At 57.1% G+C, this 69,433-nt stretch overlaps 2 protein-coding genes across 7 annotated transcripts in view; one reads left to right on the forward strand and one right to left on the reverse strand.

Annotated features, from left to right (window-relative positions):
- Nucleotides 1-1,854: 1,854 nt before the first annotated feature.
- On the forward strand, nt 1,855-35,903 carry FAM163B (family with sequence similarity 163 member B). The gene is made up of 3 exons (XM_055270463.2): nt 1,855-2,168; nt 32,746-32,861; nt 33,559-35,903. Exons 2-3 carry the CDS (start codon nt 32,769-32,771, stop codon nt 33,964-33,966), a joined length of 501 nt encoding a protein of 166 aa, XP_055126438.1. The 5' UTR covers nt 1,855-2,168; nt 32,746-32,768; the 3' UTR covers nt 33,967-35,903.
- Nucleotides 35,904-37,470: 1,567 nt separating this feature from the next.
- The window catches only part of ADAMTSL2 (ADAMTS like 2), a 39,655-nt gene continuing 7,692 nt past the window's right edge, over nt 37,471-69,433 (reverse strand). For 5 of the 6 annotated variants that reach the window (XM_055270465.2, XM_055270468.2, XM_055270467.2 and 2 more), the window contains 12 exons: nt 66,552-66,632; nt 63,939-64,114; nt 56,782-57,130; nt 55,570-55,942; nt 50,202-50,299; nt 45,920-46,046; nt 44,425-44,638; nt 44,149-44,304; nt 43,381-43,551; nt 42,454-42,630; nt 39,001-39,145; nt 37,471-38,242 (listed from right to left, as the gene is read on the reverse strand). In XM_055270465.2, coding sequence (XP_055126440.1) covers nt 38,124-38,242; nt 39,001-39,145; nt 42,454-42,630; nt 43,381-43,551; nt 44,149-44,304; nt 44,425-44,638; nt 45,920-46,046; nt 50,202-50,299; nt 55,570-55,942; nt 56,782-57,130; nt 63,939-64,114; nt 66,552-66,632 — 2,186 coding nt within the window. In that variant the 3' untranslated portion in view covers nt 37,471-38,123. Of the gene's footprint in view, nt 38,243-39,000; nt 39,146-42,453; nt 42,702-43,380; nt 43,552-44,148; nt 44,305-44,424; nt 44,639-45,919; nt 46,047-50,201; nt 50,300-55,569; nt 55,943-56,781; nt 57,131-63,938; nt 64,115-66,551; nt 66,633-69,433 lie in introns of all 6 variants that reach the window. The other variant, XR_008656455.2, reaches the window with a different exon arrangement.

The raw sequence follows: 69,433 nt of genomic DNA on the forward strand, positions 1-69,433 counted from the left end.
GGTCTGCTGCCGTTGAGCCTAAAGTTTTCACCTGCAAAGTCAGGGTAATGACAGTATCCATATCTCATCGGATCGCTGAGAAGACTAAATGAGGCAATGCTCGCACGGTGTTTAGCCTTGTGTCTGGCACGCATTAAGCACATAATGAGTGATGTTTATCATGAGACAAGTGCCTGGTGGGAGCAGGTACTACTCGCAGTTAATTAATGAATCAAACACAGCCCCTGGTCCCTTGGGAAATGAAGCAGGTGATGTTTAATTATCCTGCTTGGAAGAGAACAAGATACTCACAGGGGGCAGGGACCAGCTTTTCCCATTAGTTAAGAGGAAGGAGGACTAGCCTGGTTAGCTATAAGAAAACTCTCTATGGTCAAAGTGACCTGATCAGCCTGGAGAAACTCAGCAGGGGCCCTCGCCAGGGGCCCCAGCAGGGGAGGCAGCAGGCTGGACATTTGGAGCATGTCTGTGTGGCATGAACACTCACTCTCTTGTCCATGGGCAAGTTGCTCACCCATCTGTGCTCAGCCCATCTGTAAAAGGGAAATGGACTCCAAGCACTTTACTCTTCTGTTTGTCCTCAGTATTCTCATGTCTAGAATGAAGCAAGGTTATGGTTACTACCAGGATGGAGTTTTTTATACAGAACTTACAGGTTGATCATAATGAAAGCACACATTTAAGGCCAGGTGTGGCAGCTCACGCCTGTAATCCCAACACTTTGGGAGGCCGAGGCGGGCAGATCACTTGAGGTCAGGAGTTCAAGACCAGCCTGGCCAACATGACAAAACTCCGTCTCTACTAAAAATACAAAAAGAACAACCTGGGTGTCGTGATGCACGCCTGTAGTCCCAGCTACTCGGGAGGCTGAGGCAAGAGAATCACTTTAACCCAGGAAATGGAGGTTGCAGTGAGCTGAGATCACGCCACTGCACTCCAGCCCGGATGACAGAGTGATATGTCTCAAAAAAAAAAAAAAAAAAAAAAAAAAAGCACACATTTATATGGTGCTTTCCTACCAGGCACAGCTCTGATTGCTGTATATGTTCTAACACAAAAGCCTTCCTAACATTCTTAACACCAGATTTCTCTCCGTTCAGGGTCCCTGCGACTGCAGCCTCAGCTCGAGGACCTGCAGAAACAGGAGAATGCCTCCTGGGGCACTCCTCTCAGGAGTAGGAGCCTTAGGTCAGAAAGGTCTCCCTCATATCCAGCCCAAATCTGCCTTGTTTTAACGTCTAGCCGTTGGTCTTAGCTCAGTGCTTTGGGGTCAGGGAGAAGGGATCTGCTCCCCTTCCCCGTGGATGTGGGAGAGATCCAAAGGCAGCCGCCATGCCCCAAACAGCCACTCACCGGGAGCAGAGTAAGCCCTGCCCTTCCTCTCAGTTGCTCCAGGGTTGCTAACTCAGAGAAGGGAAATAAATAGTAACAAAGGCGAGCATTTATTAAGCACATATGGTGTGCCGGGCCTCGAAACATCATCGGATTTCATTCTCAGACCAACCCTAAAGGTGCTGGTGTTAACTCCCCATTTTAAAGATAAGAACCAGCCGCTCAACCAGGGTAAGGGACTTGCCCCACTGTGGATAAGCAGCAGCTTCGGCCTGACTCCAGATCCCAACGTTGTGGAAGCCGGAACGCCCCGAGAGCAGGCGGAGAGCAGAGGGAACACCGCAGGGCGCGGGCCAGGGTGGGGGCACCCCCAGGCCTCCAGGAGGTCGCGAGGCCCGGGCGAGAGCGGACGAGCCGTCAGCACCAGGGACAGCTCCCCGGGCCGCTCCCGGCATCCCCCGACGACTGCGCGCGCGGGCCGGTGACGCGCGCTCCCCGCCAAGCTCGGGCGCGCGCCCTCCCCGCCAGCGCGCGCCCTGCGCTCGGGACCAGGCTGGAGCCGCGCGTGCAGCTCGCAGGGAGCCAGCCGGGGCGTCCGGAGTCGTGGCCGCAGCGCAGAGCTGGCAGGGGTGCCCGCCCGGGCACGCAGTCGCCTCCCCGGGGGCCTCCCGGGCCACTCAGCGCCCGCCTCGCCCGCCCAGCCCCACCAGGCGCCACCGCCGTGGCCTGGGCATGAGCGGCCGCCGCTAGCTGCGCCCTGCCCAGGACGGACGCCCGCCCGCCCCGTCACGTGCGCCCAAGTCCTCGCGGCCGGGGCAGCGCGGTTCCCATGCTTCAAGGTAAGGGCCGAGCGGGCCGCGGGTCACGGGGTGTGGGGCAGAAGACGCAGGCTGGAAAGCTCCAGCTAGGTGCCCACTCGTCCAGAGTGCCCACTGCAGCCTGCCCTGGCTGCCTCGCACCAGGTCCCCTGACCCAGCTGGCGTCACCCATCCCCTGGCTTCCACCCTCAAAGCGCATCCCTGAGGAGGAGACTGAGGCCCAGGTGGGCACGAGGGCCTAAGGAAGAGGCAGGGGACCCACTTTAGGAAGGGGGGCTTCATTTCCCTCGGAACAGTGGCCTGGGGGAGGGGGGCAGTGGGGAGGGAAAGTTTCCCAGAGGAGCCGACTGGAAACCTGGCCGCCTTCTCTCCCTGCCAGGAGCTAAGACTTTTTCATTTGCTGAGCTTTGCCTTGTGCCAGAGCCGGTGCTGCATTTTCATCCCACCCCATTCACCCAACACCCACGAGAAAGGGGCATTGGCCCCATTTCACAGATGCAGAAACTGAGTCTCTGAGAAGTTTGGTCTCTTGCCCAAGATCACAGAGTGGGGAAGTGGTGGAGCTGGCCTCAAACACGCCGGCCTCTGTCACCACCACCTCACAGCTTTGTTAGGAATCTCTGCTTCAGTGACAGGTGGGGGGCGCCTAATTGTCACTGGGTTTCCTCAACCAGAAAGGAAAAGACTCAACACACCAAAAACCGAAGAGATGTTCGACATGGGTCCTCGGGGCTCCACTGCCTCACCCCACTCGTGTCCTGTCCTCCCGCAGCCACGGACTGCCCGGGCACAAGTGGTCCTGCCAGTATGTGTCCTGTAGCAACCCCGATGGCTCTGAGACAAGAAACTCAAGGGTCAAGTTCATGGACCCTTCTGCAGGGTAAGGGGAGTATCCTTGAGGGCTGAGCCCCAGCATTCGTCCTGGCACCTTCCCCAGGAAGTAGGAGCCCAGGAGAACCAGCGGGCCACCCTGCCAGCCTTCTCCCCTGCATTTCCCTCAGCCCCTGCCAGCTCAGGCTCTTCAGGGCTTCTGGGGAGAGCAGTAACTGCCAACCCCAAAAAAGTTCAGGGTTGCTGGGAAAGCACCTTTGCCCATCTTCCCACCTTCTCCCTCTTATAGAATTGAGAGTGAAGTGGAGGTGACCAGGGCTCTACCCACCTGAGCAGGTGAGAACCAGCACTTCCTGGGCTGGGCAAGGGCTGGTTTTAACTCTTGGTGCACTGACTGCAAGCTTCCTAAACAGCTTAGGTGCTGACGGCTTATGAAAAAATCTCACCCTAAGGCTCGGGGGCCCAGGAAATGTGGGGTTTTGTTCATTCGGTCTTGCACTTTCTGGCAGTTTGTTGAGCATCTGCACGACCCTATGAAAAAGACCCACAGGGCAGTCTTTGTATCCTGGATCCAGCTGGGTTTTGGTTTCCCTATCAGCTGAGTTTCCAATGGGGCTGGCTTGTCTGGACTCACCCGGAAAGCTTGGCAATGGCTCGTGAAGGATTTGGGGGTCTGGGAAGGAGGCACAGGCTCTCCCGGCCTCAGCGCCCCAGTTGCATGGGGAGGGAGTGGGAGCTCCAGGGTGCACTGCTGGACTCTCAGGACTTGCCGACACCACTCAGAATCCTGGCACGCAGAGGTGTTGCAGCTTCTCCACCCTCGCCTCTCCAGCAGGTAGGGGAAGGAGCCCCACAGAGCTCCTCCTGCCCTTGAGGCTGGAGTCCCCAACACACGTCTGTCACGCCAGTACCGTCAGCAAACATGAACAAGGGCACCTGGGGAAAGGTGGGCACAGATGGAGAAGTCGGGACTCGAGTTCTGTCCACCTTTTTGGGTGACCTTGGGCAAGTCACTTTCCTCTCTAGACCTCAGTCTCCCATGTACAAGATTATGGGGTGGATCATTTCATGTCCCCCCTCTGAGCCATTGCAGCTGTGTTCCTCTAAGCCCCGGATGGAGTAGGGAAGCTGGGAGGAGTGCAGTTCCCCCCCTTTTTGCCATGGTGTTGAGGGAGCACAGAGCAGTTTTGAAGTCTTCGGACTGACCTGAGTCCAAGCCCCCAATCCCTGCCAACCCTACTCCCTACTCACATGACCACCCCCGTTTTGTATATTTAGGGGCTGGCTCTACATTCCTGACTTTTCTGGTGCTGGTTCTGGGTGAGGCTTCACAGCATGGGGACCCGCTCCTGCAGTGAGACCTCTGGCTCCTGCCACGTGGACCTGCCTCTGCAGCCTCATGGCAGTGGGCTCCAGCGAGGAATAATTACAGCACTCGGGAGGGGAGAGATTTGTTACATCTCAGTCAATTACCTCTGATTCTAAACTCCCGGGGCAGGAGGGGAGGCAGAGTAGCAGCCGAGCCCACGTTCTGTCCTCCACTCAGCTCTTTGCCCCACCGCCACTTCCCTCTCCAGAGTACCAAGTCCTGATCTATGTGTCAGTAAAATGGCAATTTGTGTGGCAGAGAGAGTGGATTCCAGGCCAGACCACAGGCGCATCATTCCGCATCCCCATCTGCAAAAATGAGGGTGTTCCTGCCTTCCCTGCCGGCACATGGGACACCGGGGCAACCGTGAGCCTGGCCGAAAGGCTTTTGGACGCCGAGAGCGTGTGGTCCTGGGGCCCACCCTACAGAGGCCAGGGTGGGGCTGGGGGGCTTCTCTGCCAGCTGCTGCCACACTTGGCACTGGTACTTCTTGCAGTGCCCCAGTCTTTTTGGAGTTGCTCCAGAGGGGATTTGATGAGTTCCGAGGGCTCGGTGTTTGCCAGCTCCCTCCCTCCATTGCTGAATCCTCCCGCAGGCCTTGGCCCAATCCCCGCTTGCTGGGGGTTGCTGGAGAGGGGAAGGAATCCTGTTGCCCCTGGGGTGAAGTGGGCTGGTGGAGGTAGAGTTGAAAGCCCGGCTTTGCTGCTTTCTGGCTGTGGAACCCTGGGCCTGAAGGTCTTGGGCTGGAAAATGGAGACTGTGCCTCCTCCTTCCCTCAGGCCTCATCAGTGACGGGAGGAGGCTGGAGAGGCAGGTGGGGCCCGATTCCGCCAGGCTTGTAAGCCTTGCTCAGTGGTTGGGCTTTCCGCCAAAGTCCACAGGAACCAGGCTCTGGGAGCCCGGAGGGACATGGTCAGCTCTGGCCTGTAGGGACCCTCTCTGGCTGCACCAAGGGGAATGACTTGGAGAGGGGGCCCTGCAGGCAGGAAGCTGGGGAGGAAGGGAAATGATGGGGACCTAGACCAGGGTGGTAAGAAGAGCACAGGTGACAAGCATGTTGGGGGCTGGATGTTTGTGTTGGGGTGATGGGAGACGGCCTAAGACTGCCCAAAGGTCACTCCTATACCGCTCCCTTAAGTCAGGCTCAGGCAGCGCCGGACGCTCAGGATGGGCCGCACGTAAGCAGTTAGGTTGCGGCCCCGGGGGCCCGGTGGGGGGACTATTGTTTTAGCAGCAGCTCAGTGTCAGAGCCGTCATCCCACTGGGCTGGATGTTACCGCCTGTGCTCTGGGCGCTCCCAGCCCTCGGGGAGCCGTGCCTGTGGGAGTGGGTCCCTGCCGGACCGAGCTAGTCACCTCTGCCCTCGTGCTCAGTTTTCCCAGGTGGCAGAGGTGGAAGAAGGCTGCACCAGCTAGGGGGCTCTGGTGGAGGCTGGGCAGGGACTGGGACAGAGACCCCAAAACAAACCAGGCTCCTAGGGCTGCCACCTCGTCCACCACATTCCCTGGCTACTGAGGGTGGCAGTGTGGCTGAGTGGACAAGAGCACAGCTTCTGTAGCTCAGCAGAGCTGTTTTTCCATCCAAGCTGTGTGTCCCTCGTGAGGTTACTCAGCCTCTCTGGGCCCCAGATTCTTCATTCATAAAATGGCAATCATTACATCCGCCTCAGATGTGCCAGCTTACTTCCCAGCCAGCGGACCGGGAGAAGAGCCCGCGCCCTGCCGAGCCCTAGCGAAAACCTCTTCCAGGCCAGCTCCACCCCACGCAGCCCCGACCTATGCTCACTTCCTGGCTCTGCCGTAAGGTGGCCTCAGGGCCCACAGGCCTCGGACTGCACCTGGCAAGCAGGCAAACCCCACACCGTGGGGCAGCCTTGGCTCCTGACCTCAGTGTTCACACACAGGCAGGGTCATCGCCACCTCCATCTCCGTTCCTCACTAGCAGGTCCACAGTTTCTGTGTGCAACAGGCTGGCCCTGTCTGGGAGCTGGGCCTGCTGGCAGGTCCCGGGTCCCTGGAGAACCGTCCTCTCTCTTTTGTAATCATCCTCATTTGCATTTGCTGTATTTGGCTGCACTACCTTATAGACAGCAATCTGAAATCGTGCTCCTCCAGATGGGCTTCGAGGACCAGCAGCAGCATCCCTAGGAACCCGTGAGAAATGCAGGTTCCCAGGCCCCCAGACCTGTTATAACCGGCCCCCGGGTGATTCCTGTGTTCCGTGGAGTTTGAGACTCACCGCCCACCATGGCAGAAAAGAGGTTCTATTTGCATAAAGCAAGGGTGACTGTCTCCTTCATGCTCCTTATATATTTCACTTCATATATTAAAGGGTGTTTGAATAAAAGAAATACATGCTTGCAGTAAGAGAAAAACCAAGCTGTTCAGCTTTTGTTGGTTGGTTGGTTGGCTGGTTTTTTACAAAGTAAAAGCCCCCGGTTTCCTGGGTGTGGCCTGCCCCCCGGTGCTCGGCTGTGTCAGTGACGTGTTTGTCAGCCACACCGGGCACCACCGAGAGACCAGTCTGTGTGTGTTGTTCCCTGTCGTTTTGATTTAACAGGTCTTGGCTGTGTCTGCATGTCGACACCCTAGTCTGCCATTGATTTACCTGGACCCATATCAGTAAACAGTCATGTAGGACATCCACAGGTTTTATTTTGTGTGCGTGTTCATTTTATATACTTGTTCACCCAAGTAATCACTCCAGGGAAGGATTTCATCATTGGACGAGGGATGTGCAGCGTGAATAGAAATAAACAGGCCAGGCGCAGTGGCCCATGCCTATAATCCCAGCACTTTGGGAGGCTAAGGCAGGCGGATTACTTGAGGTCAGGAGATTGAGACCAGCCTGGCCAACACAGTGAAACCCCATCTCCAATAAAAATACAAAAAAAAAAAAGCCGGGTGTGTTGCTGGACGCCTGTAATCCCAGCTACTCGGGAGGCTGAGGCATGAGAATTGCTTGAACCTGGAAGGCGGAGGTTACAGTGAGCCAAGATCACACCACTGCACTCCAGCCTGGGTGACAGAGTGAGAATCTGTCGCCCCAAAAAAAAGAAAAGAAAAGAAAAAGCAATGCAAAAGCAGCTGTCCATGGATTAGAAGATGGTTGCAAGGTAGCAGGTGCCCCAGATTCAAAGGAACGTACGCCCTGGGCTGGAGCAGGCAGGGAAGGCTTCCTGGAGGTGGGGCTTGAGCTAAGCCCTGAAGGATCAGTATGGAGCAGGAAGGAGCTGATGTGGCATAGACATGGGGGCTCCTGCCATCACCAGGAGGCAGGAGGACTAGTCTGTCGACTTTGGCTAATGAGCAATGGCCCCGCTAAAGAGGCCCCTGAATTTCCTCTACTCCCTTTGGGGGTGGGAGAGAACAGGCTGGGCCACTTCCCTGTCGTCTCATTGGCTTTTAGCTTTCCAAGCTGCATTGTGGCTGGGGTTACTTTTCCCACATGCTGTCGGCCAGCTCTCATCCCCTGGTCTCCACTGCGCTCACCAGCCATGCAGACCCTCTGTGGTTCCTGCCAACACATCCCCCTAGCGTTAGCTCTGATTATTTTGCCAAGAGTGCTCTGAGGCCCTGGAGGAAAAGGCTGGCTGCGGTGGGACGTGCTGGGGATGCGCTGGACCCACAGCAGTAGGGGAGGAGGTGTCTGGGAGCATCAGTGGTTTCTCTGTAGCATTTGTCAGGGGCCTTACCTTTGTGTTTGAAATGTCATGTTTACATCCTGTTTTCAAGTTCTCCAGTTGGCGTTGGCAATTGCAGTCTCACTTGATTCATTAGGGAACTTTCCTAAGGCAAAAATAAAGATGTTCATTTTCCCAATCCGAAGGCGAGCACCTGCCCACCCCAGGTGCCCTTTCTCCCTGGGCCAACCTCTTGCGCTGGCCCCCACTCCGCCCCGGAGCCCAGCAGACTCAGCTGAAAGGAGGGCCCAATTTAGGGCCAGAATCCCATCTCAGGTCTCCCTTCTAAACGGTTCAAAACTGGCCACTGCTTTAAGAGGGCTGATTCTGGGATATAATGATTCGATTCTGGTTCATAGGAAGGCAGAAAAAAGGGTCCAGTATTTTACTAGAAAAACATCAGCTTATCTGCAACATTGTCGACTGCGAGCTTCTGGTATTTACCTGTGTTTAGAGTTTGTTTGGTTAAACACTCATTATGCAGAAGCCTCCTGCCTCTGTGTGAACCCATTTACAAAATTAAAAATGTAGTCAACTTTAATTTTAACTTCATGGAACTTCCCACATGAGAGTTCCCTCTAATTACTGAACAGATCTCTATTTCAAAAAAAAAAATTGTTTTCCAACGCAGAGTCTTGAACAATCACTCATGTGGTCTTTTTTGTCACCCCTGGGCTGAGCTGTCCTGTTCACTGCTGGCCCGTCTCTTCCTGGGAGTGCTCATCATTCCCCAGGTGCCAGAAGGGGAGCGGGTAGCATTGGTGGAGGGAAGCAGGGGGAGGCAGGAGCAGGGAGGGCACATCCACAGAACCAGCCAGATGCTCTGAACAGTCGCAAGCGTGGGACCCCACAGCTCAACCCCACCCGGATTCGAACTCTTCCAGCTGGTAAGCGTAGGCACATTACTAAACCTCTCTGTGCCCTAGTTTCCTGGTCTATGAAAATGGTCCTGGCTCTTTCCCACTTGCAGGGTGATGAGGACTTATCCATCGTCACCCATGGGAGATCCCAGACCCAGGTAGAAGTGCAGCAGATGGAACTTGTTATATGGCAGGTCTTGGGCATGGCTGGAGGCAGGGCCTGCCAAGTGGCCCCTGCGGCAATGCTAAAGTTCCGTGTGTGTGTGCGCGCATGCGCGCGCGCGGTGGGGGGGCAGGGTTCAAACCCTGCTTAAAACCATTCCCAGCTGAGGATAGAACCCAGCCCCGATGCAGCCGGTGGAGCCCCACCCAGGACAGACCCTGCCAGCCCCCAGCTTCCCTGCTGGTCCTCCCTGCAGCACTCCTGTGTGCTGGCTACTGCCTGTTTCTGGAACCCTCAGAGTCCCTTCCTCCTGAGGCTCCTCCCACCTGCCCCCCTCTCTGCCTGAAGGACCTCCTGGCCAGTGCCAGGTCCCAGCTTTAGTCAGCCCTTCTGAGACGCGCCCTGACGCCATGGTGGTCAGATGGCTGGGTGTTTTGTGTGGCTGTGGCTCCCCCGGACCAAGACACCCCATGATTAGGGACAGAGATGGCGTCTGGTTTCCCATCAGGGTCTTCCCTCAAAACATTCAAAACCAGCAAAACATCCTCAGGGATGAAGGGACTTGCAGTGTTCCAGAAACAGGAAGCGAGCCAGCGTGTAGGAACAGTCCAGGGGGCAGCTGCGTCTGACCCATGTGGCACCCGTCATTCTCCAGTTATGGGGGTCTCAGTAATCGGAAGGGAACTCCAGAGGTGGTGGGTCTCACCTGGCCAGGCCCCTGGGGTTAATGCTGCTATTTGTATTGACAGCATGACCAGTTTCTAAAAAATCCTTTATCTGCAAGACAGACCCTTTCAACAGCACACCTCCACTCGTTTAAAAATGGCTGAGCCCAATTTATTTAAAAAGGAAAATTAATGTTAAAAAATTGCTCCAGGCAGGGTCTTTGCTGAAGCCTTGGTCAAAGATTGCTCAGGGCAGCAGAGTTACCTGCACAAGTTATAATAGAATCACTGAGTGGGCTCCAAAGACGCGCCCTGCCCAGAGAGCTCAGAGGCTCAGGAAGGGGGCCCAGTGGGTCTTTGGAACCCCTGTGCCTAGTATGGGGCAGTGGGTGGTCAGGGCTCCAGGAGGAGTGAATAGAGTGAGGGATGGAAGAAGGGTTGTCAGTTCACAGGCTCTGCTGCCCTCTGAGGCCCTGCTCCCAGACAGCTTGCGGGCGGGTAGGGCCCTCCCAGGGGTCCTCATGGCTCGTACTTGGAAGAGAACTTGGGGTGACGTCAGGGAAGAGCAAAACGTCTGGAGTTCAGCCAGGAACTCGAGGCAATGAAGCGCCCCCGCTACCCCCTACCAAGGGAGAGTTGAGTTAATGGGCTTGGATGAATTGTTATTTGGAGGGGAAAGGGGGTTAGGGAGCGTCTGTGATTGTTCACTGAGCATGCGATTACACTAGTTATCTTCCAAAGTCCCTTCCGAATCTAAGAGGAAAGGAGTCTCAGATTCTGAGCAGCCATTGGTTACATATTCTGATTTTCTAAGACTCTAAAATGTGGCATTAAGATTCTGGGAGCCCGCGACTCCAGGAGCTCAGACCAACCTCTCCTCAAGCCCCATGAGTCCTTGGGCTTCCACCCATCCTTTTACCCTCTGGTTTCACCCCTGCTCCCACCCCATCCCACTGCAGACCCCATCGAAAGCTCCAGGGAACAAGCTGGGCCCAGCTTTAAATGAACTGCAGGAATCTAGAGGCCCAGCTGCAGGGGCCATCTGGGGCTTCCCTCGTAAGTGCCAGGTGACCTGGGCTCCACTGAACTGAGAGTGGGTGGCACCACAGGGAAACAGGGGTACCGTGGCACACGCCCCTGCCCTGGCTGCCGTGTGGGCTAGCCAGTCTCTTTGGGATGGGCCAGGCTGCTGGACTGTACCTTTGCCCCTGCATGCTGCTCTTCATCCACTCTCAGCACTACACACACACACTCACACACACTCACACAGACCACATTCCCCCACACACATGCACACAGACTCACACTCATGCACACATACATTCACACACGCACACATACATTGACACACATACATTCACACACGCACACAGACACATGCACATAGACCACACACATGCAGACGCACACATGCACACAGACACACACACATGCACACACAAACTTACACTTGTACATCCACACAGACCACACACACATGCACACATATGCACACAGGCCACACACACCCTCACATTCGCATATGCACACACACACACATGCACACACATGTGCACATAGACCACACTCACACACATGCACACAGACCACACCCACACTTGCACATGCATACACATGCACACAGACACACTAGCACACACATGCACACACACTCGTACACAGACACATTCGTGCACATATACTCACATGCAAACAGATCACATGCACAAAAACACACTTGTACATGCATACAGACCACACACATGCACACACACATGTGCATGCTCACACATGCACACACTTTCACACATGAACACATGCTCAGATACATATGCACACTGACACACATGCACACATATACACAGACACAACTCACACACATGCACTCATACATACCTGCATGCAGATACATGCACACACACATTCATACATGCACACAGACACATACATGCATACACAGAAACACATGCACACACTCAACATATGCACACAGACACATACATATGCATGCACACATACACACACCCCTTGCACACTGACACACCTAGACATAGACACCCACAGACACAGATACACAGACACACATTCACAGACACACACAGATGCAAACACACAGACACAGGCTTCAGCTGCTGTCGGGCTTGCAGTGGGGTCCTGGGACCCAGGTTCCCTTTGTGGCACAATGCAGCAATGTGTGCTGGGAAGGGGAGCCCAGAGGAGGCCTGGGTGGGCAGCAAATCTTCCCTGAAGTCACGTCTGAGCTGAGAGCTGAGCAGGAGCCTGACCTGACCATGCAAGGAGTGGATGGCAGTTCCGGGTCGATGGAGCAGTGTGTGCAAAGGCCAGGAGGCAGAGGCGAACTCTGTGCAGGTGAGGCATTTAAAAGCCAGAATGGCTGGAGCCCAGAGGCAGGACAGGAGGAGGGTGGGAGACAAAGCTGAAAGTGTGGGGCTCAGGCCAGGTGGAAGGTGCCCCCAGGGCAGGGGTGCAAGGGCCACTCACAGGGAAGCGGGGAGGGCCCCTGGGGGAGGTGACGCTGCCTGCATCCAGCAGGGGCAGGCTGGCACCCTTCCCCTCCATCTGCCCTGGGCTCTCCCTGATGGGGGCAGGGATCTCAGGGCACCTTTGTTCTGAGCAGCCTGAGAGGGGCCACTGAAAGGAGCCCTGGAGGACAGGCACATGAGCCAGCAGCCCAGGTGTTCATTTGCCACCTGTTTGTTGGTGCCTCAGGTCCCTGTCCCCAGTGCCCCACCTGTGAAATAAGATGAGGACTCCTGTCTCTAACTCTCAGGCTGCTCTCTCCAGGGAGATATAGACCCAAAAACTCAGCCAAAACTACCAGCGTGCTGAGGAGCACGAGTGTGTTATTCTAATTCACCACTGACATCACAGTCCTGGGAGAGCAGTCCCTCTCTCCCTCCCTCCCTCCCTCCCTCCCTCTCTCCCTCCCTCCCTCTCTCCCTCCCTCCTTCCCTCTCTCCCACCAGCAGCGGGTGCCTGGCTCCTGGGCCGAAATTGTCTAAGTGCCCTAACGGTTAGGTTAAGAAGAGCCCCACCTCCTCACCCCAGCACACGCAGCGCACAGCTGTAGCCATGGAAACTGCCTGTAACCTTGTGAACAGCTAAAATAGACATTATATATTTTTTGGTTTGTTGTTTTTTTTTTTTTTAATGCACTTCTCTTTTGTTTCACACTCCTGTGTTGATGGGTAAGGACGCATATGGTTCAGGGTTGGTGTGCAGAACATGCCTCGCACCCCACCCTGTGCCTTGTTCCACCCCATGCTTGCTCAGAAGGGCCTGGGCCCAAGGGACTGGGGTCCCCAGGGGGAGAGCCCCTGAGGAGCTGCTGTCTCCTCAACCCTGCCTCTAACAAGACAAGCCCAACTCCACCCAGTCCCCCACGAACAAAATACCTCCCACCGCCTGGCTCCCAGGGAGGCCTCAAAGCTGGGTTTTGTGAGATTGAAGGCTGAGCAGGGAGCCCCAGACTGGCCACTTCGATGCTGTCACCATGGCTCAGGTTGGGACCCAAACCCAGTGAGAAAATCAGAATCCACAGTGGTAGGTCCAGACCTGTGTGTCTGAGAAGGAGCTGAGCTTTGAGCCCTGTCCCCTGGACAAGTCTAGAAGAGGAGACAGTGTAAATGCTGCTCTTCATCTCCCCTTCATTTTGGAAGGGTTTTTTTCTTTTTCTGGATTGCACATTCCAGGTTGATGGCCTTCTTTTTTTAGTACTCGAAAGACACCACTCCATTGTCTCCTGGCTCTCATTGTCTCCAGCAAGGAGTCTGCCGTCATTCCTACCTTCGGGCCCTTGTAGGTCATGCAGCCCTTTGCTCTGTGTTTAGATTTTTCTCTTCATTGCTGGTTTTAAGCAATTTGATTATAATGTTCCCTGGTGTTTTCTTCTTCCTGTTTCTTGTGTTTGTGGTTTGTTGAGCTTTTTGGATCTGTGGGCTTATAATATCATCCAATTTGGAAATTTTTCAGCCAATATTTATTTATTCTAATTGTTTTTTGCACCAGCCCCAACTTCTTTGGAGATTCCAGTTATACATATGTTAGACCCCTTGAACTTCTCCACACCTCACTGAGTTCCATTTGTTTTTTTCGTTTATTAATGTTTTTCTCTCTATTTCATTTTGGATCCTTTCTATTGCTCTCCGCAAGTTTACTAATCTTTTCTTCTGTAATATCTAGTCTGAGGTTAATTCCATCCACTGTATTTTTCATCTTAGGCATTGTCATGTTTTCATCTCTAGAAGTTTGGTTGGTTCTTTTTCCTATCTTCTATGTCTCTACTTAATATACTCAAGTTTTCCTCTGGTGTTTTGAACATATGAGCTACAGTTAATAACTATTTTAATACCCTTGTCTCCTAATTCTATCATCTGTGCCACTTCTGGGTTAGTTCCAATGAATTGATTTTCTGTTCATTGTGGTTTGTATTTTTCTGCTTCTTTCCATGCTAGGTAATTTTTTTACTGGATGCCAGACATTGTGAATTCCACTTCATTGTTATATAGCAATACATATTTGTGAGGTCTGTTTTGGGATGCAGCTCAGTTATTGGGAAACAGTTTGATCCTTTCAGGCCTTTTAAGCTTTGCTAGGCAAGTCTAGAGCAGCCGTTTGTCCAAACCCTCCTGAGCGCTCTACCCAGTGCTTCATGAATTAGAACCTTCCCTGATTGGTGGGAAGAGGAACTATTTCTGGACCTGTGAAAGCTTCAAATATTGTTCCCTGGAATCCTATCAACTAGTTCTTTCTCTGGCCTCAGGTAGTTTTGCACACATTTGAGTCACTGTTCAGCCAGCTACTCATGGGGGACCCTCTGCAGAGCCCTGTGGCCCCATGGTCCCCCACAGAGCAGCAGGCTCCTCCCCAGTTCCGTGTCCTGTGACCTCCAGCCACTTTGGCCTGCTTGGGCTATCATCTTTCTCCGCAACTCAGGGAAACCAGCAGGCTGCACCCGAGCTCCTGCACCATAGCCTGGGATTCCAGCTGGAGGGAGCTGGGGCCACCACAGGGCCCTCCTTGTCTCTCCCCCATGGCTTGAGGAGTGCTTTCCTTTGTCACCTGGTGTCACCTTCAAGCAGGAGGGCAAGCCTAGTCCCCATTACCCCATCTTAGCTGAAACTCTGGCTAATGCTGCTTTGCACAACAAGGGTGAGCCACCCCCGCCCCCGCCCACCAATTATGGGGTGAATTCTACTGTCATCTCCATTTTATCAAATTGAAACATGGAGGAACCAAGAAACTTAGCCAAGGTGATGCACAGCCCAGATTCAAGTGGCACCCACCGTGCTGCTCCCAGACAGGAGCATGGCAAACTTGGGGGCTCCCCGCTCACAGCCGCCCAGGCCAGAAGCCTCTGGTTTCCCAGGACTCCTCCCTGTTCCCCATCAAACCACCAACAAGCCCTGTTAGTGCTCCCTCCCACTCATCCCCCCATCCCCTTCTTTCCAGCCCACCACCTCCTCCTTCTTGATGACCACCACAGCCTCTGAACGGCTTCCTCCCACTCTGCCTCCACACTCACCCCACCATGCCTGCCTCGCACCCACAGCCACAGAGCCACTACCAAAAGCAGAACCAGTCCAGTTACTCTCCTGGCCAGCATGCTTCTGACCCTTCCCCCGGACGCATTCACTCCTCATTTGGCTGAGAGTCACCAGCTGCCCACCATGGGCCCAGGACGCCATTCCAGGTACCAGAATAAAGAGACTGAGCCCCTGTCCTCAGCAACTCAAATTCCAGAGGGAAGAAACAGACAGTAAATGAACGTATAATATGCCAAGTATGGGGTAAAGGTACAAACCAAGCAGGTTAAGGGGGTGGAGAGCAACCATGGAGCAGGGGATATTTTTGGTATGTGGCCTGGAAGCTGTAAAGTGGGGGAAGCCACCGTGGGAAGGGTGGATATGGGAATGGGTGGATATGGGGAAGGAAGGGGAACCTGAGGACTGACCCTGGGCCCCTTCACACTTAGAGGTCAGGAGAGGAGGAGAAACCAGCCAAGGAGGGAGGGGGAGATCAGGGAGAGCACGATGTCCCAGAAGCCAAGGGCTGCAGCCCCTTGTCCTCAAAGTGTGGTCCGAGGGTGCCGCACCAGCAGCACCAGATGCTTTTTAGAAATGCACATTCCTGGCCGGGCGCAGTGGCTTACACCTATAATCCCAGCACTTTGGGAGGCCGAGGCAGGAGGATCACTTGAGGTCAAGAGTTGGAGGACAGCCTGGCCAACATGGCAAAACCCCGTCTCTACTAAAACTACAAAAATTAGGCAGGTGTGCTGGCACGCACCTGTAGTCCCAGCTACTTGGGAGGCTGAGGCAGGAGAATCACTTGAACCTGGGAGGCAGAGGTTGCAATGAGCTGAGATCATGCCATTGCACTCCAGCCTGGGTAACAGAGGGAGACTCCATCTCAAAAACATAACAAATAAAAACAAATGCACAGTCCTGCAGCCCTGCTCCCCAGGCAACTCAATGCACGTTAAAATGTGAGGAAGACTGACCCAGAAAGTGTTTTGGAGAGGAAGGAGCACCAAGCTGTGACAGGGAAGGCAGGGACAGGGCTCCAGGAAGTCTGGCTCAGGCACCAACGCCCTGCTGTCTGCTGGGTCTCTGCTGACCTCGCCCCTCTTGTCTTGTCCCCCTCCTGCTCTTATACTCCAAGCAAGATGAGCTTCTCCAGGTCCTGCCTTGCCCTGCCTGCCTCTGGGCCTTTGCACGTGCCATTTCCTGCCCGGGGTGCTCTTTCCCATCTTCTCGCTACTCATCCTCAGGTTTCAGCATCTGGGCCCCTCACTCAGGGTCACCTCTCCTGGCTGCCGCCCCTGTTAACACTCCCCATTCTTCCTCTCTGCACTCCCGAAATCACCAGTGCACATTCATGTCCCCCCACAAGACTGAAAACTCCACAAAAGCAGGGACCCAAAGCTGGGCCCAGGATGCAGTAAGAGCTCAAGGAATATTTGCTACTGAATTATTGATAAACTATAAATGCCAGACATGTGGTGCAGACAGTGGGTGCTACTACAGCCCAGAAGAGGGAGCCATCTTCAGGGGTGGGAATCAGGAAAGGCTTGCTCCAGGAGCATGGAGACAGATGGCCAGGAATCTCAGTACGCAGAGCTGGAAGGGAGTTCGAGGTCCTGGGAATGGCACTAGCAAAGGCCCAGAAGCAAGAAAATGCAAAGTTGGTGGCTGGGAGGCCACAGGAACAACCTCTTACCCAGACAAGTCTAAAGGGCATTGGGGCAGTGCAGATGAGGCCAGAAATATAAATCAGGAGCAACCTTGGAGGATCCAGGACATCAGACATTTGGGGCCTAGATCAGGAGCTGTGTTCCAGAGAGATTCCTTGGAAGGACTGATGGGGACACCTTACGGGAAACAAATGTGCTGTAAAGGAAACCTTGGCACTATTCCGAGAGCACAGCTCTGGACGTGGCCACTGGGATAGGAAACCAAACCGCAGCGTGGTCTACACAAGCTGATCTTGTCTTGTTAAAACATAATTGAAGTCCTACCAGTTGGCACAGTCACAGAAATGTCCCCACAGCTCCAGAACCTGCTCCACACGGGCCACCTCTGTCATCTCCTCTGAGAGCCTGCCCCATAGATCTGGGGGTGGCAGAGGGGGAGTGGATGTGGCTGAGACGGGCCTGCTCTGGAGCTCCCAGCCCAGACTTTGGAAGGGAAATTCCAAGGAGAGGCCAGCGAGGCGCCATCAAAGCCACTGGCCCCACCAGCCTCTGGGCAGTGTCTGAGGTTTGGGGCTGGGGTGCGAATCTAGCCTGCCGACAGCCCATCTCCCTGGGCCAGGATGAGGCAGGGACCCTGGTCCCAGCACTGGGCTGTGCTTGGTACACAGCTGGCTCTCAGCAGATGCCATGGAAAGGAGGGAGGAAAGCTGGAGATTGTCATAATTCTACTGTTTCAGAGGCAAGACTGAGGCCATGGTCACCCTGATGCTAATGGGGAGAGTCTGGATTCCTGCCTAAGCCTTTCTGACTCCCAGGCAGATATGGACACAGCATCAGAGGCATCCAGGCCTGGGAGGGAGAGGTGATAGCAACAGGCATAAGCACAGGCTGCCTGGAGCAGGGGCGTGGAGGTGAGGGCCTGGGAGCAGGTGTATGACCTCAGCTGGCAGAGGGGGCAGTGGAGGTGGCCTGGGCTGGGGGTGGCAGAGGGGATGGATGGCAGTGGACAGATGCTGGACTCTGGAGCTGCTCAGGAAACTAAATGGGCAGGATTTTCTGGAGATGAGATACAGGAGGAAACAGCCGACTCCAGGCGTCACTTTGCTTGGTTGGCTGAGCAAGAAGAGATGCTGAGATGGGGGAGTCTGCCTCCTGCTGGCTGCATTTCCTTGGCAAATCAGTTCCCTGCTGTTTGCTCATCTGCAGAATGGGCACAGCGATACAGGGGGGATCCTTCATCAGGTCCCAGCATGACCCAGGTCCCCGTAAAGACTGATGAGAGGGAGGCTCTGCTTCCTGCTGACCCGCGCCACACAGGTGCACACTGCACTCACACGCGTTCCATGTTCCTAACTCAGAGGGCCTCGGCCTGGGCTGCACGTTGGCACCACCAGCAAAGATATGCAAGTATTGGTTCCTGGGCCCACTCCTAGAGCTTGTCCTGTCAGTGGCCTGGGATGCTGCCGGGTCTGGGGCAGATGTAACTGCCCCAGGTGATTCGAGTGTGCAGCCCGGGGTCAGCCTGTTGCTCTCCAGCAGCATCGGTCAGAATCCTCTCGGGGGCTTGCTGGGCCTCACCCCCAGAGTTTCTGACCCCACCGGCCTGGGTGGGACTTGGAACTCTGCATTTTAACAAGCTCCTAGTTGATGCTGATGGTGCTTTAAGTAAAGAAGTCACTGGCCTGGGGGAGGCACAGACTGGTAGTTATCTGCAAGGCTGCAGGAGCAGGGTGGTGGCTGAAAGGCAAGGAGAGTGGCTGTGAGTTGGCAGAGGGCAGGCCCTTGGCCGGAGAGGGAAATGTTCACTGGCTCAGCCTCCCCACCCCTTCGCCCTTCTTGTGTGAGCCCCTCAGCACAGCCAGCGTGGGCATCTTCCTGGAAGAGGGAAGGCACTCGTCTATGGCTCCAGGCTGCCAGTCCACCTGACCAGTGGGAGGGACATTAGTGGCTGCTGGACACACCCTCGGCCTCCCTCTCAGGCTGCCTAGGGGCAAGCTCAATTCTGAGCTCAGGTTGATTTTCCCGAAACTTCCCCGATGGCAGAGGGGGATGCATCTCTGCTCCCTGGAGTTGCAGTCGTGATTCCTGTAGACAAGAAGTCCCACAGGGGCACGGCACCGCCTCAGCCCTCCCAGGGTGCTTGGTTCCCAGGGGCTCCACCTCAGACAGTGACTCAGCCCACAGGCATTTATGGAGCACCCACTGTTTACCAGGCCTGTGCATCAAGGTGAGGCTGAGGGCCCACCCTCATGGAGCTGGACACGAGGTCGCAGCGTCCTGGGGAGGCTGGCCAAGGGAGCAGCTCCAGAAAAACAAGGAAAACGAAAACGAGCAGGGTGGGCCAGGCTGGGAGCAGTGGGGAGGTCACGCAGGCTTCCTGGAGAAGGCGAGGCCCGGCACCATCTTAAAGGGCCAGAAGGAGCCAGTCACCTGGAAACGAGAGGACAGTGGGGGTGCCAGGGGTCTCCCAGGCCAAGGGACAACCCCTGAGGCCAGCAGGTGCATCCCCAGAGCGGTCCCCGTCCTGAGGCGGAGGCCACACGGACAGGCCTAGGGTGAGGGTCAGGTTGGTCCCAAGGAGTGAGGACTCACTCAGAGGAGCTCCTGCTGGGCCGGACCTGCTTTGGGGGCCATCCTTTGGGACAGTGGTTCTCCCAGTGTTCTCCCCCAGTGTGCTCCCCCTGCCTGCTGCATCAGCATCCCCTGGGCACTTGGGAGAAAGGCATGTTCTCCGCCCACCTGAGTCCAAAGCTGCAGGGTAGTGCCTGCAGCCAGGTTTCAGTGCATTCGGGGGATGCTGGTGCAAACCCAATGTGAGGGACGGGTGCTATGGGGGCACCAGGGAGGACTGGAGCAGGGAGGGCTCACACTGGCTGTGCAGAAGGCCGGGCAGGGTCCCCTGCAGGGAGACAAGCCAGGAGGAGGGGCAGGATGAGCTTGTGTGTGCACAGCCCCAACAGGAAAATGTGGGTGTCATCTCAGCCACAGCTACCACCCCCACAGGACACCCAGGTGGGCAGTGCCCTGAGGCTGGGCCTGGGTATCTCCCCCATCCGGAACAGCACCTTGTTCCTGGCCTAGGTAAATACAAAGCCTGCTGTGGTGGACCCAGGATGGAGAGGGCTGGGAGGCAGGGGCCCAGTGCCAGGGCATAGCAGGTGCCTGCCACTGCGGAAGAGGCTGCCCTGGCCCCAGGAGGCCAGTTGCTTAGCAGAGGGTGGTCATGGCAGTGCAAGGTAGACCCAGAAGGGAGGCAGCTGCTCATGAGTGGGGTGGGCCGGGCTTGGGCCTTGGAAGACAGACCAGGATGCCCCGGTAGCTGGGCCCTGCCCTGTCCAGAGCCTGCCTGCCTGCTGAGGGACCCAAGGAGAGAGACTTTCTGCCAACGCAGAGGGCAGGGCTGGGAGCTTCAGAGCTGGTACCTCTCTCAGGATCCCCGGAAGCTTCCTTCACAAAAGGCAATGGTGGTATCCAGGGTTCTTTCTCAACCTGGCCCCATGAGTCCCATGTCCTGACCGAGAATGCTGTTCTGTCGGCCCCTTGACACCCAGCGGCCCCACAGGCAGAGGAGACCTTGGTAACGGCTGGAATTCCTGGCTGGGGGCAGAGTTTCCCGGCCACACTGCTGGCTGGGGTCTGGGCTGCCTTCCATGTGTCTGCTCGCTCTCAGGGCTCTCCTGGGACTCCAGGTGAGTCTCCACTGAGCAGAGAGTCCGTCTGCTCCTGTCCATAAGGCTGAGTCAGCAAGGGCTTTACTGAGCATCTGGGAGTTTTATCGAACGTTATCTCAAGGCGCTGGGCCATTTTGGTGGGTAAAGGCCTGGAATTGCATCAAGCCTGTGTTTCCTCCCTCTTTGTGCCTCCGTTTCCTCGTCTTTGCATGAGGATGCTCAAAGTGCCTGTGCTGGCCGTGCCTATGGGGTTCACTGAAGCACCAGGGAGCCCCCAGCCCAGCACGGGGCTAAGTTATTTGTTTAATAAATGAGACCTCTGGTCGTTCCATCAAGTCCTGGCCTGGCCCTCCTTCCCGTCCGCCTTCCAGGCCCTGAACTGTCAGGACCAGGAGCTGGGCTCAGTTCGAGGAAGAGAATGAAAAGAAAAAAGAAAAGGAAAGAGAAAAGAAAAAAGGAAGGAAGAAGAGAGGGAAGGAAGGAAGGAAGGAGAAGGAAGGAAGGAAAGAGAGAGGGAAGGAAGGAAGGAAGGAGAGAAAGAAGGAAGGAAGGAGAGAGGGAAGGAAGGAATGAGAGAGAGAAGGAAGAAAGGAAAGGGAAGGAAGGAAGGAGAGAGAAGGAAGGAAGGAGAGAGAAGGAAGGAAGGAAAGAGAGAGGGAAGGAAGGAGAGAGAAGGAAGGAAGGAAGGAGAGAGAAGGAAGGAAGGAAAGAGAGGGAAGGAAGGAAGGAAGGAAGGAGAGAAAGAAAGAAGGAAGGAAGGAGAGAGAGAAGGAGAGAAGGAAAGAGAGAGGGAAGGAAGGAAGGAAGGAGAGAGAAGAAAGGAAGGAAGGAAGGAAAGAGAGAAGGAAGAAAGGAAATAGAGAAGGAAGAAAGGAAAGAGAGAGTGAAGGAGAGAGGGAAGGAAGGAAGGAGAGAGGGAAGGAAGGAAGGAGAGAAAGAAGGAAGGAGAGAGGAAAGGAAGGAAGGAAAGGAAGGAAGGAAGGAAGGAAGGGAGGGAGGGAGGGAGGGAGGGAGGGAAGGGAAGGAAGGAAACTTAAGTCCAGCAGCAGAGAGGGTTTTACGAACCCAACTTCTGCACATTGTTATTTTTAAGGGAGAGAAAAAGCCAGCCCCGTTGGCAGCTGAGCTGGGACTTGCCCGGGGTTTTCAGGCCCTACCCTCCCACCCCCCATTTCCTGACCCACGGCCAGGAGATTTGGAAACCGCAGCCCAGAAAGTTCTTAGTGCATCTCATCTGCCTTCTCCTGGCAGCCTGGAGCACTGGCCTGGCCTACAGCTCTGTGCTGCTGTTCCCGCCCCCTGGGAAACACTGAGGATCAGCTAGGTGAGGGTGGGGGTCACGAGGGCAAGACCCCAGCCCACTCAGGGCCTGCAGTGCAAGTGTGCCCAGCGGCCCCCACTGCATTGAAATCAGCACCAATGCCGCCCTACTGTGTGTGTGCACTGTGCCGCCCCCTGGTGGCCAGAGGACTGCAGTGGGAAACCAGGTTCTTGCCTTCATGGGGCTTAGGTCTGATGCAGGGAAGGCGGTGATTTTACCCCATCCCTACAGACAAGCTGAGGGTGGGGGATGGAAGGAAAAGGAGATACATCAGATTTGATGTGGCACACCATGTTCACCCCTGGAGCCCTCAACCCGCACCATGTGACCTTGTGCTTTTCTCTCCCCACACTAGGCTCCTTGGCTCTCTTGTTTCCTTGTCTGTAAAATGGGCATAATAATAATCCTTGCCTTGGCTGTCCCGGCAATTGAACGAAACATTGGTGAAGGGTGCCATGCCCTCCTGGCACAGAGATAGTGGTGCTTGGCACAGGATCCTGTGCTTATTATTTTTAAGAGGTATAGGGAGCCATGCAGGGTGTTTGAGTGAGGCAGCGACCTGTTCAGACTTACGGTTCAGGAACCCCAGTGGAGCAACACAGGATGGCATGGGCAGGAGCCCCAGCTCACGGGATTTCCCAGGGGATATTTCCCGGGGGTATTGCTGAGCATTCTACTTGTTGAAAAGCATGTTTCTTTGCTGTATTGAAATCATCACTGTCAACAGTTGTAGGGCCTGACACAGAGACGGGCCTGAACCACGAGCTTCTTCAGGGATGTGCATAAATGTTTCAGACCATGAGGTGGTCACAGCAGGAGAGCAGGGGTTTCTGGGAGAGGCTGCTGAGCTCTGCATCCAGAAACCCAGTCCTTTGCCCTCCTCCCATCCCCTCTACCAACAACTTGGTGCCCACAACCATTCAGGGTGACTAGCCTGTGTCTCACTCTGCAGCAGATGTGCTCAGTGACCCTGGGCAAGGCCCCCTCTCTGGGGAGCACAGCCACCCAACTGCACAATGAGTGGGTCAGCAGCATGCTAGATCTCTCAGCATGCTAGATCCCTCAATATGCTAGATCCCTCAGCATGCTAGATCCTTCAACCTGCTAGATCCCTCAACATGCTAGATCCTTCAACATGCTAGATCCAACATGCTAGATCCCTCAACATGCTAGATCCTTCAACAGGCTAGATCCCTCAACACACTAGATCCTTCAACATGCTAGATCCATCAACATGCTAGATCCCTCAGCATGCTCGATCCTTCAACCTGCTAGATCCCTCAACATGCTAGATCATTCAACATGCTAGATCTGTCAACATGCTAGATACCTCAACATGCTAGATCCTTCAGCATCCTAGACCCCTCAACATGCTAGATCTCTCAACATGCTAGATACCTCAACATGCTAGATCCTTCAGCATGCTAGATCCCTCAACATGTTAGATCTCTCAACATGCTAGATCCTTCAACATGCTAGATCCCTTAACATGCTAGATCCTTCAGCATGCTAGATCCCTCAACATGCTAGATCTCTCAACATGCTAGATCCCTCAACATGCTAGATCCATCAACATGCTAGATCTCTCAACATGCCAGATCCCTCAACAAGCTAGATCCCTCAGCATGCTAGATCCCTCAGCATGCTAGATCCTTCAACCTGCTAGATCCCTCAACATGCTAGATTCCTCAACATGCTAAATCCTTCAGCATGCTAGATCCTTCAACATGCTAGATCCCTCAACACGTTAGATCCTTCAGCATCCTAGATCCCTCAACACACTAGATCTCTCAACATGCTAGATCCTTCAGCATGCTAGATCCCTCAACACACTAGATCTGTCAACATGCTAGATCCCTCAACATGCTAGATCCCTCAAATGCTAGATTGCTCAGCATGCTAGATCCCTCAACATGTTAGATTTCTCAGCATGCTAGATCCTTCAACATGCTAGATCCTTTAACATGCTAGATCTCTCAACATGTTAGATCCCTTAACATGCTAGATCCTTCAGCATGCCAGATCCCTCAACACACTAGATCTCTCAACATGCTAGATCCCTTAAGATGCTAGATCCCTAAACACGCTAGATCTCTCCACATGCTAGACCCTCAGCATGCTAGATCCTTCAACAGCCTAGATCCTTCAATATGCTAGATCCCTCAGCATGCTAGATCCTTCAACCTGCTAGATCCCTCAACATGCTAGATTCCTCAACATGCTAAATCCTTCAGCATGCTAGATCCCTCAAATGCTAGATCTCTCAGCATGCTAGATCCCTCAACGTGCTAGATCTTTCAGCATGCTAGATCCCTCAACATGTTAGATCTCTCAACATGCTAGATCCTTCAACATGGTAGATCCCTTAACATACTAGATCTCTCAACATGTTAGACCCCTTAACATGCTAGATCCCTCAGCATGCTAGATTCCTCAACACACTAGATCTCTCAACATGCTAGATCCCTTAACATGTTAGATCCCTCAACACACTAGCTCTCAACATGCTAGATCCCTTAACATGTTAGATCCCTCAACACGCTAGATCACTCAACATGCTAGATGCCTCAACATGCTAGATCCCTCAGGATGCTAATCCCTCAACATGCTAGATCCTTCTGTACCATTGAGCCCACCCCCACCCCAGAGTCAGGATCCCACCTCCTTGGGCCATGCAGCCCAGGTGTGCCCTCCTCTGGGCAAGCAGGACCTGGAGCCAAAGGTGGCAACTCCAGGCCTGACAGCAGCGGCCACAACTCAAGCTTTATTTTTGCAAGTTCTTCCCCAAATCTTTCTGTTCAAGGTCCTTAAGTAGCGTGGTAGCCTGCCTGACAGAAGGGCCCCACAGGCCAGGCCTCCCACCAGCATGATCGATCTGAGCCCCCCATGGCACTGCCTGCTGCTCTGCCCCAGACAGGGCCAGTGGTGCCCCCATCTCCCACGATCCCCAACTCGGTCTCAGCAGAAAGGGGCTGGGACTGGTCAGTGGTTTTTGACCAGGGTCTGCGATTCTCTGGTGCCAAAGCAGGGAGTGCCACCAGCTTCCCCATTTTCCAGCCTCACAGCTCAGGGTGTGGGGACTTCTTACCTTTGCCTCTGTGGCTGCTCCTGGCCTCCTGGGCAGATGGCAGCAGTGAGGTCCTGGCGAGCACTGGGCTCCCACCCTCCCCTCCCCTCCCAGGCTCACCCCCCGTTCCCCCATCATCTTTTTCTCTTTTCTCTCTCCCTTCCCTATCTGCTCCAGGGGCTCCCAGGGAGATCCCAGGAAAGAGCTTCGGGGACCCCAGCCTGAGAAAGTGGGGTCAGTTAGACTGGGCAGAAGGTGAGGTTTGAGGCAGGCCTGACTTTTGGGGTGATGGTCTGAGTGCCCCACCTCCCTCAGACCACCCAAAGCTCCAGCCTGAGAGTCCCAGCCACACCCGTGGGGGACGCAAGCCACTCATCTCCAGGAGGCCCAGGGAGCAACCAGGCAGCCCTCAGCCGGGGCCCCCTCTCCTCCCACAACCTGCCTGGTGGGGGCTATCTCAGCTCTGCCTGACCCAGCCTCTAACTGCACTGAAGGCTAGACCCTGCCCACTGGGTCACAGGAAGCAGTGACCCCTGAGGACCAGGAAGTCCCCAGGAGGCTTTGGCACAGCCCCATGACGGAGGCCAGGAGGCCTGACCCTGACACTCCCTGTCCTGCCCTACGGTTCCTGAGGTTGGCAGACAGTGACTTCCTGGTGGGGACCAGGCCAGCGGGGGACAATCACCTAGTCCTTTCAGCTTCTTGCTTCCTGGTTATGGCTCCAGGGCCTCCCAGCCATCCACAGCCTTGGCGTTGGCTCCAGCTCCTCTCCTCCTGGTCCACAGCACCCCTCGACTCACCTTCCTAGCTCCACACCGTGCCCATGGTGGACCAGGCAGGGCTCCAGCCCTGGGTCGCCCTGGTCGCGGGTCAGCTGAAGCTGGTCTTGAGAGTGGCTTCTGACTCCAAACAGGGATGGGCTTTGAGCTTCAACAAGACTCCTTGAGGAGCAAGGATAGGCATCTGTCCAGTTGGCTTTTCCATTGCTCAGTGGATCATCTCTTCTGGCCTCAGTTTACTCCCTAGAAAATATGGGTCAGGTCATCTCCTTGCAGAGATGTGTCAGACCCGCTGCTTCCCCGATGGCCTGGGGAGTGGGTGGGCTCTTGGACAGTGGCTCTCGGACAGTGGCCGAACCACTCTTGCCTCAGTTCATGCCACCACCTGGGAAAGCCGCCTACGCTGAGGTTGGGGGGTCCCAGGGTGAAACGAGATGAATGCACAGAGTCTCGCAAAGCCTGGCTGAGGCCACGCTGGTTCTTACAACCCCTGACATGGTTGGATGACAGTCCTGAGAAAGGCAGGGACCCACTGCTCCTCATCACACCCCACCCCTGCCTCACGCCTATCCAACTGCCCAGCAGCTCCGGCTGGCCCATCGTGGAAACGGCTTCCATTCTTCAAGAGTACAGAGATCCCCAGGCACCACCATTTGCACTTTTGTGCCAAACACACACTGCGTGCCCTGCTCCTGCTGGGCAGTGAACCGCAGACCCTAAGAGCCCCTCCATGGTACTGACCCCAGAGGGCTCTCCAGCTGGGGTCTGGGGGGAGCTTCCGGAAATCTGTGAAACCCCAGAAATGGCCAGCAAAATGCCATGGTCCCTGTGCTCTTTCTGGGCGCCCCTCAAGGAGTCCAGGCAACCACGGGGGCAAACCCTGGGTACGGGCGAGTTTTCCGAACACCAGCTCCCCACTCTGTGCCAAGCCCAGCGGCACCAGTACCCCTGCTGTGGGCATTTTCTGCCTCCTAGACAGACTGCAAGCCCCTCAGAACCCACGGTGGGCAGGGGCCTAATTCACTGCCCCCTTCCCCCCGCAGCTGAGCTGGGGATAGAGCTGGGAAGGCAGACATTCCAGGTGCTGTTGGGAACTGCCCTCCAGGCCCCCCAGACTCCCTCCTGCCAGCCCACCCCCAGCCGGGCTCTGGATAACGTCTCGGAGACCAACCGCGGCAGCGCAGGGCAGCTGAGCACTTCCTCGTCTGTTTATTACTGAATGCCGGCATCTGGGAGCCCGCGGAGCATGAAATTAGGAACAAATGTGGAGGAGGTCTAGACAGGAACTCTGCGGGCTGCTCTCCTCCGATCGAGGACGCCGGGGCCCTTGGGCTTCCAGGTAGTGGGAGTGCCTTTGTAACCAGACAGATGTGTTTGTGGAGGAAAAGGCGCTCTGAGTCTCCATAAGCCCTCGACGAGACGCCGGCATGGGGAGGAGTCTGACCATGAGGCAACGAGCCTGGGTTCCAGGTCCAGCTCTGCCCTGAGCCCCCAGGGTCGGCCCTCTCTGCCCTGGCCTTGGTTTCCCCATCTGGAAGTGGAGGGCACCCGCCTCACCTGGTTAGAGGGGCCGCTTGTGAAGCCATCAGATTGCAGGGCCCGCGCAGCTGCACTGCCGTCGGGACGTCTGTGTGATCACCAGGCTCCCCGTTCTGGGGCCCGGTTGGCTTGGAAGGCGGGGGGCTGGATGAGCCAGAGGGCATGGCCAGTGCCGAGGATGTAGGCCTTGGCTTCTCTCTGGCTCCTACCACGAGCGCTGGGCATCTCAGGTGAACGAGGCAGACAGAAGCCTTCATTAAGCGTCACCTGGGCCCTGCACCATGCAAGGCAATGGCGGGGGCGGGGGCTGGGGCTGGGGCACAAAATAAATAGGCTCTGGAGGGTCCATTCCCATGGGCTTTGCGGCAAGTGAGGGGGATGTGACAAGAGGGACAGAAAACTAGCAGAGTCTGAAATTCAGCACAGGACGTGGTGAGCAGGGGGTCTCCTGCCAGGGAAAGGCGGGTGTGGGGAGGGGGCTCCCGGGGGAGGCAGGTGGAGGCCGGTGTCTGGCTCTGCTGCCAGGTGTTTCCTGCCCCACCCCCAGCTCCACGCCATTCATTCCTCGGTGCCAGTGCCGCAGGAGACAGCTGAAGCTTGTAAATGCAGCTGGCTCTCCCTGCCGGCTGCAGAGACGAGACGGCCCCCTTGCCACAGACTCTGTGGACTGGGGTGGGGGACGCACAGGGGAGCCCCATCTCACAACCTGTCCCTGTAAAAACCCGGGGCGGGAACAGGGAAGCAAAGCCATTTATAAAGCTTTAAAACCATTTATGGTCCCAGGGGGCAGATAAACAATTCAGCGCTATTCTCGCCAAATTGCCTTGGCTGGCAGTGCGGAGGCTTCAGGGGAGGTGGAAGAGGGGTGGGGCTCGAGTCACAAGCAGGCGGCAGAGTAGCCTCCGCCAGGCTGTCCCTGGGCCTGACCCGCATGGCTCTGCCTCCGAGGCTTGGCCTGTGCTGTTTCCAGCACCAACAGGCCCTCTCCTTCTTCTCCCAGCCCATCCTTCACAGGCCGACTCAGAAGCTTCCTCCTCCAGGAAGTTTCCCTTGGTTCCTCCCCCATCCGTTACCACCCTGAGCAGCCAAGTCCTCCCCTGTTCTCTCAGGCACTCAGCTTTCTCAGAGCACAAGCATCCTTGGGAGCCAAAGTGTCTGTAGCCCTTCCCCTTCTCTGCCCATCCTTGGAGGGTGTCATCTGGCTTTATCGCCTTATCACTTGATGCTTGTTTACATTTTCATCATCTTGACTTTGTTGGGTGTCTAAATCATCTAGATTCCTGGCAGGGCCGATTAAAAATCCAAGTCCCCCAGAGTTGGGAGGAATCAGTGTCTAAACCTTGCCACACCCATTTTACAGATAAGAAAACTGAACCCAGGGAGAGGCCTCTGACCCAAGGTCACCAGCAAGAGTAGAGCAGGACAGAGGCCCCTCAGGTTCGTGTCACCTGGACCATAGCTGAGTAGAGTCCTGGGGTCCCCAGGGAGGAGACTGAAGATGAACACTCAGGGAGGGCAGCAGGTGGTTCATATTCTTCCCCCATTAAATGAAGGGGTGGGACCTGGTCCCTCTCAGCTCTGGCGTTTGAAGTTTTGAAGTTCTGTGGTGTGCGTTAAAGTTCAGGAAGGCTTCCTGGAAGAGGAGGACATGTGCTGGGCTTTGATGGCATGGTAGGTCTGCGGGGGCATGGGCATCCCAGAGGGTGGGGCACAGCTAGAGCAGAGGGGAGGCAGGAGGGTGGAGGCCCAGGGAGGCCGTGTTGCTGGGAGCTGCTCGGAGTGAACTATGGGCTGATGTCAGGCCGGGCGCTGGTGGAGCTGCCAGCCGAGTGTGTGTCTGTCGGCCATGCCTGGCCCTGGGACCTGGCGCCGTCTCGGGCGTTGCTGCTCCTCGGCGGGTGTGTATCTGCAGAGCGACGCTGAGAGGCTCCAGCTGGACCAGCCCGGGTGTTGGAGGGTGGCCGCTGACAGCCCTGGGCACCTGGCCTGAGTCGGCACCCTTCCCGTCACGCCGCCAGGCTGCTCTCCGCTGGAGGAGACCTGGGCCCAGAGGAGCTGCAGCCAGGGACCGACTGCATCTCAGACCTGAGACAGAGCTTTGTGGCGAGCGAGGCCAGCTCCCTCAGGGACCCGATGAAGGACTCAGACCCAGGGAGGGACGCGGTCCTAACATCAGCACAGCACTGAGCATGGGGCAGCTGCTGTCCCACAGAACCCCTGGGGTTCTCCCATTTCATAGAGGAGGGAACTGAGGCAGAGCAATGGAGGCATTGAAGGCCCATTCTTGCAGCTAACCAGAGGCAGAGCCAGGCTGGCACTTGGGGATCTAGCCCGGGTGTCCTGTATGGCTCCCCAGTACCTGTCCCTGAGGCAGCACCTCAGCCCAGCCACGGCCACCTACAGTCTCCATCCTCCCTGCAGTCTCAGCCTGACAGCAACGGGAGCCCCTCCACCCAGGCACATGCTTCCCTATGGGAAAGCCGTGGCCCCCATTGCTATCAGTAAGCCCCAGCCGTGGGCCCCCAGCCATGGCCCGTAGTGGAGGGTGATGCTGAATTTTAATCCCTGCATGACCACAGACACGTGCCTCCACCTCCCTCAACCCCTCCCAAGCTGTGTGAGTGCCCTCATTGATGAAGTGGGGCCATAATTACCTGGGTGCAAATAGCAAAAATGCACTCCAGGTGACATACGCACAGCAGGAATCACTCTGCAGGTGTCAGGGAGGGATCGGCACCTGAGGCAGGACCACAACGGCAATCTCTCCCGCAGCTGTGGCCTTCCTCGCTCCCTCCCGGAACCAGCGCCTTCTGACTCTCCAACATGTGGCTGAAAACTCCGCCCGTGGCTACAGCCTGGCCACAGCCTGAGCACTCATGTCTCTACCCAAGGTCAAGCGACCAGCAGGGACCAGCCAGTGTCTCAGGTCTTAATTCCATTTCCCAGGACAGAGGCCGGCTGGCCCAGCCTGGGGTGCACGTCCATCCCAAACCCAATAAACTGTGGCTGAAAGGACAGCAGCAGAGGGCTCAGATGTGGCCACCAGCCTCTTGGCTCAGGGCACAAAGAAGAGGGCCATGGCTGGGCCAGCACCCCCAAACCTGATAGCATAGTGTGTGGTTCCCCAAAGGAGCTGTGGCATTCAAGGCATTCATGTGGAGGAGACATGGGGTTCAGCAGTCGGGGTAGGGTGGCAGGTAGGGCCCCAAGGTGGATGGTAGCAGCGGATCCAGCCCTGACCTGACCCAGATCCCTCATCTTACTGGTGCTGGGGCCTGGGCAGTTCATTTCTCTCCAGGCCTCGGTTTGCTCCCTAGTGGGAGGGATCATTTGGATATCAAAAAGAATCATGACTGCAGCGGATTGAAACGCATCAAATATATTTTCAAAAATCAGTGAGATTGCACTGGGCAAGTTTCCACATAGAAAGGCAAGCTAGGGCAGACAACAGGCTGGGACCAACAGGGACGCGGGGCCTGCAAAGGGGGCAGGGTCACTTTTGGTTCCATGAGAGGTGTGGGTCTGGGCTGGCCTGTTCTCCATCTTCTCGGCACACACACAGCCACAAACCTCAGGGCACCAGCTCGTTCTGATCCCTGATAAAGGGAGGAACGGGACCTCTGAGCCTTCCCTCTGCAGGCCGCATGCTAGGGTAACCATACAGATGATAAAGGAATGTGCTTTAGAGCTTTTTCAAGAAGAACTGGAGCTCATAAACATGGAAAGAAGGATAACATTTGGAAAGTCACTACTTTGTAACTCCTAGTGAAGTCACAGATCCAGGTCATGCACAGGATGCTGCAGCAATGGGCTGGGAGACCCCCCGGAACCTGGCAACAGAAGAACTGGCCGAGAGCAGCTGCACTCGTTAGCTGATTGTGACGTCAAGATGAGGGGGACAGCAGACATCAGGCCCCTGGAAGTGATGCAACAGGAAGCCAGTTTAGAGGAGAAACACTGATAAAGGAGCATGTTCAATGCCACGCGAGGAATCCCAGCCAGCTCCAGTGCATGGAAAATTCCGTCAGATAAACAACCCAGTTTCTCCAATAAACAACATGGGGGTGCGGGGCGTGAATGGGTTTCTAGCTGTTCTAGAGCAAAAGGAGCCAAATGCAAGTACATCCTGATTTGAACTAACCAACCGTAAAAAAGGCATTTCGGAGACAACAGGAGAAAGCTAAACGTAGGCTGGGTAATTTTTTTAAAATCCTCCTCCGTCAGATTCTGCACTGGAGTATTTATGGGTAAAGTGATATGCTCTGTGATTTCCTTTAAAATACTCCAGTCTCTTCCTCCACCCCATACCCCAGCAAGAAAAAAAAAAAAATGAGGCTTGGGAAATTGAGGAAGGGAAGTGGCGCCAGCTCCCACTGCTTTGTGAGAGGTGATTGTGAAGCATTCAGGAATTTTGTAAGCTGCTGGTCAAACCTTGCTTGAACTGAAACTGGTCATGGTAAGAAAGTCTACACCACAAAAATCAGCAAATGCTCCCAGCCGGGTGCTTTGAGAGCTCGTTTATCAGCACACCCCAGGACAGGGATGAGCTGAATACAGCCGCCACTGACAGCATCACTCCAGCCTCCCTGCGTCATGTTTGATGGACATTTTCCACAAGAAGGAGTTTGCAAAGGGCATGTCCCTAGGCCTGGAAATCCCACTTCTAAGAATGTATCCTGAAAGCCACTGAAGCAGGTTCAGGTGGTTCCCATTACTTAGCTACAAAGACACTTATTAAAACATGGCTAAAAATATTTCTTTAATGTAAGAAGCCCAAACATCAGGCAGGAACTGGTTTTCGGTTTTACAAGATGAAAAGTTCTGGAGATTAGGTGCCCAACAGTGTGAAATATACTTCGTGCTACTGAGCTGCACACGTACAAATGGTGAAGATGGTGCATTTTATGTGTGCTTTACCACAATTAAGCATTTTAAAGAAAAGGAGTCAGTTACATGAAACAATGGAATCGGGTTAGAGAGTATGTCGCAGAAGAAAATTTAAGGATATGGCAGAATAATGGTGACTGTGTGAGATGAAAATGCAGGGAAGCAGGTTACAAAACCATATGTTCGGCTTGACTGCATTTGGGTAAATTTAAAAACGTGCAAGCTTGTAGAGCCAGGCTGGAAGGGCGCCATTCATTGAGAGCATGCGACGCTGAGCATGGAGAGACACGCTTGTAAAAGTGTCACAAAACCCTGCGCTATTAGCATCCACCTTCTACGGATGTGGAAGCTGAGGCTGGGAGAGGGAGGGGCAGGGACAGAGGCCAGCCGAGGCAGAGCAGGACCTGGGCTCCTCCTGCAGCCCGTCCCAGGCAGAACCCCTGCCTCTCACAGGCACATCCTGGGGAGCTTTTTTCCCCTAAGCTTGTCTTCTCAGTTCTCTAGAATAGCACGAGTGACTTTTGTGGTGAGGAAGCGTGATGCTCTAAAGCTGGCGGCGTGTGTTGCAGGCTGTTGATGGAGAAGGGGGCGGATGACAGCCGGGACCGTGGTCATCACCGGGGGCATCTTGGCGACTGTGATTCTGCTCTGCATCATCGCTGTTCTGTGCTACTGCCGGCTCCAGGTATTCCCGGGCAGCGGGGAAGGGGACAGGGCAGGGAAGCCCGGAGGGTGCCCCTACCTCAGGAGGGAGCCCCGCATGAAGGCCACAAGGGTCACGGCCTGGGAAGTGGGGAAGAAACCTGTGGCAGAGAAGACGCACAGCAGAAGGCAGCGGGACCCTACCATGGGGCTCAGTAAGATGCGCCTGACTCCCCTCACCCAGAGCTTATAGGCTCAGAGACGGGAAGGGACTTAGCCAAGGGCACCAGCTGCCCAGAGGGAGTGCTGCAGTGAGCAATCCTTCCCACCTGCACTCCAGGGCCATCCAGGGTCCCCATGTCTCCCTGAGAGATGAGGGGGAGCCATCGGGGCAGGGCAAGGCAACACAGCTGCCAGCGCCTGTGACCCCCGGTTCTGCTGATGAGGGGCTGCGAACCCCTCCATGCCTCAGTCTCCCCACCTGCAAAATGGAGATAACAGTCACACCTGCACGTTGCTGGGCGGAAGAGATGAGTGGATCGTTGTGAAGTACTTGGCACTGTGCCTGGCCTGAGCGAGACCCATAACACTGGTTAAACAGCTGAGGTGTCAGGCCTGGGCTTGGGCCACCCATCTCCCATTGTGCCTATCTCCCCTCCCCAGTCAGGGGTAGCCTTTCCCGCATGTGGGTTCTGGGGTGGGAGCGGGCGGCCGCATGGTCACCATCCCTCTGCCCGCAGTACTACTGCTGCAAGAAGGACGAGTCCGAGGAGGACGAGGAGGAGCCAGACTTCGCCGTTCACTCGCACCTGCCCCCGCTGCACTCCAACCGCAACCTGGTGCTGACCAACGGGCCGGCGCTCTACCCCACCGCCTCCACCTCCTTCAGCCAGAAGTCCCCGCAGGCCCGCGCCCTCTGCCGCAGCTGCTCCCACTGCGAGCCCCCCACCTTCTTCCTGCAGGAGCCGCCGGAGGAGGAAGAGGACGTGCTGAACGGCGGGGAGCGTGTGCTCTACAGGAGCGTGAGCCAGGAGGACGTGGAGCTGCCCCCGGGGGACTTCGGCGGCCTGCAGGCGCTCAACCCCAACCGCCTCTCAGCCATGCGGGAGGCCTTCGCCAGGAGCCGCAGCATCAGCACCGACGTGTGACCTGGGCCCGCCCCCAGGATCCTGGCCTGGAAGGTCCTGAGACAATGGGGGGATTCCTGTGGCACACCCACCTGGCCCCAGGCCCCAAGTGGGGCTTGGCTGAGCCCTCGTGGAATCCCTGCCCTCAGGGGAGGCCCAGGCTTGGGGAGCCCCCAGGCTCGTGGCAGGGATAAGGCTCACTGAACACAAATGTGTCCTGGGGGGAGGCACAGCTGGGGCCTGGGGCTAGAAGGACCAGGTGACCATACAGCCGGCTGGGCATGCACCAGGGCTCTCAGGCACAGAGGCCACCGTTACTCCTGATGATTCTGTCTCAGACCCAACAACTTGGCCTTCCCAGGAGGTCTCCATGTGTCACCCCCTCCCTGGGTCTCACCCTTCTCACCTGCTCAAGGAGGTCCAGGGCCCTGCAGCAAGGCCCTCCCTGGCAATTGCAGACCAAGGATTCTGCTCCTCCACCCTGAACTCCGGCCTCTCTCTCTTCTGCTATTTTTCCCTCTCTCTCCCCTACCCGTCTCTCCCTCTCTCTCGCACACACACTCTCCTGGGTTCAAGTGCCAAGCGTCTGCCTAGGCTGAGACACGTTGTGCTAAGCTCCCTGAAGATGGACAGGTTGCCCCCTGGAAGGAAGACTTTCAGCAGCAGCAGGGCCCTTGGGATGCTCAGCCCCAACCAGCTTTTTGGTGGCAGAGGGAGGCACGGAGAGAGGGGGAGCCCATGTCGCAGTCCACCTGCCGTGGGAGAGGCAACGTGGAAATGTATAGACCCAGTGCTCAGCCAGAAACGGCCAGCAAGCAGCAGTGCACGGAGGCAGCCCGGGGCTCGTCAGGGTGGGCAGAGCCATGGCCCAGGGCTTGAAAACCCCCGAGTTCCCCATGAGACTTGGCTGGCCCTTCCCACCCCTGGGCCTCAGTCTCCCCACCTTGTGTGATGAGGAGAGACCCCGAGGACAGAGGTCTTCAGGCTCTGGGTCTCAACAGGAACTGAGATCCCCAAGGGAGACAGAGCTGCAGGTCACCTCCCCTACCTGCTTCTCAGCAGGACCTAGGAGGCCTGGCCCAGCTCCTGGTGGACCCCAAGCAGCCAGAGCCTACTGCTGCCACCTGAAGACCTCATCTGAGCCCACTCTCCACCAAGCACCCACCCAGGCTGAGGTCTCCTGGGAATTCTCACCCGCTCTCCTGCTGCTAAGGAAATGACGTCAGTGGCTACCCCAGAGAAATGCCCCAAATCCCAGGACACCAGCCATCATGAAGGCAGCTCTTCCTCACCCAGAAAGAGGCAATTATTTCCTCTCAGCAACCTGGCCCCAGGAGCCCCCTTCCCTCTCTGGGGCTCTCCCTCTCCTTCTGGGCCCTGCCATGGAGCCCCAGGGCCGGGGCAGCCCCTCTCTGCCCAGGGAAGGCGCCGTCCTCAAAGACAAGGCTTTGCCGGGCAGTGGCCTTCCCTGAGCTGAGGGGTGGCCTGAGCAGGACACTTCTTGCCCTTACTCGAAAACAAAATCGCCAGTTTCCAGAGGTGTCGGAACGGCTGGCGAAGACACGATCGTTACGTTCTCCGTTGTTTTCCTCCTCTTACTTTCTCCCCTGCCTGGTTTGGACAGGCCAGTGGCATTCACCCTTGAGGTCCCTCGCAGCCCCGGTCCCCCGGGCCCGCCCACACCTCTGGCTTCCTCTGTGCATCCTGTGAAGTCTGTTTCTGATGCATCAGTGTGGGGGGTGGGCTGGGTGGGGTGGGGATGAGAGCCGGGAGCTGTGGCTGTTCTGATTCCGTTTCCCAATTCCTTTCTGGTCTCCATCCTCTCTGTAGATATGTAGATCTCTTTGAAACGAAGTAAGCACCCATCCCTTCCAGCTCACTCGGCTCCACCCTGGGGACCTGCTGGGGGAGCTGCTGGCTCCCTGAGGAAAGTGAAAGCCAATAAAACATCTCCCACACTCTCGTGTAGCATCTTCAGTCCTCCCGGGTGTCCAGGCCGTCCACACCCACGCTCTTCAACCTTCTGGGAGGGGCTTCCTCCCACCCCGCAGGAGGCAGAGTCAGTTTCTCCTTCCGGATGCAGCCAGCCAGGCCAGGGCTCTGCCCGGCGGGGCCGAGAGCTCCTCTCTGGCTTGGGGGCACAGCAGTGGGCCACATTTGATTTTGAGTTTCCCGGTGGCTATCCATCCTCCAGCATTGAGAACTACCAGGGTGGACTCTGAGCCCCTGGACAGAGGGTTGTGGGGGGACAGGCTGGGTCCCCTGGGACAAGTGACAGAGCATCTCTGGGCCTCAGTTTTAGCCTCCACACAATGGGGTAATCACGATGCCTATATCGTGGGGACCTTTGGAAGACAAACCCAGGCAGCATCGAGGAGGTGCTGGGCACAGAACCTGGCATACAGTAAGTGTATGATAAATGTTGGCAGAAAGAAGCCAGGAGGAAACAGTAAGACAGGAAGAAGATGTGGGTTGGGGGAAAGAGGAGGAGAGAAGAACAGCAAGGTGAGGGCGGGCACAGGGTGAGGTGGGCAGAGAGGCCTTAGACCCCGGGGTTTCAGGACTCGGCTCTGTCCGGCCCAAGCTGGTGACCTTGAGCAAGTCCATCCCAGGGGCCTCTAACTCCTGGACTTTAGGGATTGAAAGGACCATCCTGATTGCAGCCCCTCAATGCACACGTGCACACTCAGAGGCAAGAACACACTGGGGAGAGGGGGTGCTGCCTTAGTTTCCCCAGAGCCCCAAGTCCCTCAGAAGCCACCCTAAAGCTGTGATGGACCCTGCTGTGGCTCCCAGTCTGAGGACAAGCTGGCCTCGCGTCGAGGAAGCAGCCTGGCAGCCACTCACCTTCCGACTGCCTGTGTGCACAGAGACACCTCCTGGGGCCCTCCCCGGGCGGTACAGCCCCGTCCTTCCTCCCATGCAGCATCCTCCAGCTGTGTTGCTTTTCCTCTCTTGAGTGCTCTTTCCCGCCCTCTGGCCTGGGAAAAGCCACTCCTGCTGCTGGGTCAACCAAGCAGCCCCTCCCCAGAATCCCCCGTGTTCCTGCACCCACGAGTCCAGGTCACGAAGCCCTCCATGAGCTCCAGGAACGGCAGTGACGGTGCTCTTTCCTGAGGCTCAAGGTGGGCCCGGCCCCGCGCCCCCAACACCTGCCTCATCTCCTCTGTTCTTGCCCACACACTTGGAGGTGGGTGCCCTACACCTTAGCCAAGGTCCCTGCCCCCTGCCCCCACAGGCCCTGTACCAGTTGCTGACCGGCTCGAGATGTCAACTCCAGTTCTACTCCAGCGCCTGAGTCCCAGCGTCCCCAAACGCCCTCCCTGCACGCTCCCCACGCCTCTTGTTGCCTTTTATCTGCATCTGTCTTTCTCCTCAGAGCAGGTGCTATGGCCCCACCGAGGCCCACCTCTGCACCCGAGGCCTCAGTGAGCTGGAGAGACCCCACACAGCCAGGCTTGGGCCCTCCAAGCCCCCAGGCCACCCACTTCTCTTCTCCAGCCAGAGGCAACTGAGAACCCATGATGCCGCCATAAATAGGACCAGTTTATTAATGTAGATGAGCACTGATGCTGACTGCCGGGGCGGGGCCCGCGGTCCATCCCCAAACGTCCCGTGGGCAGGTGCCTCTGCCCGGGGTAGAAACTACGGCGGGAAGAGCGCTCCATGGGAGGGGCTCCTTAAGAGGGAGCACGCCTGGGCTTCCTTGGCTGCCTGAGCCCCTCTCACCCCATGGCCTCCGAGGGAGGGAGGCCACCCCCACGTTGGGCTCGCCTGCAAGTTTCCTTCAGAAGGCCCTGCCACCCAGAGAGGGCGTGGGCTACGGGCCCAGAGCAAGACACCTCCACCACTGGCTGTGGGCCCTGGGCCCCTCGGCTGGGGGCTGCTGGGGGCTGGGGAGTGGGAGCCACAAACACAGGATCCACGCAGGAACACGGACAGGTTCCCACGGCAGGGGTGGCTCTGTCTGGAGGAGGCCACTGGGTGCTGAAGGCTCTGCCCCGGGAGCACAAAGGTCCATGGGCCGTGGGAAGTCCCCTCTTGACAGCCGAGGCTCAGTGCCACGTCTCTCAGGCCAGCGTGCCCTGCAGGAGGGGGGTCTGTGGAGGCCCCAGAAGCTGCAGCAGCCCCAGGAGGGGCGCTTGGTCTTCAACTGGAAGGGGCTGCAGCTGCCGGGCCTAGGAGTGGGGGGGCCTGCAGGAGCGGCAGCACGCCTTGCTGTAGTACCAGTGCCCGCAGAGGTTCACCTTGATGGCCAGGGCACAGTTGGTGCCTGGCTGGTCCTGGCAGCTGTCATCTGGAGAAGGAACACAGAGCGAAGCAGGGCAGTTTCAGGAGGTGGCCAAGGGGTGAAAACCCCAAGGACCCCCACGTGCCGTTTCCCAGGGGCAGTGGGCCCCCACCCCATGGCGGGTCTCCATCTCTAGCTCTCTGCCCCCTCTTTCCTGGCCCATCTCTGTCCCCAAGATGTCGCTGTCCCAGATCACGCCAGGTGATTTGATCTGTGTCCCAAGAGGAGTGATGCCTAGAGGAGCTACAGATGTCACACCCAGAGGCCTAAGCATCCCCAAGGGTTCCACAGGGCCACCTCCGTCCACTACTCAATGTGTCCAAAGCATAACTCATCACATGCCCTGCACCTGGCACCCTGTCCCTCCTCCAGGTGCCCAGGCCCTGCTTCAGCTGCTCCCCTCCCTGCCCCCTGTGTGCCAGCCCCTGGCCGTTCCAGCTGAGTCATCTTGGATTCAGGTCTCGGCCCCACAGTGGCCCTGCCATCTGAAGCTGACCTGTTTCCCAAAGTACAGGTCTCAGCATGGCTCCCTGGGGCCATGGAGCCCCAGTCAGGCCTCCCCCATTCCCCTTCCCACTCTCCCCTCCCAGTGGGGCTCAGCCATGCCAGGAGGGAGCCTCCACTCCCAGCACAGCTTGGTCTCTCAAGCTGGTTCCCAGGCTCGCCATCAAGGTGAGCAATGTCTGCTCACCCCTCAGGCCCTGACTCTATCCTCACCTCCCCTGGGAAGTCCCAGAGCCACCCTCAGCCTCCCCGCTCCTCACCTGGGGGCTCCGTGGGGCAGGGCTGCAGATCACAGGCCTGTCTGCCAACGGGCTTCACCAACGGATCACAACCACGGACGATGTCGGTCCCCTGGTAGCACTTGACGTCTCGCATCCTCACGCCCACCCCGCAGGTCTTGGTGCACTGGTGTGGGAGAGACAGAAGGCATGGGGAAAGCCTCCTGATGGGGCAGGGCCCTGGGCAGGGGGCAGGGAACCTGCACATTCCTCCTTCCCCACCCCACCCTTCCCAGGCGGCTGTGAGTCCCAACTGACACAGGACCCGTGGAAGCCCATTTGAAACTAGACCTGCAGCTCCAAGGCTGAGTTGAGGTGCCGACAAAAGGGCATTGGCTGGCAGTCGGGAGGCTCCGATTGTCTCCCACCCAGGGCTGTCTCAGTCTCCCAGAAGCACAGTGAGGGGACATCCCTCCTCTCTCATTTCCCAGGGGGTCCAGGCACTGGCTGGCAGTCAGGAGGCTCTGATTCTCTCCCCACGCAGGGCTGCCTCAGTCTCCCCAGATGCACAGTGAGGGGTGGTCCCTCCTTCCCATCTCCCAGAGGGTCCTCTGGCCCCAGCTTTCTCGGGTCTAGGGTGCAGACTGTTTGTTGTGGGCCGATCAAATGCATCTCGCGAAGTCACCACCCCCTCCAGTGGCTCCCCGTCCAGATGTTCCCCTTGGAAAACCCCGCTAAGCTCCCCAGAACACCAGAGACATCTGCTGGCCCCAGTCACCCTGCTGTCCTCCTGCCAAGATCCCACAGGCGGTGGCTCCCTCACACTCCCCGCAACGTGGGCGACCCCACATCACCCAGGCACGTCTGGGACCTGAGCCCTCAGTCCTCTGAGGTGGGTAGGGTGGGAGGCCCTGGCCCTGGGACCCACTCTCCACTTCTGTTTGCAAAGGAGCAGGGAGGACCGATTAAGACTTGGCCGAAAGACTGCTGCCTGCCTGCCTGCTCCGAGCCAGGGGGGGTGGGGGCTGGCACCGTCTGCAGGCAAGGAGAGGCTGGCTTGGCGCTGGCGGCGTGAGGACAATCAGCCTTTGGCAGGGCCCTGAGGAGCCTCTGGACATGCCTCTGGAGAGCCGCACATTCCCGGCCAGCCCTGGTGCCAGCTCCTCTGCCCCTGGGGAGTGGATGGGACTGGGCAGCTGGGGGAACAAACACTGACTGAGCTGCCGCTATGCACCGGCATTGGGGAGCAGCCACCAGGAAGGAGGAGTCCACGCGCCCACCAGCCGTCTGTGCCAGCCGCACCTCGTCCGGCCCTGCCACCTCCTCATCAGGGCTAGGGAGATGCTCCTCCCCAGCACCCCAGGCTGTCCTTCTGGGGTCCCCCCTTCATAGCTTCATGGCTCCCCCTGTGCCATGGCTCATCACCCAGCAAGGTACCTGCACCTAGTGGGTCCCTGTTTCCTGGCCCCACAGTGGCGCCCCCCATCTGAAGCTAGTACTTTTCCCAAACTACAGACCTGGGCTGGCTCCCTGGGGCCCTGGAACCCCGGTCAGCCTCCCTGCCCCTTCCCACTCTCCCTCTCACCGGGCTTAGCCTTTCCAGAAGGAGGCTTCATGGCCCGGCACACCGTGGTCTCTCCAGCTGACTCCTGGCAAAAGCCAGCTCACCCTTCAGGCCCTGGCTCTGCCCGGGGCTCCCCTGGGAAGCCCCAGGCCCACCCTCAGCCTTTCCCCTCCTCACTTGGGGGTCCTTTGGTGGGCAACAGGGAATGAGTGAGTGTGTGTTCTCCCTCCTGAACGAGCATGTGTGCTACAGGGCAGGCAGAGGCCCTGGGAGTGGGGGCAGGGTGGAGGCCAGACGCCACCCAGCGTGCACGAAGAGCCTGGGGCCTGGACCCCAGTCTCTGAGCAGGGCCGCACTGGGGTCCCCAGCTTGCTCCTCACAGACTCTTGGACTCTCCGCCTTGAACTCATAAGGTTTAGGATCTGGCACCCACCCGCCACGGCGACCAAGACTTGGAGCCCTCGGGTGCCAGGGACTGATACACAGCTGGGCACTTCACCATGAACGTTCCAGGCTCTGAGTCCCATCTGACACCCCCATTTTGTCGCCTGGGTATTCAGAGTTGGCCCATCAGCAAACTGAGGCCAGAGGTAGCTAGAGACCCCAGGTAAACAGCTTGGCTATGGAAGCCCCTGCCCAGTGATTCCCAGATACCCTCTGGACACCCCCAGGTCCCCCTCTCAGAAGCTCATGGCACCATCAGGTGGGAGGCGGCTGGGGCTGGGGCCAGGGCTGGCACTGCTGTGAAAAGGGCACAGAGGGCTGTGTCGCAGCTGATGTGAGTTACTCAAGCTGGAGTCTAGACGGGACTGCCTCCGTGGGGCCCAGAAGGCGGAGGGGCACCCACTGGCACATGGCGAGGCTCTGGAGTCACGCAGAGGCCCCACAGGAAGTGCAGCACAAGGGGAAAACAGCAGGAGAGGTGAAAGCAACCTGCTCGCTCTGCAAGACAACTGGGGGCGAGGGGGTACCCAGTTTGCCACCCCCTCTGTGAAACCAGGGCTGCCCACCCACCTCGGGGCTCCCTGCCCGGGGTCCCTCGGGATGAGCTGGTTCAGGCCCCACTTCCCTTGCAGATGCCACACCCCACCTGGGTTTCACTCTAGGGCCATGGACAGGCCTAGCCTCCAATGTCTGCTACAGCCCCCAGTAGATGTGGGACCCCGAGTGGGCCAGAGAGCTCCCTGAACTTCGGTTTCTTCCTCTGAGGAATGGGGAAAAGGACCTCTCCTCATGGCACTACTGGGAGAGAGGAGACCCTTCAGGCAAAGAACTGGGCCAGGGTTGCCACACGTGCCTCAAGGCCCCAGGATGGGAGGGTTCTTCTCCCCTCTACAAAGAGAGCCAAGATCTCAGCATAGCCCTGCCTCACATCCTGACGCTGGGGCATTCTGGGGGCCCAAGAGTCAAAGAATCTCGGAGGGGCCAGACCCGTGCGGGAGACTTACTTCCCTTCCCTCTGGCCCCACCGGTGTCCTGACCTGGAGTGCATGTCTATTACTGTCTCCCTAAATCTCAAGCTCCTGCCTTGCCTGTGGCTCCCAGAGGGCCAAGCCTGTGTCTGCCTCAGCCCAATCTGCTCCCCCCGCCCACCTGGGGTCTGTCTGTCCCACGGTGTCAGGCACATGGGCTGCCAAACACACAACTTAGAGGCCACAATTCGAGGCCGGAGTTCCCGGGCCCAAAAAGGCCCAGGACGAGTGCCGTAGGGATCCCAGGGACAAGATCAGAGACGGTTTCCCGGAGGTTCTGGCTCTCGCACCAGCTGACGTGGCGGAGTTGAGAAGCTTTCCCGGGAAGGAAAGCCCTCACGGAGGCTGTTAGGGAGGGAGGAGCAGGAAGCACTTAAGGAGGCTTGAGGCAGGAGGGGCGGGATCAAAATTCAGGTCTGGCCTCAGGCAGCCTCCGAGGGGGGCCGGCTGGGAGCTCACCTCTGACCACGGGCTGGTGTACCACTTGAAGCAGGGCCTCTCGAAACACGTGCTCTCCTCGGCAGGCTTCTTGGCGAGCCCGCACTCGGAGCCGCTGCGCGTCTGCGGCTTCCCGTTGGCCAGCTCCATGCAGAGCACCAGCCGCTTCTTGACCCCGCGCCCGCAGGTGGTGTTGCACTGAGGCCGGGGCAGAGGGAGCGGGTCAGCGCCAGGGCCCAGCAGGACCCTACACAGGGCCCACGGCGACTCTGGTGACAACGATCTGGTCAATAGCAATTGGGTGAGAATGCTCCAATGCATAACAAACTGGCTGAGAACTCTTTGTTCGATAACCATTTGGCCCCAAATGGATTTGATCAAAAGCAATTTAGCACAAAACCATCTGTTTTGAAACAAATTGGCTAATGACAATTTGGCCGGTGATGATTTGGCCAAAATCAATTCAGCAGAAAACAATTTGGCTCGAGATTATCCAGTTTAGTGACCTGCCTGGAGCTGCTGGTTGCATGCAATTTGTGGAGAGCAACTTGTCTGAAGTGACAAGTTGGTGACGATGACAGGTGGGTGTGGAAGACACACTGGTCATAATCAAAGGTCGCACAGGCCCCTGGGCCAGGAGCAGGCAGCCAGAACAACCCCTGTCCCTAGCTTTCTGTGTCCCAGGGACTTGGGGGCCCAGGCTGGGGGCAATACCAATTCTGCACACAACACTGAGCCATGCAAAATTGGGATTTGGGGACTTGTAAGGTGTTTTCCCACCTTTTAAGCCTTTTGTATTCTAAATTAATTTTTAGGGAATTCTCCTTTCATAATTTGCAATGAATTCCTCTTTTTCACCCATCTGTGGTCCCAGCCATCTGGCTCTCCTCTCTGGCCAAATGCTCTCCAGACACCAGGAGGCCCTTCAGCGGGCTCTGGGGCACTTACCCGCTCCCAGTCCTGGGCCAGCCAGTGGGCGGGACAGTTTTTGTCCCCACAGGGGTGGATGGCCAGAGGTTTGGTCTCCATCTGGCACTGGGACTCAGGTACCACCCGTCCGTCACTGGTCTTGCAGTACACGTGCCTGATGGTGCGGCCTTGCCCGCAGCTTCCACTGCACTGCAGGGGAGAGGACAGGCAGGGGACATCGAGTGAGAGGCAGTCACGCCAGGCGGGGCCCTGGATGTCAGTCCCAAGGGAGAGGAGTGGCTCTCAGGCAGTCTCGAAGTGGTTGCCGTGGTAACCACTTTTTAAATAACATTTTCTATTCTAATTACAGAAATAATGCATGCTTGATGAAAAGCACACTTAAAAAGATCATCTGTGCACCCACCATCCAGAGGCGACCCCAGCTAGCATCTGAGCATCTCGAGAGAGAGAGACAGAGATGCGGAAAGAGACAAAGACAGACACAGAGAGACAGAGATAGGGGAGACAGACAGAGAGACTCAGAGACAGAGATGGGGAGACAGAGACAGACCAACAGAGGAACAGAGACACAGACACAGACAGGGAGGCAAAGGCAGAGAGAGATACAGAGAGATAAACAGGTGATAGAGGGAAGGTGATGCTGGCCACGTGTTTGGAGAGAAGTTTTGATTCCTATAATAGCATGGGAGAAGGCTGGTTGGACATTCTTCACCTCACACCCTTGCCTCGGAAAAAATGGAACCACGGCACATCAAGCATCCAGCCACCCCTCAGCGCAGGCCTCACCGGTCCCCAGTCGGAGACGGTCCACTGCCGGTCACAGGGCGGGCCCGAGCAGTTCTTCTCCCCTACAGGCCTGGTGTTGGGGTCACACAGCTTCTCATCCTCCGAGCAGCGGATGTCCCTGGTCACCACACTGCGCTCCCCACACTTGGCAGTGCACTGTGGCGGCAGGGGGGAGGGGGCGGGGGGGGGGTCGTGACGCAGGTGTAGCCACCTCCATCTCCCAAGCCCAGCTCCCCAGCTCTTCCCGACCCCCGGCTTGCTCCCGCAGGCACTCACCTCAGACCACTCCGACATCTCCCACTGGGGCCCGCAGGCGGGGTTCCGGCAGGTCTTACGTTCCTCGGGCCGCACGGCCTCGGCTGCCTCGCACAGGTCGCTGTACACGGAGCTGTCGAAGCCGGGCGAGAGCATCTTCCAGCAGCGTACAACGCGGAACTGGTAACCCTCTCCGCAGGTGCGCGAACACTCGCTCCAGCTGCTCGTCTCCCACCTGCCCCAGGAGCGGATGGCCTTCAACGATCTCCCCGTGGCAGCCGGGACCCCATGCAATCCACAACCCCAGAGACAACGCGGCTCCTCCCTCCCTCCCCTATGTGTTCGAAAACCGCTCGCAACAAGCTAAGTCGGACAGGAGGGTGTCGAGGCTCAAGGGTGCAGGCTGGGCCATGACGGCCCCAGAGCACCTCAGCAAGGTGGTTGGTGGGTGCCCTTCAGGGAGCACCTTAGCAAGGTGGTTGGTGGGTGCCCTTCAGGGAGCACCTTAGCAAGGTGGTTGGTGGGTGCCCTGAGCGTGGGCTCAGCCTTCCTGCCCCTTCGTGCCCTGCTGTGTCACACAGGTGGCTGTGCCCCCACAGGACTCTGGCAAGGGTGGAAATGAGCAGAAGGCACATTTCTGGATCTGTGTCCAGAAAGGGGGCATGGCCAGCGTGCTGGGGAAAGACCTCTCCTTCCCCTCAGCTTGAGCTGGGAGGGGTTATGAAAGAGACCCGGACGTCTTCCAGGCAGATAGACTTGGAATAAGAGGTCCAAAGCTGATGGGCTCTGAGGGGAAGGACAGGGCCTGCTGGACCCCACCCCCGGGCCAGCCTTAGCAGCATTCTGGGGACCCTGGGCATTCTGCCCTTCCCAGAAAGGAGTAAATGTGCAGGAAGTGGGAGGCCCCAGATGGAGCGGCCCAGAAAAGAAGAGGCAGTGTGGCCGTGTGCAGGGAGCAGGAGGGCTGAGCCTCCGAGGAGCGTGTGATCCTCGTCAGGGGAGGCCAGCACCCTTAGGCTCATCTGGGGACCCCACTTGTCACTAGGGGTAGGATGCACTCAGCTCAGTCTGACTGCATCCACAAGGCAGGAGACGAGGCCCAAGGGTCAAGAAAACAGGCCTCCACCCACATCCAAGGGACAGCCAATAGGCATGGAATCTTGGGAATAATCCCTTGAGTTTATAAAAATCCTAGATGTGCCAAGTGTGCCTGGTGGGGCAAAGATATCGCTGTAATATAGAGTAATGTTGAGAATGGTTTCTAAATCTGCGGTGGCAAGCATTAATTGAGCACCTACTGTGTACAAGGCACGGTGACAGATTAAATTGCAACTCCTGGGAAGACCCAGAAGGTCTCTGAGGGGTGAGCTCTGTATGGCCCCTCCTCAAAGAGCCCCCACAGCCCTGCACACGAAGCACCTCTACGGAGCAGGGGCGTTAAGTCTGACTGCTCCTCTGGGCAGAGCCCCGCACACCCCCTGCCAACCCCCTGCCCAGGGCCCCTGGTGGCAGGTACCTGGGCTGGCACTCCCTCCCAGCGCAGAACTCATGGACAGGCTCGGGACGGGTCAGGGCGTCACAGTAGCTGTCATCCACCTCGACACCATCGTAGCGGACACACATGGCATACGTAGACATGACCCCTGGGTTCGGGACAGGGGAGGGTCTGTGAGCCATGCCGGCACCTTGGAGCCCAGCAGACAGGTCTCAGGACTTGGGGCAAGTCACCTGACCGCTCAGCTCAGCTTTCTGGCTTGGGGATCAGTCACAGCTTGTGGAACTGTGGCATGAGGGCAGCACTGTGGGTCTGAGCTGTGCGGGTCTGAACTCTTCTCTTTGCACCCCCACCCCACCCCACCCAACCCCACCCAACCCGGCTGGGCTCCCAGTTTCCATGTCATGGAGTCCAGGCTTTGAGTCCGCTCCAGCTGGCCCCCGTGAAGGTGCAGAGGCAAACACAGTCAGGTGTCCCCCATCACCAGGCGTTCAGCAATCACCCATCGCTGGGTGGACGGGCAGGTGGGAGTGAAACCTGACTGCTCCAGCCCCGTCAGCCTCCTCAGAGGTCATGGTGGGGGTTCGGGCGTGCCCTGCCCTCTGTGGCATGCCCCAGTTCTTAGCAAGCATCCTCTTGAACTTTCTTTTTTTGAGATGGAGCCTCACTCCGTGGCCCAGGCTGGAGTGCAATGGTGCAATCTCAGCTCACTGCAACCTCCCCCCTCCTGGGTTCAAGCAATTCTCCTGCCTCAGCCTCCAGAGTAGCTGGGATTATAGAGACCTGTCATCACGCCCAGCTAATTTTTGTATTTTTGTAGAGACTGGGTTTCACCATGTTGGCCAGGCTGGTCTTGAATTCCTGATCTCAGGTGATCCGCCCACCTCGGCCTCCCAAAGTGCTGGGACTACAGGTGTGAGCCACCGTGCCAGACCTGAACTTTCTTTAATCATCACTGTGTGCCTGTCTTTGTTGGTGCCACGTACTCTGTAATCCCATTGGGGGACAGTGGGGGACAGGCAGCCCTCACCTAGCAGTGCCACTTCCTTGGCCACATCTCCACTTTCTGCTTCTTTCGTCCTTGCCCCTGAACCTTCGCCTGGTACCGAACTGCCACACAGGCCCAGCTCCCTGCCCGGGAGCAGGATGATTCTGGGAGTGCCGGCAGCAGTGGGAACGGCCTTGGGGTGGGGTTAGGGTTTGCTTCTTCTGCTGTGGCTGTGTGTGTGTGCGTGTGTGTATGTGTGTGGCCACGGGAGACAGACGCAGCCTTCCGGGATGACGGGCATCATGGAACGGTCTTGGCTGCAGCTGCCAGTTCCCCTAGAAGGAAATCGGTTTCCCCATATCCAGAGAACCCAGCCACCCGGCGGCGCGTGTCTGCAGGCCAGCGGCTCCTGCCTCTCCAAGCCCCAGCCCTGGATGGAACGAAACAGCCTGGGAAGCAGCCGACAAGGGGATTTTTTCTTTTTTCCGTAAAGGACGAGCCAGGCTGCAATCACGGTTCCTCTCCCGCCAGAGCTGGGCCATGCAGCCTTTAGCCTTCTCTGAGGGGGAGGCTGGCTTCCCGGCCAGGTCTGCTCGGAATGTTCCAGGCCTCAGAGACACCCGCTCTGGGGCCCAGGGAGGTGCGGGGCTGGGGACTTGCAGACCATCGCCAAGTGCCTGGTTATTCATTCGCTCCTCGTCACGGAGTGGAAACGCGGCAGGCCTTGGTCAAGTGAGACTGGAATCCAAGTCCCAGCTCAGTGCCTCCCTGGGGTGACGTGACCGTGACCAGACTCCAGGCCTCAGTGTGCTCCTTCCCAAAATGGGAACCTTCCAGAGAGCCTGTGAGAATCAAATGCCAGGACGTTTTTTTTGGGCACCCTCTTCATGACACCTATCTCGAAAACGGTGCTTTTCAAACCCCCTGAGCCACAGAGCCCCTCCTTGAAACAAAAGAAAGGGGAGGATGAAGCCTGGCGGCCACAGGATCCACTGTCCTCACCACAGTGCCCTGGAGCGCCAAAGGGCAGCAGAAACTTCCACCTATGACCTGAGCCGAGGCTAAACTCACGCCCCTCTGTTGCTGTGGCTCCAAAAGAGTGTCTTCAAAGAAAAATCTAAAAACAAGCTTCCCCACCGTGGCCAAAGCTCAGGGCAGGCTGATCCGCCCCACTGATGGAACTGCCCTGTGCCTGGGTTCTTGCCAGGCACAGGATGGAGGGTGGGCCAATGACCATCCGTGGGACATCCACAGGGACACAACCTATGCAAAGGGTGGACCTGACTCCGTTATTTCTGCCCAGTGCCATTCAGCACCTCCCACAGTGACAGGGAACTCTCCCGCCCTCCTGCTCTCCCTTTCTCTCTCTCTCTCTCCCTCTCTCTCTCTCTCTCTCTCTCTCTCTGTCTCTCCCTCTCTCTGTCTCTCAGGGTGGCTCATTTCCATTTCTGAACAACCCCCCGTAAAGCAGAGTTTCCTTCTTCCAGAGCCAAAACCTGTCTTTCTGATTTCCTGTTGTCCTTTGCCCCACTGCACCTTGGGCCACGCTGCACAGACCCAGTCCAGGCCCCTCCCTGCCATTCTCTGGGTGTGGGGAGATGGTGCTGTGTCCTCCCTGGGGACGTCTTCCACACAGGGCTGCCCATCAGGCCCCTCGCCAGCGAGGCTGCCTCGCCCTGCAGACGTCTCGAGCGACGTCCCCTCCCCAGCCAGCGATGTGTCTGGGAGGAATCACAGATGTTTGCAGACACTTAGTGACAACGCCCACAGGCTTGACACTTACTGACAACGCCCACACGCTTGGAGTGGCCAGGAAGTGTGGAGGAACTCAGGGCAGGTCCGCAAAGGACTTGGCAAAGCAGACCCCCCTGCTGACACCCCACCACCATGCTCAGCTCCCCTCGGGGTCTGCCCGGAAGGCAGGTCACCCGGCTCACTTCCAAGGCCAGCTGCTCCTGGGTATGGTGGAAGCCGCCCTCAGAACAGCAGCATCCATTGACCTCTGACCATGAAAGGCTACACCTTGTTTCATGTGGATCCCCACAACCCACCTTTGAGATAAGTATATGTCCCAGTTCAGCTGTAGAAAACAGTGGCTCGAGGATTTGGCAATTTGCCCAGGGCCCACGGTGTGGTCAACCAGGCGGTGCGAGCCTGGCCAAGCCGGGTGCTCACCACACCGCCCACAGCACTTGCTTTTTCCCTCCAGAATGCCAGGCGCAGGGGCAAACACAGCATGCCCCGTGGCTATGCCCTGCTTGGGGGCTCTCATAACAGGAGACAGAGCCCTTTCTTCAGCCCTAGAGGGGCAAGGCCAATGTGAGCAGAGCCTGCAGGGCCGCCCCAGCCCCGCCCTCTCTCGGTCCCATCTCCTGAGATGCCAGCAGGGCTGCAGAGGGTGCGGCCAAGCTCAGACTGCCCAGCTGCGTGGAATCCTCACTGGCCAGAGGCTGCAAGGGCATCAAATGCCCTGGCAAATGGGGGGCACTGGGGCGGAACCAGGAGCATCAAACCTTTTGAGGGGCAGCTGGGTATCCTCTACATCCAAACATGAAGCCCCAAGAATAGATAAAATGTGACCTCAGAGCCGGCACTGGGGTCTCCCTACCGTATTTTCTCCCCTGTCAACGGCCCTGTATCCTGGTCCTGGGTTTGACATCCGGCCTTGCGGCATCCCCCAGGAGAGGGTACCAAAGTGGGCAGCAGAGGCAGCCCCCAGCTCCCAGCGGCTGCGGCCAGCGTCTCAGGGTGATGGTGGTGGTGCAACCAGACAGCTGTGGGTTCAAATCCCAGCTCAACTCTTACTAACCACACACATCCGTCTGTCCAGGCACCACCGAGGAGGGTCTTTTTTCCCCTCCTAACTCCTCCCCTGCTGATGAGGTCCTAGAATTTGCCTACTTCCCTTCGTCACAGATCACAGAGGCCTATGACTCCCTTCCTATGTTTGCTGGAAGCAAAAGTAAAATCTCTGCTACCTAAGATTTCTTACTTTTAACCCAAAGGACGTTTGCCCTAACAAAATATGGTATCACTGGCAACAGACAAGGGATCATTGGTGGTGGCCCGGGTGACCCCCAGGGGCCTGGACCTGACCATGGTCTAGCACACCGTGAGAATGAGGGTGGCCTCACCAGACACCCAAACTCCTATCATGCCACACTGCCCCCAAGTCAGGAGGCCACAGACAAGCACCCTGAGAGCAGTTTGGGGCTGCAAGCTAGTGGGTGGGCCCCACAGCCCCGGCGTGCGTCCCCGGAAATGGGTTTAGGGCAGTCGCTGCCCCTTGGCACCCGTGGCACCCGTGACCAGTACCTGTGGTGCAGGTGGCACTGCAGGGCTCGTGGGACGAGAGCTTCCACCGGTACATGTCCGCGGGACTCACGCCTTGCTTGCGCGCCTTGGGCCTGGTCCTGAAAGCGAGATCAAGCAGAGAAGGTGATGAGACGCTCCAGGGCCCGCCGGCGGGCTCCGGCTTTTCAGGCAAGTGAGTTTTCTTTGGAGGGTATGTTCGCCTGAAGCACACACCTGTCCTGAGCCCCGGGCCGACTCTCCACCTGCTACGGTCAGAGTTGCCACTGTCTGAAGTGGAACGGATGAGGTGCCCGCGGAGGGGCACGTTTTAGGATTGAACAGACATCAGCATTGTTTTCCATCTCAATAACTGCATGGGAGCAGCCCAAGCTCCTTCCGCAGGGGAGAGGTAGCCTGAGAATTTGGGGCCCCCAGCACTGTAGTTGCTCCCTGCACACATGCAGGCTTCTCGATATCACCTTCTCACATCAGCTAGTGGGTTCCTTCTTCCCAGCGGGAAGGGGACCTCAGAAGGTGTCTTATGTGCTAAGAATGTTCCAGAATTCTCTCCCACCCCCTCCTCCAGCTTGGAGTCTGATGGAATGGGGGACACTAGGCATCCAGCCTCCAATTATCAAAATCAAAAAGCTCGACTGCTGGCAGGGGCGTGGCCACAGCCTACAGTGCAATTCGGGTTGGCCATGGCTGCACAGACCTGCTGGGGTCGGGGGAGGCACGCTGGGTCCCAGCCAGCCACCAGCTATGATTCTTGGCTGGAGCCTGTGCAGCCAAAGCCAACTATTGTTAGGACTGTTTGCTTCTTTGAACCAGTAGGTGTGCCTGGGCCCAACCTCCACATCCAATGTGCAGGCTCATTCTGGACTCCGCAGGGGAGGAGGGAAGCAGAGGCGGCAGCAGCTCCACAGCCCGGGCATCTGCTCTGGGACGCCGCCATGGAGTGCCGCCGCCCCTGAGCCAGAGAAGGGGCGATGGCAAGCCGGCGCAGTGGACAGCAGGTCCTTTGAGCCTCAACTTCCTTTTTAAACTGGACAGTGCAGCAGGTGGCATTGCCCAACTCCACTTTCCTCTGGGCCCAGAGGGGCTGGCTAGAGATGACCCCGAGCTGCCATACTTCACTGGGCTAAAATGTGGGCCAGGTCACAGGTCCTTCTTCGGGACCTTCAGTCACCTGGGGGTGGTCAGGCTTAGAGCATTATATTCAGAAAGGCTTTCGGATTGACCCTGTGATACAGACATGGGTTTGGATTGAATGGGGAGTTTACAATGTGTTATGCAAGCGGGTGAGGATTGCTCTTCTGTTTTGCTTGGACTGGAATGGGAGGATCCCACAGCCAGGCAGAACTTGAGGATCCCACAGCCAGGCAGAACTTGCCTTGACCACACATCTGAGGCCCCAGGAATGATCTACCCACAGGAGCTTCAGCAGTGAGTTCACCGCTGTGGCTCCCCAAACTCAGGGAGGGAGAAAGGGAGTGAAGGGAGAAGGGATGGGGACCAAGGCCCAGGAAGGGCTGGGGGCTGGGGGCTGGTCCCACTGTCTCTTCAAAGCCTCCCTCACCTGGGAGCTTCAAGCCAGGAGAGTCTGTCCCAGCCCATCCTGGGGCTTGAGGGGAAGAGGAGAAGGCCTTCTCCTCCCTCTTTAGAACTTAGAGGAAGCTTTAAAAATGGGGGTGGGGGCCTGGCGCGGTGACTCATGCCTATAATCCCAGCACTTTGGGAAGCTGAGGCGGGCGGATCACGAGGTCAGGAAATCGAGACCATCCTAGCTAACACGGTGAAACCCCATCTCTACTAAAAATACAAAAAAAAAAAAATTCACTGGGTGTGGTGGCGAGCGCCTGTAGTCCCAGCTACTCGGGAGGCTGAGGCAGGAGAATGGCATGAACCCGGGAGGCGGGGCTTGCAGTGAGCTGAGATGGCGCTACTGCACTCCTGAGCGACAGAGTGAGACTCCATCTCAAAAAAAAAAAAAAAAAAAAAATGGGGGTGGGTGGGGGGGTTTCCCAAGACCCTGTCATCACAGAACAAAAGTTCCCTGGAAACCTAGAAAGCTGCCCCAATGGGGGCCACTCAGAGCACCCAGATCAGGATGAGTAAGTCCTTTGAGGGAGCGGGGAACCCGGAAGACCAGTCCTTAATGTTTGATTCAGAAAACACTAAACTGTGCTGACCAGGTCCCCACCTACTTTCAACAGCTTTAAATTCTCCCCAAGAACAAAAAGAGATGAAAAGATCCAACCCATGCCCCTCCACCCCACCCATGGAGAGGCTCCGCCATCTTTATCTAATTACACGCTCTGAGCCAGCAGGCAGCATGACTCATGCCTGACTCAAGAGAGAGCGGGCCCGGTTCAAAATAACCCTTTGGATTTTAAGCACCAAAGGTATTTCTGGAGGGGCTGCCCACACACTCTTCGCAGCAGCACGTGTGGGGCATAGCAGATGCAACTCTTGAACATAACCCTGCATATATTTGCACAACAATGCAACGCCTAGCAAGTTCCGTTCTTGGAAGTAGCATGGGGAAGTGGAACACCAAGGAAATCGCTGAAGCACCAACCCGTCGCTCTCCTCCATCTGGAAGGAAGTCACTGCCCCTCTCAGCTGTGAAAGTCAGAGCTGCTAGACTGGGGCTGGTGACGGCTGTGGAGTCACCACCAGACCACCTGTCACTCCTCAGGGTCCTTCGCTCCGATGCCTGGCCAGACACAGGCTCGCGGGTTCCCCAGGCAGGAGAAGCTCTGAAGCCACCGTGTTTGTTTATAAACGAGCCAAAAAGTGCTCTGTTCTTCTCTCCCGGCAAGGCTGCGGAGAGGGACTCCATGTCTCTGTGTCTCAGACGCTTGTTCCCAAAGTCGGAGTCTGGTGACAGGGGCCCCTCCCCTGATTGTTTGAAGCTTTTCTGGAAAGATGAAAATAGCCTTTCCTTTCTGGGCTGCCCCTTTGATTTTGCCTTCTCTGAGCAGACACGACTTCCTGTGTTTGGACAACTCGTCCGAGACATGGCTATTTTGGCCTGGTGGTTTCCCCCGCCGCCTCCCTCTGCCCTTTATCTCTCCACACCATCTTTGGTCCCTGTGCGGCAGCATCCTTTGATGGCAGGCCGGCCGGGGGAGCAACGGCATCTCAGCAGTCAGGGCCTTTCTGAGTGCTGACAGCCTAGTTGATCGATCCTTGAGGCCCCTGACAGGCCCTGGAAATTCAATATATCCTGGGGTGGGGGGCTAGGAGGGGAGGGTAAGAGTCAACCAAGATGGGGCAGGAGAGATTCTTTTCAAAGCGGCTTGAGGATCCGAAAGCTTGTGCCATGACCCTGGCCTAAGGATCACTGAATATTTGACCTGGTGGGCCCGAAGGGCAGCCCCTGACAAGCCCCTCAATGAGAGATGGGGAAACTGAGGCCCAGAGGAAGACAGAGATGCTCAACTCACACAGTGTCCATGCCTTAAGCCAAATTCCACAGCGAGGCCTCGGTGCCACTCTGATAAACCTATTCTATTCGGAGGGCTCTGACTGCCAGAGAGCTGGCCTCCCCGACCCAGGCAATGGGTCCTGAAAGGCGCCCCCCACTGCTGCCACTTGGAGGCTCAATTTTCTAATAATAGCTTCTACTTATGGGAGGCCTTACCGTGTACCTCACACACAGAATACCAGGTAACGCCCTGGACTGCCCTGGGAGGTGAGGAGGGCCCACGCTGAAGACACACACAGACTGGCAGCCTTGAGTAGCGCCGTTCCCACAGGCCGGCACTGTCTGGGTCCGTCCCTCCTGCCCTTTGCCCAGGACCCCCTCTCAGACTCAGACACTACACCCAAAGCAAGGCCCGGCCCTCCGCCACCGAGTCCTGAGAACCAGCCAGAGGCCCCGCCTACCCAAGGCTTTCAGCATGCCAAGGTAAAGGGTGAGCAGACAGCCCTGTGCCACCCCTGTGGGAAGAGGGGCAGCCGGAGGAGGCTCCGAGGCCCCACTCTGTCCACATCTGCAAAGTAGGGTTCCGCCCAGAGCCTGCCAGAAGTGCCCAGGACATCCTCCCTGTGCCCCGCAGCCCCAGGCACCTCAGGGGCCTCAGAAAACAGTTTGAGAAAAGGGACAGGCATCTCCTGGGGGCTCCTGGCTCACCAGGGAGGCTGGCTTTGTTGCTGGGCTGGATGGGTGGGAAGATGGCCCCAAACCACATCACCTCGAGAGTGAACCCTGAATCTCCCATCAAATTCAGTCCCTGAGCCCCAAGGAGACCCACTCAGCACTCCCGGCCCAGGCCGGGTTCAGTTCATGCTTGCATCTAAAGTCAAGGGGCTTGGGTTGGACCTCAGAAAATAAAACCAAACACCAGTGTGCCCTTGCCTGCCTCCAACCGCCACTCACCGCCTGTTTAAAATAGCCCCCAGGCACATGTGAGTTGCTGGGAAAAACTGCGGGGACCTGCAAGGGTGGCCACCCTCTATCTGGGGGCGGGGGAGCTTGTCACCATGGACTATGCTCCAGTAGGGACACGGCAGGTCTGGGGTCACCCTGCTCACAGCTGGCCCCTGACCCAGGGAAGCTCCCAACCTCAGGCTCCCCCAGGTCTAGCTCTGACTGCCCAGGCGTCCCCGGCTGTGACTGTCCAGACAACCCTGGCTGTGACTGCCCAGACATGGCTGCCCATGTAGACCCAGCTGTGGCCTTGGCTCTGGAGGCCTGGCCCCAGGTGGACTCTCTCACGGCCCTTGCCAGCTGCAATGCCAGCCTTGTTCTTCATCCCTGATTTCAAGGTCTTGCCCCTCGTGGAGGAATTTACTAGATCCTCTCCAACCCTTGCTGAGGCTTGGGGCTGAGCCACTCTGCACTTGGGGAGCTGCCTGGAGCTCCGCCTCCTCCTACAGGTGTGTGTGCCATGACTGTCCAGACTTAAAACTCAAGGGTCCCAGGTCCTCAGGTTCTGTGACCTCGAACACACCGCTAGCAGTCTCTGAGCCCATAATAGCAAATAGTAACCTCACCTCTAAGGGCGGTTGTGACGATGACATGTTTCCATGCACATAAAATGCTGAGCTCTGTCCCTGGCTCACAAGACTTGCCCAGAGCTGTTAGCTTCCTGCCTCCCTTCCCCCCATCAGCTGCACACATAGGGGCTTAGCCCTGGATCCTAATCCACGGACATAACTTTTGGGGGAAACTCACTCCAGCCCAGGCCCCTGACTTTGTGCTCAGATCCACGGGGCAGCGAGTGGAGAACCCCAGGAAGAAGGGGTCCTCTCTCCTCTACCTCTAGGACCCCAGCCCTTCTGGCCAGACCCCCCACAGTGGGGCCTCACTTTCTACCTGGCCTCGGCCCCATCCTGCCCCCTGAGGGCCCTGGACAGGGCTCAGGAGAGTGCCTCCTACCTGGCCTTGTGAGTCCTGTTCCCGGCCGAGGTGGGCAGGCTGGTGCTAACGTTGGGGAACGGGGCCTCAGAGGAGCTGTTGGCAACCCTGTCACTGCTCAGCTCCAGGTAGGACCCGTTGAGCAGGTAAGGGCCAGCCCCCTCGTTCTCCTCATAATCCACAAAGAAGCTCTCGGCCAGGGAGCTCCTTGGGGCACCCTGTGCAAAGATGCTGTTCACGGTTTCATTGAGGGTGAAGTCCTTCAAGTCAGAGCCTGTGCCCAGCAGCTGGTCAGAGATGGCGTTGGCCGAGAAGAACTCCTGGGAGGCGAAGTGGGTGTTGACCTCTTCGTCATCCTTGTCCCCGGCGAGAGGAGTCCCTGTGACGTTGCGGTCTAGAGAGGAGACAGGTGGCTCAACTGTGAGTGCACCCCAGCCCTGGGGACAAGGGCTGCCCTGGGGAAGGGACCTGGACAAGGGGGCCGGAAACACCAAGCGGAACCAAGAAGCTCCCAGAAGGAGGGCTTCTGCCCAACTAGAGGACATATTTGGGAAAATGGAGGCATGAGGCCCACCTGGATCATCTCTTGCTGATGGGAATTCAATCGACTTCTGCAGTGGATTGAATAGCATCCCCCCAAAATTCATGGCCCCCTTGGAACCTCAGAGTGTGATCTTATTTGGAAATAGGGTCATTATAGATATAATTAGTTAAGAATCTTGAGATGAAATTATCGTGGACTGAGAAATATCCTTATCAGAAGGGGACCCACAGAGACACCGTCACAGAGGAGGAGGCCTGTGAGGACAAAGGCAGAGGTTGGAGTGACACGGTCACAACCAAGGGGCGCCTGGGGCCCCCGAAGCTTTTGCTCCCTGTGGTGTCCGAGCTGAGTGAGCGATGGGGTGAGCGAGAGATCAGACCATCCCGTGTTTGACTCCCACCTCCTCCAAGGTGGACTGTGTGACTTGGCCAAGCCACTTCCTCTTTCTAAGCCTCAGTCTCCCCATCCATCAAATGGGGATAACCACATCTACCTCAAAGAATGCATGGACAGAAGGACCTATCCCAAGTCCTTAACCCTGTACCTGCCCAGAGGACATCTGCAGGTAGCTGGCAGCTCTTAGGAACCTCCTCTGCAGGTCTGCAAAGGGCCTGAGACCCCTTCCTCAAGGCCCCCTTCCCTGGGCTGCCTCCCGGGCCCCACCCTCATGCCTCCCTCCTCCTGGTTACCTCGGAAGCCCTTGCCCCTGGGGGGCCCCTCGCAGGCCCCGCCGCCGGCCTGCTCGCACACCTCGTTGGTCTCCTGGCCCTGGCTCGGGCCCAGCTCCATGTCCAGGCCCGGGTGGCCGAACAGCCGGTTGTCCAGGCCCAGCCGCTCTGAGGAGGCCTCGCCGTAGAGGGAGCCGTTGTGCGGGACGAAGCCCATCAGCCCGGCCCCGTCCAGGCCCTGGCTCTCAGCGCTCTCGGAGGCGGGCTCGGAGAAACCGTAGTAGACGGACTGGGGGCGGCTCTCGTGCGGCGGCTGCAGCAGCGTGTACTCGAAGGTGATGGAGGGGCTTTTGCCGTTCTGGTTCCACACCTAGGGAAAGAGAAGTGGGTCCCCAGCCCCTCCTTACTCTGTCCAGCCCCTTCCCCACCAATCCCCTTCCCACAGAGCTGCAGGGTGCATTCCCTGCTGTGACTCGCAGTGAGTCCCCTCAGGGAATGACACTGACTAGCCCAGCCCAACGCAGTGCTCCTGCCCCACGGGCATCCAAGTCAAAGCCTGGGAACAGGGCGGGGGCTAGGGAAGTGTGGTAGGGGTAATGGCCCACCCTGGGTACAGGCAACAAGGCGTCACCGTCTTCCAGGCACGCCCAGCTGGGCCCTCGTCTCCGCATGCTGTGTGCGGAGAATTTAAGTAATGAAGCCAACAAAACCCGGCCTGCATTTTCTTCTCACCATGTGCCAGAAATTCTAAGTAATCACGGGGTCCCTCTCCCACCACCCTCCAACCCAGAGCCCCACTGCCCAGGCCAGGTGGGGGTACAAAGACCCAGGCTCTGCCTCAATTCGAGACAACAATGAAGGCTCATCCCAGCTCCAGGGTTCCCTGTGGGATGGGCTGAGGCCCCTGTCAAGACCCTGGGGCAGCCCGGCTTCTCCCTCCGCAGACCCCTGCTGCCCCTCTCTCCAGGAGTTGCTCTTGCCAGAGATTCCAACCAAACCAGCTGGTGTCAGGAGCAGGCAGGCCTAGGATTCTAAAATATGATGTTGGAGAGGGTCATGGGCTGGCAGAGGCAACGAGGGCCCAGCTAGGCATGCCTGGAGCGCAGAGACCCCCGGAAGACAGTGAAGCTGCTGTGAAGAGGTTCACCGCTAGGGAACTGGGAGGGAATGCCAGTGAAAGGAAAGGCACTATTGGTGCAATAGCTCAAGTGTTTGAGAGTTGGCTGGGGCAGGGGTAGGGGTTAAAAACTTGTAAAGGTTTGTGGAAGTAAAGGACCCCAAGAATGGAAGGATGGCATGGGAAGGTGAGGGTGAGGGTCTGCGCAGTAGCAGAGAGAGACACCCTCATGTCCTGCAACTGGAAGGCGGGAGAGGCAGAGGCGCCTCCAAGGAGCAGAGAGCGTGCTCTTCCCAACTCTGCTGGGCCTGCTATGCCAGGACAGAGTCCAACCAGAAGAGGGGGACCATGAGACTTGGGGTGTGGGGATCTGAGTCAATACACTTGAAAAACTTCAAATCTCAAACGTCCCAAGCCTTCAGAGCCTGAAAAATGGGCCTGCCTATTTCTCCCTGTTAAAGCCAGCACTACCCCTGCCTGAAGATGACACAGAGACTTCTGCCTTCATGGCCACGCGGGCCTCCCACAGGAGCTGGCCTGCCCTCCTCTCCCGGCCACCAGACCAATAGCTTAGATTAAGTCACATTCTCACCCAGTCAGGGCAGTCTTGGGAGAAGGGGCTAGACACCAATGGAATGGCAGGACCGGCCCTCAGGAACTGCTGGGCACATCCTCTCGTGACAAAGAATTTAGCACATTGGTAAGAACGTGGGGAGAAATGCTACCAGGCTACTAGGATGGCACTTAGAAGCATGGAGAAGGTAGGGGCTGGCCTAAAGGATGCAGATGTAGCCAGCCCATCACATCCCACATTTAACTCAATAGTTTAGCCCCCACAATAACCAGACAGACCCCGGGGATCTGCCATCCGAGTCCAGATGGGTACTGCACCCTCCACCAAGCAGTGGCCTCCACTGCCAGTGTGTGATCACTGTGGTCTCTCTCCTAGAGCAGATCAGCATGGCCTCAGGTTGATCCTAGGTGGCCACTGATCTGGAAAATATGTTCTTTTCTATCCCTGTCAAGAAGGTGGACCAGAAACTATTTCATTCCCCTGGGGTGGACAACCATACATGTTTACAGTCTTGACCCAGGGCTACACTTACGCTCCCGCTCCCAATTACAATACACTGTAAAGGCATCTGGACCACTCCAAGCACTTGACCTTTGTCCTCTGCACTGATGGTGCCGTACTTATCCGATCAGAGGAGCAGGCACTGGTGCTAGAGGTCTTGGTAAAGCACCTGTCTTCCAGAGGAGCAGAGATTCAACCCTGTGAAGATTCAGCAGCCCCTTACACGAGTGGAAATGTCAGGGTTCAGTGGGCTAGGGCGTGCCAGACATCTCTTTGAGAGGAAAGAGAAATTGATGGCATCTCATACCCTCCACCATGAAGAGTAATTCTGGAGCCAGCATATTCCACATCCAAGAATATCTGTTCAATTCATCTGCTGGGTGACATTAAAAGTCGCTGCTGGCCAGGCGCGGTGGCTCACGCCTGTAATCCCAGCACTTTGGGAGGCCGAGGTGGGCAGATCATGAGGTCAGTAGTTTGAGACCAGCCTGGCCAACATGGTGAAACCCCGTTTCTACTAAAAATACAAAAATTAGCTGGATGTGGTGGTGGGCACCTGCAATCCCAGCTACTCTGGAGGCTGAGGCAGGAGAATCATTTGAACCCAGGAGGCAGAGGTTGCAGGGAGCTGAGACTGTGCCATTGCACTCCAGCCTGGGCAACAGGGTAAGACTCCATCTCAAAAAAAAACAAAAACAAAAATAAACAAAAAAGCTGCTGCTTTGGGTGGGATCCTGAGTGGAAGGGGCCCTGCAGCAGGTCCAGGCTGTGAGGCAAGCAGCCCGCCACATGGGCTGTATGACCTGGCAGATCCTATAGGAATAGAGATATCTGTGGTAGGGAAAGATGTCAGATGGAATTTCTGGAAAGCCTGTAGGGAAAGCATAACATAGAACCCTATAGTTCTGGAGCAAGGCCATCTGCAGCAAATAAATATACATCACTTGCAAAGAACTTCTGGCACGCTGCGAGGCCCTACTAGAGATGGAACACTTGGGCTATGGGACATCAGGCGACCCACGCAGCCAGAGCTGCCTCCAACATGAGTTCTGTCAGCTCCGCCAGCAGCAATCCATCCTAAGGTGGAAGTGTTACACCAGGACTAGGCACACTCAGGCCCAGAGGGTATGAGGAGGCTGTGTCAGCAAGGGACCCAAACTCCCCCATCCAAGACTCTTGGACCCACATCCCCTTTCCAGCTCGCAGCTATGGCTGTGGGGGTCGGGGGGGCCCTTATGATGAAGGGAGAGCAGAGAAAAATGGCCAAACTTGATTCAGAGATGGGTTGGCTTGCCCTGAGGGTGCAAGCTGAAAGTGGGATCTACTTCACTAAAGCCCCATCCAGGGCTGGCCTGTAAAAATGGCAGTGAAGGAAAATCTTCCCCATGGGCTTCAGGCAGTGCATGTGATGTGAGCATTGGTGTGATGGGAGGCAGGGCAGCCCGAGATGAGAATACGAACTGAATCACAGGTGGTGGCAAGTGGCTTGGCTGGCTGCTCAGGAGCTTGGGCGGGAAAGATCAGAAGTTTGGGGACCAGGAGGTCTGGAGGAGGTACCTGTGGCTGGATCTAGGGAGTAAGCATAAAGGATGGAGGTCTTCCTTTCATTTGTTCATTTGTACCAGGAAGCATCACCATGTGAGAGGCACTAAACACCCCAGTAGAAGACAGAATGGCCTTGCCACTGGACACAGGCTAGTCGCTGGCATCGGTCACCCCACTGCAGGCACAACGAGTGAATGAATCAGCGTGGAGGAAGGGATAGAAGCTACGTGTGGCCCCAGCACACGACTTCTCACTCACCACAGCCACCATAGCTCCTTCCACTCCTGAATGTCCAGTCTCTGGCCTCAACGCTAAGCCTCTAAAGAGCACCACCTCTAAAGGCCACTCAGCTACTGGGTGACAAGCTGATCACATCAGACCCCTTCCATCCTGGAAGGGGAAGTGCCGAATCTGGTCCTAAATAAAAGTTGCCTTTTCTGCCCACAGAACCTCAGCCAGCCCCAACGCCCAAAGGCTCACAGAGTATTTGATTGACCGGGACAGGGTACCGAGAACATGGCATTAGACAAAGGGACCCGCTTTATAGCAGAAGACGTGCCACAATGGGCACATGACTGTGAGATCCACTGGGCCTGCCGTATCCTGCAGCACCCAGAAACGCCAGCCTGATGGAGCAATGGAGGGGGGAGCCACGATGCCAGCTGAGAGGCAGCACACCCATGAGGATGGGGCATCCCCCATGAGGCACCACCCACATAAATTAAAGGATTTTCCTTCACTGCCGTTTTTCCAGGCCAGCCCTGGATGGGGCTTTAGTGAAGTAGATCCTACTTCCAGCTTGCACCCTCAGGGCAAGCCGACCCATCTCTAAATCAAGTTTGGCCATTTTTCTCTGCTCTTACTTCATCGTAAGGGCACCCCCACACAGCCATAGCTGTGAGCTAGAAAGCGGATGCGGGTGCAAGAGTCTTGGATGGGGGAGCTTGGGTCCCTTGCTGACACAGCTGTCTCGTACCCTCTGGCCCTGTGCCTAGTCCTGGTGCTGTGTGCCCAGTACGTAGAAGACATGGGTCTGGGATGCAGGAGGGGCAGTAGCAGTAGCAATCATTCCCAGCCACCACTTGGGGACTGTGTGTTCCCCATCCCTGCAGCTCTGGGGTCTGTGGTCTGGAAACCTTGGTTTGCGCAGGGGGAACGTTTCCATCCAAAGATGCAGCAACAGTTTCATTATGCTTTAGGCTGCGGCCACACATGGTCTGTTTGGGCGTTTTGTGCCAAGAGACCAGCAGCATGGAAAGGAGTAGCCGTCCTGGCTGGGTGATCCACCTTGATCATCAAGAGCAGAGAGGCCAGGGGGAGGTGGCTCATGCCTATAATCCAAGCACTTTGAGAGGCCGAGGCAGGAGGGTCACCTGAGGCCCAGAGTTCGAGACCAGCCTGGACAACATAGCAAGACCCTCCCTCTACTTAAAAAAAAAAAGAGTGGGAAAGGCATTGTTTGACCCTGGGACCAAAGAATCTATGTGGCACCTGCTGATGCCCTGGGCATCTCTTGGTATCCCCCTGCCCCTTGTGATGATAACTGGACAAAGACAGCAGCCTCAGGTTGAGAAGGTCATGGAGACCAGGGTCACCTCACCAGGTAGCACCTGGCCCCGCTGAGGTGCTAGCCCAGGCTAAGCGGAAATAGAGCGTGTCGCAGAAGAAGGAAACCGTGTCAGTTGCAGCCCCTACACCAGCTGCAATTCACCCCACTAAACTTCCTCCTGTAAGGCTCCCCGAGAAAGAAACCAACGCAATTCTAGAGAGGCTGTTCCCTGCCAAGGCAGACTCGTGCAAAGCGCATGGGTCCAAGCCGTGCTGGGGGGCGGGGGGACCACAGACCCCACCCTTCGGTGGACTGCCGGGGGTGGGCGCGCAACAGTTCACAGCTGTGCCCCGCCCCAGGAATTTCCCTCAGCCAGAGGGAGCTGTCTCTCCCCAGGTCATGCCCCCCACAAGGGGCAACTACACCTGGCAGTACGCGATGCCCCCCTGCCCCAACTTGAGATAATGTGACCCCCAGGGGACTGGCCGAAGCCCGTTGAAACTGCATCACAGCTCAGCTGTCCCCTCTGTCTAGTCCCGTGCCCTCCTGCCCATATCAGTCTTCCCGAGACCGCTCCAGACACTGCCCCCCAAGCCCTCTTGCATGCGAACCCCTACCTCAGAGTCTATTTTCTGGGGACCCTGACCTACAAAACAGCCCCTGCAGCCAGGAGGCGAAGCCAGGTGGTCAGTCCACCTCCAGACACAGCTCCAGGCTGGGCCAGGTAAGCACAGACACAGAGATGCGTGACCCCCATTTGATTCTGGGGTCACCAGGAAAGCTCTTCAGCCAAAAAGCAGTGTGGGGAGACAGACAAGCACCCCCAGTTAGAGACCCCTCCAGCACAGCAGCTAAACAAAGAACAGGCTCTGGCACCAGGCAGGCCTGGGTTCAAAGCCCAGTCGTGCCACTCACAATTCCATGACTGCAAGTCACCCGCTCTGTGCCCACATTTCGTGACCTGCAACGTGAGGCAATGAAACCCACTACAGCGAGATCTGGAAACCAAAACAGCCCAGGTCGGGGGGTGGCTCCATCCCTGCTGTATTCCCTCGGCCTCTAGGAAAGCCAGCAGGCCTTGACAGGCACCACAACTGCCCATCTTGATGTCAGCTGACTTCGGTGACATGACAAGTCCCTTACATATTTTCGGTGCTGAGGCACCAAGCCACCAGGGGCTCCATTTCCAGATGCTAGCCATAGGAGAACTCATGGCGAGCTGGACATAACAGGCCCACGCTCTCTCCTGCCCACTGCTCGGGCCCTGAGCCCCACCCCAGAACCCCTGAGTGTCCTGGGGAGGCCATGTCAGGGGAGGGGCAGGGGCCACGGGAACTACCTTGGGCCTGGCACTAAGGACTCAGCACCATAGTGCCCCGGGGTGGTGGAGCATGAAGCTAGGTAGGGGCATAAATCCCTCCACCGTGGGGTAGGGAGGGGTCTAGCCTTGACCTTAATGCCCCGAGCTCCCTGTGGACTTCCCAAAGGGCAGGAAATGGGCCAGCACGGAACCCCCGCTGGTCCACCAGGGAAGCTAGCCACAGTGAATGGATGGAGGAATGAATGATTTCAAGAAGTGGGTGAGAGAGTGGGTGGTTGAGTGAGAAGTGAATGGGTAAATGAATTAACGAACTGATGAGTGAATGGGAGACTATGAATGAACCAAAATCCGAGTGAGTGAATGAATGGGGGAGGGAGTTAATGAAAGAACAAGTGAATGAGTAACAGTGATTGAACGTGAAGCCCCAACCCACATAGAGTGGTGAGGGTGCCGGGTGCACACGCACAGTGGCCCTGGGGGTGTCACGGGCTGGAAGACCCCGCCTGTGGCCGGATTCTGGGGAAGCAGTGCCCGGGGCCCCTGGAGCCCCCAAGGCCTGTGGCACACGTACCATGACATTCAGGCCCTGGTTGGTGGGCCCCTGTGCCACGATGTACTCGATTCCAGTCTCATAGACATCCATGGGCCGCCGGTACTTGACCACCGTGCCTGCGATGTTGAAGTTCTTGGGGCTGTCCACCTTGTAGTTGCCGTTGAAGAAGTAGTAGCCAGCTTCGTCTGCAAGAGCTGGAAGGGCAAAGCCACCGGTCACAAAAGGCCAAACTGGCTGGGGGAGGAGCCAGTGTCACCAGCTCAGGGAACCACCACCAGCCCTGTCCTCCAGAACCCTGGCTGAAATGCCCTCGAGACAGGAAACTCCCATCACGGGGAGTCTGGCCAGTGAATGTGGAGGAGGCGCAAACGCACGTTCCTCTCAGCCTAAAATCAGCAATGAAGGACTTGTCTAGACATAGAACACGGCTGGCTGGGGACCCATTTGGTCCTGTTCTTGCGGCTGCCTGTGAAGAAGCTGAGGGGCTGCAAGGTAATGAGGTCGCACCACAACCAAGGGACCCGGTCAGGGGCAGGAGAGTCTGTGGCCTGTGGAAGGCACACACGAGGCAGCAGGGGTCCTGGGTGCCCCTCCCGTCATCCACACAGAGTGACGCTGCAGCCCTGGCCTGGCCGGCATGGGGGTGCTGACCACCAGGCCCTTCCTGGGGATCGCGCTGAGCTGGCCAGCTCCAACCTCTCCATGGAAGCAGAGACTTCCTGCTGCCCTTGCAGGCAGGGCCATACTGACCCGTCTTCACCCAGTCAACCCGTGCACCCAGGCCTGGCCAAGGTGCTCAATCAGGTCAGGACGGCCTGGTGCAATCTCAGTCGCCCTCTTCCTGGGGCCGGGGGGGTGGGCACTCCCAGCGCCTGACTCCAGCCTGATGGAAGCTTAGGATGGAAACAAATGGCCCACGAAGCCCTGCAGCCCCAACTCCCCACCACCCCTGCAGACTGGAACAACCGCCCAGAGCTGGTGGGGTCTCAGGGAGAACTGATCCTCTCTGGGGCCACGGAGAGTGAGAAGAGGTAGGGGGCCTCCAGGGCTGGGGACGCAGGGAGGAGGCCGACTCGGCGCTTGGGACACTCTGTCTTCCAAAGGGTGTCCTTAAAGCCAGTTCCAGGAACTGGCCAGCGGGAGAAGAAGAGTTCGGCTTCCAAATTCCTGATGCAGTATGAACAGAGGAGCCGGGGCAATTAATTTATTATCAGACAGATGCAACAAGCAGGACACGTCTGCTTGAAAAACCCCCTTAACGTAGAAAAGTCAGAAGATAACGCAAATTAGGGTCCAAGTTCTGCGAGGGGGAGTGCGCTGGGGCCTGGTTGTCTCGGCCCCGTTTCCAGGTATATGTGCAGGGTTAAATCTGAGGCTCCCATCCAAAACCTGTTTCCTGACAGTAATGACCTTCCTTCCTGCGGCTTTCCCAGTGCTCCGAGGCCACCCTTGGTATTTCTATGCATCTGTTTCAAGAGCGAGAGCTTTGCAGCCAGCTCAGAGAACGTGGAGTTTCCTGACCTCTCCACTCTCCCAGCAAGCAAGCGACAAAGCAACTGGCCTGGCGAGAGGCCCGGCTCCCCGCTCGGGCCAGGGAGCAGCCCCCAGGGTGCTGGGTGGTGGAGCCAGCATCTGCAGCACAGACCTGCTGGGGCGGGGACACTCAGACCCCAGGGCACATATGGAGGGCTGGCCCTTAGGCTCTGGAGAGGGGACAGGAGAACCCAAGGTGGGTCCCAGCCTGAAGACCTTCAGCAAAGCCTCCTCTTCCAGCACCCCCTTAGGAGACGGGCTTCACCCCACCAGTTCTGGCTCTCAGGAGGAGTAGGAGGCAGTGGGGGGACTAAGCCCGGGTAGTGTCAGTTTTGGGGCTGCACCTGTGTCCAAGAACAGCGTCCCCATACCCCAGCCTGCCCTGTGAAAGGCAGGGCCAAGCACAGAGCAGCTCACAGGTGTCAGCACCTGCCCACTGTGGCCCAAGGGGTGCAGACATGGCACATTGCTTGGCCAATACTCCAGCTTCCCAGAGGGCTCTTCCAAAATCTGCCACCAAGGCTCACTACACTCAAAATCTGCCACCAAGATGGGGCCTCACCAACCTGTCCATCATGGAAACAACTCCAGAATCCTCAGGTTAGAGGACTCCCCTCCCACAGCCCAGCCTCCCAGTGGAGACTGACTAACGGCAAGAACATCAGCATGAGGCCCCCAGACCTGAGTCAGAATCCTACCTCTGCACCGACTTCCTCTCAGTGCTACCTTGACCTTGTCACCTCCTGAGACTCACTCCTCGAACCCCACAGGGATCTCATCTGCAGCAGCCCCCAGCTTCTGCCTGTGCCAGGCTCTTGAGTGACAGGGAGCTCACCACCCAACATCACCACCTTCCCATTGTCCAGCAGCTCTGAGTTCAAGGTCCTTCCACGCACAGGGGTAAAGCTGGTCCCCTATGAGCACCCCAGCCACACCCACACAGCTGGCTCAAGTTCTGGCTCCTGCAGCCATGCCCACAGCACTGGTCCATCCCTGTCCTGGAGGAAGGGGTCCAGGGTCAAGTGCCCCTTCTCCGCCATGCACAACACCCCACAACCAGAAGCTCAGTGAGGCAGCTGCCAAACACTGTGTACCGACCTAGCACGTCAGCGGACTTCTTCCTCTCTACAATCTGGATGTCTCGGGCACCAGCCGGGATGTGGGTCACCAGAGAGTAACCTGGAGGCAAATGGATGACAGTGAGCCCCTCTTGATTGGAAAGGCAGCCTTGGATGGCGCTCGCCCACTCCACAGCTATTGGAGGGTGAGTGGTGGCTGTCTAAGGGCTGGCCCACCCCCCACACCCACTTGTGTAGCTCAGCTCAGCCCCATCCTATTGCAGAGGCTGACCCACCAAGCTGGGCACCTGCCCAGGCTCATCCCTTCCTACCAAGGCCATAGGAGGGCTCATCCGTGCTTGTCCCAGCCCCTCCCGAGGGACAGTGAGGGCCACAGGGACATGGAGCACACTGGGAGTTCAGTCCAGCTCTGCCACGTGTCACCCAGGAGACCCTGGGCAGCCGATAGAGCCCCAGCTCCCTGCGTGCATTGTCACTGCCATTTTAAAATCCTGTCTTGTCACAACAACACGTTGACTTTCAAGGCTTGCTGTACTCAAAGACGTGGGTGAGAAAGGACAAGGAGAGCTGCAAATAGAATCTCCAACTAAGCCTACGCCCTTCCTAAGCGCCAGGCCCCAGGCTGAGATCCAGATCAGGCAATATCAGCCAGCTCAGAGCCTGTCTTCAAGGCCCCCAGGCCCGTGCGGAGGCAGCCATGCAGTCCTCCCAGCTAGAAAGAAACTAAGGTTCTGGAGGGGAGGTGCTCAGAGAAGGAGAGGCGTTGCTGGCAGGTGGCTGAGGGAGGAGCCTGGGGAGAAGGAGAGATTTTAATATGCCCTGGGACAGGAAAGAAGGGGCTCTCCAGGTCCGAGGTTTCCTGGGGCTTGATGCTTGTTTCACCAGATCCCTCCCGGAGCAGAGGATTCCGCATGCGTCTGCCTGCCGGGGTGAGTGTCTCCTGCAGGCCAGCACCTGCCTGCCATCCTTCCCCCAACACCATCACACCTACAGGTCCCTGGAGATCCCAACCTGTCCCTCACGGACAGCGCTGCTCTGGAAAATGTTAAACAGTAGGCTCTTTGGAGACATGGGGAAACATGTCTCCGAAGTCACAGTCATGAGCTGTGACTTGTAGCATTGGCCAATTTCCGTGGTGTAAACACCCCTGCTGTGGCCAATTTCAGGCCACTGTAACTGGGCAGCTTAACTTCAAAATGCATTTTAAAACTTTTTTTCCCCTTCTTTGGGTTTCAAGATATAAGCTTGAAGCAAGCGACTGAAGCTGTTTGTTTACACTACCAACCTGATGTCACTGGGCGTGGCATTGGGAAGAGAGGCTGCAGCACACCTGTATATGGTGTTTTTGCCACACAGATAAAATAGTTATACACTTTGGGAGGCTGAGGTGGGCGGATCACCTGAGGTCAGGAGTTCGAGACCAGCCTGGCCAACATGGTAAAACACTGTCTCTACTAAAAATGCAAAAAAAAAATTAGCCGGGCATGGTGGTGGGAGCCTGTAATCCCCGTTACTTGGGAGGCTGAGGCAGGAGAATCACTGGAACCCAGAAGGTGGAGGTTGCAGAAAGCCAAGATCGCATCATTGCACCCCAGCCTGGGCAACAAGAACAAAACTCCATCTCAAAAAAAAAAAAAATAGTTATAGACATCAAAGGATTAGAAAATGGTGACTTTGTTTTAAATATAATGTATTTAAATATAGACTGTTATACTTTAATTTTCAAATTAGCAAGCAGCTCACAAGATTCTTGAGCACTTAATACCCCAGCCCATCCCACAGCCCCCAGCGTGGTTACCAAGCACAGCTCGTCTGGAGAAGGACTGTGGCTCAGCTGGGAGGATCACAGGCCAGGAGCAGGCTGCCTGGGTTCAGGCCCGGTTCTGCCTCTTGTGGCTGTGTGACCTTGGATGAGTTATTTAGCCTCTCTTTGCCTGTTTCCGTATATTTCAGCAACAGTAATAGCCAGCCTTGTAGAGCTGTTGCCAGGCGTGAATGAGTTACCTTGTGAGTATGCAGAAGAATGAGGGGCATTGTTTGCATGTCAGCCCCTGGGCCCCAGGCTGAGTTCCAAGAGGACATGAGCCCTATCTCTCAGGCCTCACTGTGTGCACAGTGCCTGGTACACACTAGGTGCCCTACAAGACACATGCTGCCCCAATGCCCACTCTCCCTCTGCATGCCCTGGGTCCAGCAGAAGGCCGTGTGAGCAGGTTTGTGGGAGGAAGGGAGGAAAATTAGACACCTTAGCACCTCCTATAGCGAGGCCTCCAAAGAAACGGCCTCTGCCCACCTCCCCCTGCTGGACATCCAGCCGGCATTATTCACGCCCCTGCCTGGCGGCTCTGCCCCAACTCTGTCCCTTGTCAGTTCGGCATGCCCATCCCTAGGTCCCATGTCCAAGCCCCACCCTCTCCAGTGCCCTCTCACTGGCACCTCCTGGAGGCGACACTCACGCCACAGTTAGCCCTCAGTGGCAGGCGGAGGTCACTCCCTCGACCTTCAAGACACGGCCGGGTCCTCTGTGGCCATAACAGGCCTGGTTCTAGTCCAGACTCGACTGGCCTCATTGGGACCTTGATAGATTATTCCCACCCTGGGCCTTGGTTTCCCCATCTGCTAAGTGGGTCTGAAGCTGCCCTGCCTTCCCTGGTCTGGAGGTTCCATTCCTCAAGCATTTCTTCAGAACCAAAAGTGTGTTCAATCTAATGCCAAGCATTGCAAGTGACATCCCTCCAAAAGTAGAAAGTGCCATCCCATGCACAGACGCCCACCCCCGATGAGGGCTGGGACAGAGCAGGACACAAACATCAGGCCAAATGCCCACAGCTTAGGAAGGGGACAGGTGCTGCCCAAGGGAGGGAGGGCTCCTGGGCTGGGTCAGCCTGGAGCTGACAGGGA

This window comes from Symphalangus syndactylus, chromosome 3 (genome assembly GCF_028878055.3).
Source record: "Symphalangus syndactylus isolate Jambi chromosome 3, NHGRI_mSymSyn1-v2.1_pri, whole genome shotgun sequence".
NCBI lineage: Eukaryota > Metazoa > Chordata > Mammalia > Primates > Hylobatidae > Symphalangus > Symphalangus syndactylus.

Bases quoted from the DNA above. Each gene is read 5' to 3' on its own strand.
- FAM163B (XM_055270463.2), top strand. From the start codon at position 32,769: ATGACAGCCGGGACCGTGGTCATCACCGGGGGCATCTTGGCGACTGTG. The intron at 32,862-33,558 runs GTATTCCCGGGC...CTCTGCCCGCAG, and splicing joins TGTGCTACTGCCGGCTCCAG to TACTACTGCTGCAAGAAGGA.